The 72,089-nt window shown below is 36.2% G+C and overlaps 2 pseudogenes; both read left to right on the forward strand.

Annotated features, from left to right (window-relative positions):
• The first annotated feature begins 48,627 nt into the window (after window positions 1-48,627).
• Window positions 48,628-50,034, forward strand: LOC109278075 (elongation factor 1-alpha 1-like; annotated as a pseudogene).
• Window positions 50,035-67,793: 17,759 nt separating this feature from the next.
• LOC109278074 (peptidyl-prolyl cis-trans isomerase A-like) lies at window positions 67,794-68,262 on the forward strand (annotated as a pseudogene).
• The last annotated feature ends 3,827 nt before the right edge of the window (window positions 68,263-72,089 follow it).

Here is a 72,089-nt window from a genome sequence, read left to right on the forward strand (position 1 = left end):
AGGAAGTGTCTATTTGTGAGTAAAGTAACACAAGAATTTCATCACACCATGTTAATCGGATCCCTAATACCATGTAACTCTGTCAGATCAGCAGCACTCTCAATGCCAAAGGTTATTACAATTCCCATTAATTCTGTGATTAATTCCCCAGGAATTTTGAAGAAGAGAATTCCACCTGGGTCATAATAGTATATATCTGCAACAAAAACACCAAAAGACAATTCATCCAGAAGCTGCAAATACTCAGCAAAAGATGGAGTTAATTAACTTGGCTTTATATGCAACAAAGGTAGCTAAAGTGAATAATTTAGGTCCTCAAATGAATATCGATTTCTTCTACTCAAAAAAAACTTGCTAGCTTTCCCATGTGTTATGCCAAAACCTAACTAAGAATATGTCTACTTTCTTATTCTTCTGTCTCCTTGGCCTTTCCTCACTCCCCAATTTGCTTGCCAGTATTTCCAACTAATGTTTATAACTGCCTTAATTCCCCCATAAACTAAAAATGTAATAAGACACTGCAAACTATAGCTCTTTCTTTAGTGATGTGTTGGGTGGAGCAGGGTTTGATATTCTCAGTCAGCCGTTTATAGCCAGAATTATGAAAGCCATTTTTGGCACTAGACTGAAGGCATGATAAATGGGAGCAATGGACATGCTAAACAGAAAAGCAATTGCTCCCACATGAAGACTTTGCTATTTTAGTCATAAATAGCCTAACTAAAATTATTATACAGCTTATTAGGGAAATGAAGAGTGAATTAGTAAAAATATTTGGTTTTAATATTTCATTTTTCCACCATTATTATCATTTATTTATTTGTGAAGTGATGACAGGTACTTGGCCTAATCAAGCTATTAGAAAAGACAGAGTTCCTGCCCTAACAATTTCCTACGAAAGTGCACAAATTCAGGAACTAAGATATAGTTTGGTTTATATAGGGATGAGGTCTTTTTTTGTTTGATTTCTTTTTCAGAAAAGTAGTGACATTTACTGCTAATTTTTTTTTCTTTTTACTTAAGGGAGGGGGTGATTGATTCCCTCCTTCCCCCAGAAAAAGACTTCTGTTAATAAGTAACATTTAGCAGAAATTCAATATTATAAAGGAAAGAAACTTAATTGGATTATACTATGCTTATAGAAAACCATTACAATATCGGATATGCTTAATTCGTATATATCCATTATGCTACTAGACAATGATACCAACAAAACATTTTCTGAGCAAGAACATCAATTGGAAAAAAAGAAAAGAAAGAACGGTTTAAAAATAAGCACAAACTTGGCCACATAAATAGAAATATAGAAGCCACAACTCTCAGTCTGATAATCTGTCCATGAATTATGTTCTTTTAAAGACCAAAAGGAACTACTGTGTTACCAATAATTTTTCATTATGTCGTTTATGGAGAAAAAAAGAGACACAGCTTTTTCCCGTCCTTTCCCCCCCAAAAAATCTTTTGCCGAAAAACTTCAAATGTACTGTTACCATTCCTGTGGACAATGGAATGAGTACCCTGAAACTGTGCTTTTGAATTTGCTTGCAATTAGTGGTGATTGATTGTATCCATATTTGATAAATCATTTTTGGGTTAGCGACAAAACAAACACTGATGCTTCAAAACCAAAGCGCAGATGGGAAATAAAGCCAGAAAAGACAGCTTCCAAACCTTTTCTCTGGCCCTTGAATTATGTTTTAAAAGATTTTTATCATCCTGCTTTCAAAGTTTTGTAGGAGTGGGTGCATTCTCTTTTTGATACTTTACACCAGAGGTTACCTGTCTTTTCAGTTATAGAGTCTAAGAAAATCTCAGAAAATTCATGTGCAAGATGTTCCATTTTGGTCTACTGCATTTTTCTTTGGCAAATGTTGCAGCTCGTCAGCATTACAAAGTATGACAGTTTCCAAAGCACTGGCTGCCAGCAGGACAACAGGAAATACCCACCACAATAAAAGAGTTTATAGTATTTAAAAACTTATTTTCCAGGAGCAGAAAAACTGATCTTCTCAACAGGCAAATTTAAAACACTTCACAATTAGAAAACAAAACAAAACAAAACAAAACTATGCTTCACTTTGTCTCATAATTTTTTCAAACTGCTCTAGTTGAAAGATATTTCATACATTCAAGGAAAATCAGCAAACAGTTATGGTAAACCACATGGCTTTGTTTCTTCTGAGGATGAAAGCATTTCAGAGTGAAAGACCAGAAAAGCTGATGACTAAAAATAAATTTACATACATATTTCTTTGATAAAATAGAGCTTTTGTAGTTATAAACCACTCCTGTGTGCGGTCTAACCATTAAAATATCATCATTATTTTTTTTTTCTTATTCTCTCCAGGGTATATTTAAGATAACCCATTTGCAGGTGTACATTGAAAAACTCTATTTTTTATTTCCTCTAATTTTCAAATTTATAGACATCTACAAAACGGATTTGAACAGCCAGATAAATAAAAGTATTCTTTTAAGTAAGTTTAGTAGTTACATCCAACAGAAAGAAGGATCTGCCAGAAGAGAGGCCCTTAATCTGTTTCCCAGCCAAGGGAAAACATCACCAGTAAAAAGTATTCCCAGACCAGGGAGAACAAAGTTCTTCATTCACAAAGTGAAAGACGCCAAGGACAACCAGAATGTTTATTGAAATCCAAGGAATAGCTTTGATTGCAAAATGTTCAATCTAAGTGGAACTAAAAAGTACTTTGTGGATACTTGCAATTTATTGAAATCAGGAAGAGATGCATATAGTCATTATCCTTTCATGAAATTTCTTTGTATACCTCCATATTTACTTGAATTTTAAAGTAGATTGTGTTCTATACATCAAACTCTTGTGTTTGTGGGTTTGTTTGTTTTTTTCATAAAATCACACCCTTTGGCAAACTACTTCAGAAACAGATCACATTAAAACCCTGTTCTAATCCAACACTTCTTTCTTTCTTTTTGTTTCTTTTCTTGTGTCTAAAATCTACTTCATGGATATTAAGGTATATATTTTCTTTTTTTTTTCTTTTTTTAAATGTTTATTTATCCTTGAGAGAGAGAGAGACCGAGCACGAGCGGTGGAAGGGCAGAGAGAGAGGGAGACACAGAATCTGAAGCAGGCTCCAAGCTCTGAGCTGTCAGCAGAGAGCCTGTTGCAGGGCTTGAACTCACCAGCTGTGAGATCATAACCTGCACCCAAGTCAGACCCTTAATGGACTGAGCCACGCAGGCGCCCCACGAAGGTATATATTTTCTCACAAAACAATGCAAGAGAACACCTGGCATCGTATGATCAAGTGGAGAAAATTTACAAATTGTGAGGAGTAAATTTCAGTCAATATGATCAGTAGTTATTATCTATTGGAAGATAAACATAAAGCAACTTGTCAGTTGTTACCATCCTCTTGTTACCTCCTCCACGATGAGAGACTAACCTACAACGATGGGCATGAAATGGCAAAGCAATGAAATCTCAGAAATTTTCAGTCACTGTAACTTGAAAACAGTTAAACAGAAAGCCTAATGCACCCTTGTGAATATACACAGTTTGGAAATAATTCTATAAGATTAAATACATGTCATTCTTTCTCCTCAAAGGAGCCAGTTATAAATCATGTATTTCAATTTAGCATAAAGAAAATAGTTTTATGACAAAATACCAAGAGGTAGAGAACATTCAGAATGAGACAGAAAGAGTTAAAACGATAAATAGTCACTATTAACAGGTGACAATTGATAGACCGGAATAGGTTATTTGTATTTTGCTGCATAGAATGGTTGACTAAATTAATGCTTTATATTCTCATTTCATTGTATTGCAGGATGTCTTCTTAGCTAGTCTTAAAAATGTTCAGATATATAGTGAACAACTGAACCAGAAAAAAACTTATCAATGATGCTCCATGTTGGTTGGTATGAGGGCAAGTCAGAGTCAATCTTCGGATGTACAAGTGCTTGGCATACTCTCACCTATCAGTTATTTATTAGCCATGACAAGTATAACCAAGATCAAAAACTCTGAATCCATTATTGCCACAGATTTCCCATTCTAAACACTCAAGAAAGACACTTGCAAATTTGCAAATATAATGCAAATCAGACAAGACCAAAAACTGCATTAGAGCTCCTCAGTTAAACATTTCTGATCACCTGAGATAGTACGTGTGTGAACTGCAACAGTTCCTTTTTCATAAACTAGGAGCCTAGGTCTCTGGCATCCTTTTCTTATTGGCTCCCCTCCACCTCTTGTTTGGCCTCTCAAGTTTGGAGCCAATCTGCTTAAAGAAAAATTGATTTAAGAGGAGTCCAAAGAACTGACTTCAAAAAATAAACTTCTTGAAGAAATCCCAAGGCCTTGGCAAATAGATACAAAAATCTTTAATGTCTCTTACATGACTGAAAACTAACTCAACCAACTCTTCACCCTGCCAGGTTGTTCCTTAACACATCCCAGCATCATGATATAATAATCTCTTTAGCTTTGACTTGGAATATTTGTACTTCTCTTCTTTTTCATTTTCACAAATTAGATAGGGTTTGAGGAGGAAGACGGCAAGCTTCCTATTGTAATTGTGATATGCCTCTGTTGACACTCATTAAGTTTATTTTGTAAATTGAAACATTTTAACAAATCGATGGGCAACCTGGGAAAGACATTTTCCTATGAATTTTAACATCATTGCTAGAACTCAGGAGATTATCTTAAACATATGAAACCATTGGAAAGGGCCCTGATGACTAAGACACCAGGTCTGTGTTCCTACCTTTTTTTAAGCAATAGATTTTCTGAAACTCTAATATGTCATATGTATACAACTCCTATCTTTTTTTGAATTTTATCTCTATTTTGTGATTGCTGGACCTCAAACTCCTGCAAAGTTCTCATTTTGAAGATGCTGCTAAGGAATTCTCACATGACTTCATAAAAAAGTCTGATGATGTATTACTTTATTTTCCCCCACTTCTGGGTCCCCTATTGTTCTACCATTTATACACTCTTATCAAACACTAATACACTGTCTTGAGGTCACCGCCACCATACTTCTGCAAGGTGCTTCTGCTTTCTGCCTTTACCTGTCACCTCTCATGATTTTCTACCAAGAACTATCCTTATCCAGTTATTCTTGCTTCCTAGAGGGTTATCACCATCTCCTACTAGAAACCACTGCTAATCCTACTCTGATCCTAGGAGCCCTTTGATAGGATGTTCTGGGGCAAAGTGATCAGTTACTCTCTCCACTTGTTCTTCAGATGCTCTTTCAAAGTGGTTATAAGGCTGTGTATTTTGTTCTCTAATAACTACAGAAGTGTCAGTGAAACCACCATTTCAATCTCATGCAAAAATTTTATGACTCCTTGTCTTCCTTTCTCATCATTCTCTTAAGATAAGAGTGCATGGAGTACTGGGCCAAGAAACAAGTCTGAGTGAAGCCCACCTAGCTCAGCAGCATCTGTCCATTACAAAAATAAATGCTTTATGACCGGGGCACCTGGGTGGCTCAGTCACTTAAGCATCTGGCTTTTGGTCTCAGAGTAGGTCATGATCTCATGGTTGAGGGTTTGAGCCCCATGTCAGGCTCTGTGCTGATGGTGTGGAGCCTGCTTGGGATTCTCTGTCTCCCTTTCTCTCTGCCCCTCCCCATTCATATGCTCTCTCTCTTGCTCTCTCTCTTTCTCTCCCTCTCTCAAAAATACAAAAATAAATGAGTAAATATTTTAAAAATAAAAAATAAAATAAATGCTTTATGACTAGGTCACATTTATCTACCTGACACGGAAACTTGTTTCTTCTTAGCTTCTTAAGCCAACAGACTTCTGATGAGACATGTGTTTTATCTGAATTACAATATTAAGCAAAGTTCAGGTTGAGGTTCATTATACATAAAGCAATGCAATTGGACATGATGAGCTGAAAGGGTTTGTGTAAACATGGCTCTCTACAGTCATCTACTCCTACACTCTTCTGTATTGAGTAATGCCTTCATATAACTTACATTCAGCTTAGTCTTATTTCCTTAAAAAGTTCCTTAAAATTACTTAGTCTTATTTCCTTAAAAATTAACAATATGTTTGTTTCCAAAATATATATGTTTGTCATATTTATTTGGGACTGCTCCATATTTTGAAGGTCCTAGAAGGACCTCTGCGGAAAGATTATATCATGCACTTATGGTGCATGTATATGTTGAAAGAAGTGCTCTTTTCAAACACAAGGGTGGCATTAGTTAGGCAGCATCTAGGAATCTACTCAAATGAATTAGTAGTAGTAGTAATTAACTATGTGCCAGTTGCCATCCAAAGAACTTTATATGTGCTAAAAAAATAATCTTCACAACTCCATTGGAACATATCATTTTGGTTACCACTCTAAAGGTAGTGGTGTACAGATGAAGAAACTACGGCTAAAAAAAAGAGTAACTCCTTAAATTATTCAATGTTTAACTGATAGATCCTGGTTTTATCCAATCCGTTCTGTTCCTGACTAAAAGTTTTAAAAGTTTTAACCATTGTATTATATCACCCTACTATCTGTTGCCCAATACAAACATCACAGCAAGAGCAAGTAACATTGAAAAATGTGGGGGAATAATTGAATAACAGTAACTTATCCTGTCCTCAAGTAAAAGACCCACACTCTGAGAACAGATCTGAGGCTTTATATCAGTTACAAATAAGGGAAAATTGTCACCTGGAAGACAGGGCTTATACCTACATGGGTTTGGACATTAGACAGAGAACAGAGAGAACCCTAACTAGTAGAACCAGTGTAGATGGAAGATATTAGATCTCAGATTTAAAAAAAAAATGTCAGAGAAAATTAAAATACACATATAATTAATATATTAAAGTATGTGTGTGTGTGTATATATATGTGTATATATATATATATATATGTATATATATATATAACTGGGCGATTCTGTTGATTGAACACCGGACTCTGGATTTGGGCTCAGGTGATGATACCAGGTTCGTGGGATGGAGCCCTGAATTGGGTTCCACGCTCAGTGTGGAATCTGCTTAAGATTCTCTCTCTCTCTCTCTCTCTGCCCCTGCCCTTCTCCCCCACTCGCACTCTCTCTGCAAAAAAAAAAAAAAAAAGAAAAGAAAAAAAAAGAAAAAACCACCAGAAATATTTGTCAATAAAATATTATCATATGGACACTGTGAACTAAAGTCTTCCTCCTGACTCTATAATTTGCATAGGAGAGATTCTGCTTCATTAAAAAAAAAAATTGCTTAGGGGAAGCAATTGATAGATCACTGATAAATACGAGTAGTAAACTAGGGAATGTTGATTCTCATTTGTCAACTTTGAGGGATAAATTTCAGTCACTGTTACCTATATATATTCACTTCCTAGAGAACAAGTCTTCATGTCCAGAATATGTTAAATATCATAGCTATTTTCTCAATGCCCACTGAAAATTTAGAAGAGATATAGAGATGTAGACACAGTATTTTAGAAGGCTAGGCTCATGTTCAAAATATTACTGCCCCTCAGTAATACATGGTATGTGAATGTAATATAATACTGTAAAGGGGCCAGAAAATATATCATGAGGTACAGATAAAATCACTCTTTTTAAAAATTTAATTTTATTATTTTTATTTTTATTTTTATTTTAAAGAGAGAGAGAACCAGAGTGGGGAGAGGGGCAGAGGGATAGAGAGAAAGAATCCTAAGCAGGCTCCACGCTCAGCACAGAGCCTGGTGTGGGGCTTGATTCCACGACCCTGGGATCATGACCTGAGCCAAAATCAAGTCAGATGCTCAACCAACTGGGCCACCCAAGAGTGCCTTAATTTTATTTTATACCTGGAGAGATGAACATATTTTCGTGCAGAAGTTCTGGTGTTGGCAACCACTACCATTTAGAAATTCTTTCCAATTATTTGTAACTTGAAATCAGATTTAATTAAAACACTATTCTGAAGGGAAATATAAATATGTCTGTTGGAAAGAATAAGTGAAAAATAGACTGTGTTCATGTACAAAAAAAAATGTTGTACTACACAATGAACAAAATTAAGGATTATTAAATGTCGATATTAAAGCCGAAGACAAAGACAGAAATAAATTTTCTTTAATCAAAGAGCAAAACTTATTTGCCTATAACTAAATAAATTCAAATGATAGGCATAAATTAAAACATAAGCTAAATTTAAAACATAGATAATATAAGAAAGAATAACCTTAATCTGAAATAAAGAATTTCCAAATATTTTTCCATATTGACCTATCATTTGTTTATTGTTATAGTTGAAGCTGAAAATTATCTGGCAAGCAATGCATTTATTTATTCATTATGTAAAGAAATACATAATGATACATGCTAAAGGGATTATACCAGGACTAGAGTTAAAATAATGGAAAAGACTACACTCTATCTGAAAGAAGATTATGATTTAACAAGGCATCTCTATCCCTGTGTTCTACATAGAACTGATTTTAAGAAAATTTTTAAGAAAATATATTTTGAGCACTATATGCTCAATCAAATTAAATATTTGATTATTTAACATCAAATCAATTAGTAAATATTGCTTTTACTCCCTCTCTTGAAATGTATTTTCTGATATGTGAATTAGCATCTTCTTTAGAAGTTAGCTCTTAAAAAGCAAAATTAAGAATACTCAAAATGACCCTTAAAAGTTTCCTAAATCTTTTACAGGATATAATAATATATATGGCTAAATTTATAGGTCATGTTGGAAGAAAATATATAGTCTAATGCTATTTCATTGTTTTCTTGGTAGAGGCTCACACGAAATGTTTGGCTTGAATTTAGACACCAAATTGTGTTGAAGATGTGTATCTTTAAACATTAGTTTCATATGCAAAGCTTCATATGCATATGAAACTATATGTTTAACTATATGTAGTTTCATACATATATGAAACTATATGTAGTTTCATATGCAACATGGCCAACATATTGAAACATGAGTGGCAATTTAGACCATTTCAGCCAAAAGCAAATTCCCATCTTCTAATTCAATTTTATTCTGGACAATGGAGAGGATCAGTAGGTGGAATCATGTACGATATTTATGTATTTTTTTCTTATATTTGTTTATATGGTTATTGTTTTATTTTCTTGTTTATCTACGTTCAGTGGTTGAAATCTTGCAAGTTGAATGTTTAATGAGATTTCCCTTTAATGAGAACTAATTTCTCCTTGCTTAACATGATGTTTGAAGATTTTCCTTGATCATAGAATTCATATGTGTGTGTATAGCACTTATTAATTATTCATAGAAATGGTGTCTCACAAAATTCAGTGACTTGAATGAATAAAATAAATGTATTTAATGAGCAACATGAATTTGCTGAAGTGGGAGAGAAAAGAAGAGCTGGAAATACTAGGTATTATATTTATTCCTAATTATAAATAATTTTAATACTCTTTGTTTTACTTTAAATTCCACAATTGACTGACACAAATATAGCCAGCTGATTTTTGCAAAGGTGTAAAGGCAATTAAATGTACAAAAAATTATCTATGCCATAAATGTTGCTAGAAAAATTGGACAATCACTTGAAGAGACAGAACTTCGACATATACTTTATATAAAAATTAACTCATAAAGGATCATAAACCTAAATATAAAATATGAAACTCCTAACTTTTAGAATAAAACATGGAAGAAAAATCTCTATGAACTTGGATGTGGCAATGAGTTTTTAGATGTAACATCAAATGTGTAATCCATAAAACATAAAAAATGATAGGGGCACCCTGGTGGCTCAGTTGGTTAAGCATTTGACTTCGACTCAGGTCATGATCTCGAGGTTGGTGAGTTTGAGCCCTGCGTCAGGCTCTGTGCTGACAGCTCAGAGCCTGGAGCCTGCTTCAGATTCTCTGTCTCACTTTCTCTTTGCCCCTCTGCCACTCATGCTCTGTCTTTCTCTCTCTCAAAAATAAACATTAAAAAGTTTTAAATGATAGAATATTTTATTATAAAAATGTAAGAGTTTTGGTCTTTAAAATATACTAAGAAAATGAAAAGACAATGCAGAGACTGGAAGGAAATGCTTACAACTCATATATTCTATAAGAGAGGTTTTTTTCCAGAATAAATATAAAAATAACACATAATACTCAATAGCAAGAACACAAACAATGTATTTTAAAAGTAAAATACTAAAATCTAACAGATCTTTTCCCAAAAAATATGAAGAGATGGTAATTAAACATATGAAAAGATATCAAATATTAGGTAAATGTCATTAGGTAAATCCTAATTAATTCCACTAAGACAGAATACCACATACCTATTAAAATCATTAAATTTTTTTTTAAAAATGACAATATGTTCGTACTAATGAGGATGGAAGGCAATAAAAATTCCTATTCATCAATGGCAGAAATGCAAAATGGTAAAACCATTTTGGAAACAGTAAGGCAGTATATTATAAAGTGAAATATACAGTTATTGTATGACCCAGCCATCAAATTCCTTGTATTTACTCAAATGAGCCGAAATTTTATGTTCACACAAAAGCCTGTATGCAAATTGTCATAACTGCTTTATGTAAACAAGGTAATGGAAAAATGAACTGTGGTACATCCATACCTTGGAATACTACTCAGCAAATAAAAGGAATGGCTACTTATTCATGCAACAACATGAATGAACCTCGAATACATTTTGCTAAAAGAAAGATGCCAGGCCCTTAGCTAATGACTGGTACAGAAAAGTGAAAGCCAGGCTTCCACGTCATGAGTTAGGACAACTGTGGAAACATAATTTTCACTCTAGAGCTCTCCTGAGGGATTAGTCTGTGGTTAGGACTTTGCCCTGTATCTTGTTCTTGCTTGGATTTTCCCCCTTCCTTTTCCTGCCTCCTCTTGCTCATTTATAGATTTGCTCCTGAGAGTACTTCTTTAATGAATCACATGCATACAAATCCTTGTCTCAGTATCTGCTTCTAAGACAGTAAAATGAACTGAATTTAGAAGCTCTCTCTAAAAATTCCTTACTATTTTACATACTGATATTTCTTTAAGTGCACAGAGCATTTGTTGTTTGTATCTCATAAATATAGTAATACAATGAAGAGGCTTTATGTTATGTACTTAGCATATTTCTTGAAAAACAGTAACTTAAAAATTCTTAGTAAATGTAGACAAAAGGTAATTTTTGAATCTTAAAACAACTAAATCTGTTCCTTAATTTGATAATTCCAAGTATGTAATTAATGACCCTTCAATATTGTAAATGGAAAAAACTTATAAAGAAGGTTTTGCAATTCTTTAATATAAACTCGTGGATTCCAAAAAAGTAGATATCCTTTCTAATTTGCATACAATATAATAAGTTTATAAACAATGGAAAATACATGCAATTTAGACAAGAAGCAGTGAAAATAAGAGTAAAATATGCACAACCTGTCCACTTAGTTTTATTTTCCCTAATACTGCTTTAATGATCATATATAACTTCTATTAATTTATTTTAATAATCATCATTGGCTTATATTTATTTAAATTACAAAATAATTTGTATATGTAAATTGGTTTGATAAATATTCATGTAGCTTTAATATGGAATTCAATGTAAGAAAATATCAAATATTTTAGATAATGTGATAAACTTATGACATTTAATTCAAAGCAAACTAGCAATAACTACCATTTAATGGCATAGATTAAGTGATATTAACAAACCTCAGCAAATAATTACTGATGTCAAATCTAGGCACTTTGTTTCTCAACGTGTCATCAAGGGAAAAAGTATGAACCTGCTGTTTGAATAGAGATTCTGATTCAGTATGTCTTGTGTGGAAGTGTGGTGTCGGCATTCATATCAAGTACCATGGCTGATTTTTGCTCATTCTAGTGATGAAAATCTAAATATATCTATGCTGCCAATTTAATTTCTCCTCAGTTAAGACCATTGTTCTACCAAGTAAAAGAATCCTTACAGTTATCTGCATGGGTTGTGAAAACCTTGTTTCTTAGTACATTTAGAAGATATGATATCATGACATTATTTTCATCCTAAAAATACAAAATCCCAAGTGATTGCAAATTTTGAGAAACTAACATGCTCCACTTTTTATTTTATAAAAACTATCTGGTTGTCCTGCAATTGGTTTAAATTATGGTACCTCATGGCCTTGACACACAATTGCTACTTTTAGGGCATAATTTTGCAATATTATTATATTAAAATTCAATGTCTTTATATGTTCAATCAATTTAGTATACATGATTTAATAATTTATACAATTAGAATAAATAATTTCATTTATGTTGTTAAGAGTGCTATACAGACACTTCTCTATAATATATTGTGCTTAAAGTGCTGATTTGTGACTTCTGAGTGGTTTGTCCAAATTAATGTGAAATTTGTGTTGGGTCATTAATGTTTTTCTGTGTTACTTGGTAACCAAAAAAAAAAAAAGTTTTAATATTGCAAATCATAAATCACTCACTTTCTAATTAAAAAAAAAAAAACCTGAACTCTTTGTGGCTCCAAATATAGTAGTGATCTTTAGTAGGTCTGAGTGTCAGTGGAGAGGACTGAATGTAAAATGCAAAGCCAAGGCTAGGCAGGAAAACAAGCGTGAGATTTCCAGGCAGGTTTTTAAGAGGTATTTTGTTTCCCAGAGGAAGAAAAATGTGTCAGCGGAAATGGGACGCTTTTAGGGATTAAGAATAAAAGGAAACTAGACAGAGAACTCCTGCAAGAGTGAAAAAAGGATAGAGAATAAATGATTATTAGTAACACAACATAAAGCTCTTTGTGGTTCTGTTTTGCTTGGCTCCTCACCCTTCCTATCCAGGAATGTCTCCAGCTGGGCTGCCCTCACTCTATTTACTAAAATAAAGCAGTTGTTTGATGAAATTATGCCAATACCCAGAGGGGGGTTCATTATAACTGTCTCTGACCAGTACAAGGTACTGTGAGGACTGAAATGTATTATTTGATCTTTAGAATAGTCTCCATAGCCTAATGTGAGATAGAATTTCGACAGCTCAAACACTCTTTCTCAAAATAATCAAAACAATCCATGAACCAAAGTTTTCCCGATTGCATTCCCCTTGGGGTGCAATTATCACAAAGTTCAGTTTTAGTTCTTGATTAAAACGTGAACTTGGATTTTATATCAACAATCAAGAAATATAACTGAAGAGAAGCTCCTATCTAGCATGGATCCCATTGATGGTGTGATGTTCTATGTGCCAATTTGAAAAGGCTAAAGTATGGGTTATTTAATTAGACACTAATCTAAGTGTGGCTGTGAAAATATTTTATGGATGTAGTTAACAACTGCAATCAGTCAACTTTAAGTAAAGATTACCCCTGATAATTCAGGTGGGCCTCATCCAATCAGGTGAAGGCCTTAGGAGCAAAGCGCTGAATTTTTCCAGAGAAGAAATTCTGCCTTAATACTATAGTATCACATACTGGCTGAGTTTCCAATCTACTGATGTGCCCTATAAATTTCAGACTTGCCACCTCCCACAGTCATGTAACCATTTTTTTTAATCTCTCTCTTTACCTCTCGAAGTCATGTTTATACGTATGTAGACAATCTGCTACTGGGTATTATGTTTCTCTGGAAAACCATGACTAATATAAGCAGCTATTTAAAATGCCAAATAATTATATATGTTAACCAGAAAAAATTAGATGTGTAAAAAAATCACTAAACATCCTCTTTCTTACCTCTATATCTAAACTAAATACTATAGATACAAATAACAGCAAAACAGATATAACGTGGGCAGAAAACCTTGAGTACCGGTCTCCATACACAAGGGCAGATGTGTATGTACCAGATACGCACATCCACACAGCCAAGTTGCTTTTTATATCCAGACTCTATTTAACGTTAGTGGTCACTGCGAGCTCTCTGAACACATTTTAATGGTTCTGAGTATTTTGGTCGATATAAGGAATAGAGTTGAGGAGGATCAACGACTGACATGTTTTAAAAGGACTCCAGAGAAGATAATATCGAAGAGATGTTAAGGGAGCCGTGGCTAAGATGCACGAATAGGTTTTCCATGTAACTTTGACAGTAATGAATGGTACCTAATACCAGTTCTAGGTAAAGAATGCTCATGGTATATCCAAAAGAACAGAGAAGTCAGAGAAGCATGGAAACATTTGGCATTACTAAATGTCATAAAAGCAAGATGATAGAATAAAGAGCACAGAGTGTATCATTATTGAACTGTTTTACTTTCATTTTCAGAAAGCTATTAGCTTTTATCTTTACATTTAAACAACAATCTTAGTCTCGAAAGGCACCTAGTGAAGTCATGTTTTCTATTACTGTGCCTTCAGATAAGTTTTCACCTAGATATAATCTCTTTATTTTATTCTGTATATAAAGAGCAAAAGACATTGACATGTTTCTTTGGTTCCTTCTGTCTGCGTTTAATATTCTCATCTTGTCTAGATTATATTTCAGCGGTTTTCATAGTGCAGTCAATGGATTCCTGTGTGTCTCTGAGATGTATTCAAGGTTTCATAAGGTCAAAACTATTTTCATCACAATACTGAGTCGTTATTGCTTTTTTTTCACTGGGTGTACTGATGGTGGAAAAGGAATTGGTGAGTGAAAGAGCATGACTCAAAACTGTGTTACTAAACTATGGTAGTCGTTTTATTTTTTACTCTCACACACTCACACGCAGAGAAAAAAAAAACAAAAAAACTTTTACTTAGGAATGTCCTGATGGAGCAGTTAAACATTAACTATACTAAATCCCTATCCCTGCCTATGTACTTTCTAAAATTCTTTGTAATTAAATGGAAAGCACACAAAAATGGTTCTGCCATGTTCTGAAATATAAGAGTTGGCTTGAGGAAAAGCACAGGTGCCATTGAGTTGCTGGCTGAACTAGCCACTTCTTTTGTAAAAGCAAATCGTTCTTACCTGAAAAACTGACCTGAAAAACTGACAATCGGTGGTTATTCAGGCTTGGGTATTAGGCTGACTTTTCTCACAAAAGAACAAAGTGACCCAGTCCTTTTAAGGAAAGCAACTGAAAAAATGGATTGCTCAGGATAGCGTTTGATCTCTCACGTGAAAGTTAGAGTTTTGAAAAACGTATCTGCCACTCCGAAATTTGCCAACACTTAAAGAATTTTCTGGTAAAATTGGTAGTGATATCAACAAAACCAATTTTCCACACTCTCTAGTAAAATGTGACAACATTTAGAAGATATGCAGAACAGTGAACTTTGCTTTCCAAACACTCAGTGATGATGGAACAAAATTAACCAAGGCTAAACAACATAGCACGAGTGCAAGAAAACCGAAGGATTTAATATAATACTCCCTTGAGAGGAGAGGAGACTTACTATAAATTGCAGCTATGACATCAAATAGAAATATTCACACTTATCTGAAAAGGCTATTGAGATATTTCTCACTTTTTCAATGGCATTCAAGTACCCCTTTAATCTTTTTTGAACAATTTAAGTCTTCTTCAACCACATATTTCTTCATATACTTCAACCAACACATATAGTGATATATTGAAGGTAGAAACAGACATTATAACCCAGATGTCTTCTAAAAGCCAAACATTAAAGAAATTTGGAAAATAAAATTCCAGTGTTTTTACTATTTGTTTCTATTTTCCAAAATATCTACATTATAAAAATATTATTTATGTTACCATATCATAAGTTTATTGTGTCACCTTAAAAGAATTAAGAAATATATTTAACGTTTCTATTTTAATATTTAATATAGTTAACATCAGTAGATGGTACCAAAACACAGAAAGAGCTCTTCAAAACAGTAAAAATTAATTTTATTAAATCTCCACCACTGTGTATATATCCTTTTAAAAATGCTATGCAATGAAATGGAAAGCACATCTAAAGTACTTCTGTTATGTGCTAAGCAATAATTTTTAGGCTGTGATTGGATCCTGAGAGCAATAAGTTTGTGAAAATATCCCATGACAGATTATTTTTTCAAAGGACATGGATTTGTGCTGGGTTCCATATTAGTGTCAATATTTATATATAGGAACCCTTTGCTATCTAAATGCTACCGAGTTAAATGTGAGTAAATTCCAAAATCCCTTGCTGTCTACATTCTTCCTGTTTCCTACCTACAACTCAAACATCAGCTATATCTGGATGACTAAGTAGTCTTTACTCTGCATACTCTTTAAATCCTTGCTCTCTGAAATAAAAAAACAGAATAGTTTTGGTGATTAAAGGTAGTTGTGTCTTAAAATATTGCCTTGCCTATTCCACTACTTTAAGATTTATGGTCATCTATAGTTTTGTCTGCCGGAGCACTCCAGCTCTCCAGGAATATTCCTTTGCAATTCAGTGCTATCGAGAGGCTTGTTTAGAGTCAGTATCTGGGGGGGCACCTGGGTGGCTCAGTCCGTTAAGCGGCTGTCTTCTGCTCAGGTCATGATCTCGCACTCCGTGAGTTCCAGCCCCGCATCAGGTCCGTGCAGAAAGCTCAGAGCCTGCAGCCTGCTTTAGATTCTGTGTCTCTCTCGCTCTGCCCCCCACACCCCCCGCTCATGCTCTGTCCCTGAGAAATGAATAAACCTTAAAAAAAGAAATTTAGAATGAGTATCTGTGTTCATACACAACAATGACCTCCCTTTTGCATTGCTGCTGAGGCTGTAGCAGGCACCCACTGTCGGTTGAATTAGAGAAAAACCATCCATTGTTCTATTTGGACAAAATATCCTCGGTGGGTTTGATGCCCTCGAACAAAGGGAACTATTAACTCTAGAGCTTCCAGTTGTGATTTATCACAAGGGAAATGGGAAATCAAACAAGTAAGAGTCAGAAAGTGAAGGAAATGCACATGGAGCAAGAAAAGCAAGAATGAGAAATGAGGAAAAACAGCTTATTCTACTTTTGGGGTTCTTTCTGGTCTTATTCTTAAGAGATTGCCTATGTCTTTCTAATATCTCCAGTGGAAATCAAATTATCATAACTAATTAACTGCCAAAATTATCCATTATCCCCTCTGGTCTGGTTGTTACTTCAAAGTACACATTCAGTTTAAGGATCCTTGCGTAGAGGTGTATGAATGAGTAATGTAAAAACAGTTTTTGATAGGACCTCAAGTTTCTTTCTCCTCTGGTTTCCTTGTTTCCAGCATCCATCCCTGACAACTACTTCGCACAAGTTCCTCTTTGTTCATGTCCTCCTTGGCTTTGTTTATTTTTAGCATATATAAGTTTCTCTATTGCCTTCAGCTGCACCTATGACTTTCATTTCTATTGTGAGCTGGTTTTTCCCAAATTTGCACGTCCTACTCGGACTTCTCTTTTGACACAGAGATTCATTGAATTAACTGCTTACTGGACATATCCAAATGTTGCCATATAGAAGTCACAAGCTTTGCAGACTCAAAATTTAATTTGATAATTTCTCCCCAAGAACAACTCTTTCACTTCTACCCAATGAGTGCCTTCTCCACCTGCCTATTTCCTGAAAAGTAAAGCAGTTGAAATGCTTCTTGACATTAACAATCCCTTTCTGTAAAACTTTACCTATCCCATACTTTTATGTCCTAAAAACTGTTAATTCTGTCTCAACAATATATCTTGAACAACCTGTCCAACTCCACAGATTTTCATTATTTCTTACCTGGACAATCAAATGGGGACTAAATGATCTCACTGACTTTACTTTCCTATTTCTCTACTCCATTTTTTTAGGCTATATTTATTACTTTGAGAGAGAAAGCATGTGCATGGGAGCAGGAGGGAGGCAGAGAGAGAATCCTAAGCAGGCTGTATGCTGTCAGCACAGATCCTGATGCACCAAAACCAAGAGATAGAGGCTTAACCAACTAAACTGCCCAAAATTGATTCTCAGGCCAAATCTGATCATGCCTCCTACTAGATTATATTTCTCCAGTGGCCTAGCATCACCACTATAAACATTTCAATCTAATGTCATAGTCTCTTATTTTTTTAATGTTTTTTTAAATTTATTTTTGAGAGAGAGAGAGAGAGAGGAAATGTGAGTGGGGGAGGGGTATAGAGAACGGGAGACACAGAATCTGAAGCAGGAATCAGGCTGTGAGCTGTCAGTACAGAGCCCAATGTGGGGCTCAAACTCACAAACTGTGAGATCATGATCTGAGCCAAAGTCAGATGCCCAACCGACTGAGCCACCCAGGCACCCCTAATGTTATGGTCTCTTAAATAGCTCTTTAAATTATTCAATAATTATTCAATTCTTATATAACATACAGTCTTATATTAGTTTCAGGTGTATGATATAATGATTCAACAAATCTTTTTTTTTAATTTTTTTTAATGTTTATTTATTTTTGAGACAGAGAGAGACAGAGCATGAACAGGGGAGGGGCAGAGAGAGAGGGAGACACAGAATCTGAAACAGGCTCCAGGCTCTGAGCTGTCAGCACAGAGCCCGTCGCGGGGCTCAAACTCACGGACCGTGAGATCATGACCTGAGCCGAAGTCGGACGCTTAACCGACCGAGCCACCCAGGCGCCCCAATGATTCAACAAATCTATAAATTTCTCGGTGCTCCTCAAGATAATCGTACTCTTATTTTCCTTCATCTAGTTCACTCCTCCTCTCACCCACCTCTCCTCTGGTGACCATCAGTTTGTTCTCTATATTTGAGTCTGGTTTGTTTCATCTCTTTTTTTTTTCTTTTGTTCATTTGTTTTGTTTCTTCAATTCCACATGTAAGTGAAATTATATAGTGTTTGTCTTTGGCTGACTTACTTCACTTAGTATTAAATTCTCTGTGTCCATCCATGTTGTTGCGAATGGCAGGATTTCCTTCCTTTTTAAGTCTGAGAAATATTCCATTGTAGACATACCACATCTTGTGGTCTTGATGTTTCAGTCTTTTATTAGAGCAAATTTTCAAAGCAATTTATCAGATGCAGGTCACTGAATTGATCCTAAGAAAAGTAAAACAAACAAACATCCACGTATGGAAAAAAAAAAAAACAAAACACGGGCAAACTATATGCAGAAGAGGTTTTATATATACCACACACACGCTATAGAATGTGTATGTTCAAGTGCATACATGCATATATTGGAAGCTCTATAACATCATAACTGCTAGAAAACACCTGCTAAATAGGTAACACTGGCCTGAAATCGAGAATTATCTGCTTACTCTGGAGTCAGAATTTTGCTGACACAGAGCAGCAAACATTAATGTGATCTGCTTTTGCTGTCAGCCAAATCACAGACCTTATAAATAATTTATGTTACAGATATTGCTGGCTACATAGTGCTCCTTCAATAAGTCTCCAGTTTAGGAAAACAAAAAACCAACCAAACAAACAACAACAACAACAAAACCCAACTCCAATGGTATTCTGACGTTTCGTAAAGAAACCTTAACACATCTCCACCCACACAAAAGATACACCCACCCACTGACCTATACTGAAAACTCTGCAAGAGAAAGGAGTATCAACTACCCTATGCCCAACACATACCACACCACCTGCCATAATTCAGAAGTTCAATGTATTTCGTAGATTAAATGAATGAATAAATTAATTGAAATAATACATTCCTGGGACACCTGGTGGCTCAGTTGGCTAAACATCTGACTCTGGATTTTGGCTGAGGTCATGATCTCCCGGTTCATGGGATCAAGCCCCACGTTGAGCTCTGCACTGACAGCACAGAGCCTGCTTGGGATACTCTCTCTCCCTCTTTCTCTGGCTCTCCCTTGCTCATGCTCTCTGTCTCTCACAATAAGTAAATGAACATTTCTTTTTAAAAATAAAAAAAAAGAAATAAAGCATTCCTGAAGGACTTAAACTATTTCTAAACCACTTTCTATGGCAACTGCACTCTTGAACCTTTGTCACAAATAAAAGATACATTGAAACAAGTTCTCTAACACCACATTATCTTTGTTTTCTTTTTTCTTTTTTTTTGACTTGAATAGCAGCCATGTACTGTCTGAAATGATACTAAGTTTCTAGTACTGTGAAAGCAAATTTACCCAATTTTAAGAGCAAGATATTTTAAGAAATGATGGTAATCTGACTATAGACAGACATAAAGTTTAGACAAAACAGAGAAAGAACTACAGAAGAAATGAAGCTTAAGAACAGTAGCCCTTAGTTCTGTTGTTTATTTGTTGGCTGATTTTAGGTTTTAAATCACAGACTTTTAAAATCAGACTTTCACCCAGGGAAACTGAGTCATTAGGCCACTGGTGGAGCCTCAGAATAGTTTTTTGTTTTGTTTTGTTTTTTAATAATAGATCTGAAGTGCAATGCAGTTTGGGCAATATTGCTTTCTGAAGACATTTTAACTGAAAGATATTTTCATAAACTTATTTCATTTATAAATATTTGCATCCCTAAAGTTTATCAATATTCATACAATACAGTATCACCCCTAACATGCCAGTAGAGAATGAACGGTTATGACTTTAAACACAGGGTCCTTATTAGGTTTTGTGATAATAATGTCAAATACTGTTTTTGCCAGGTTTTTCAACTACTTTGCTCTTATATTGTTGACGTTTTTCTTCCACGTGACAACAGTTTGTTCCCAGGGCCTATGATTTCTTCATTTTAACTTACATGGCCACTCTAGATCTTGCTAAGAAAGTTCTATGTGATTTTTTTTTTCCATTTGAATGATCTGGCGTTAGCATCCCATGTTATTTAATTTTATAACCAAGTCAGAACTCTCTGACTTACTATTCTGCTTCCTTACTTTACTTGCTTTTTAAAGGAAAAAAAAATACTGGCAAAAGATTTTTTAGACATGACTAGAATATTCCAAAGTATCTCAAAGATGAAAACATATTTTTTTTGTTGATGATATATGTTCCTTTTTATTCTTCTGGTGACATATCAAGGCACTTTCTTCAGGATAAACCATTAAATGTTAAATATAGAAGACAAAACCTTAAACATTTTTGGAGAAATGTTAATGTAAATTATACTTATGTATTTTATTTTTTATTTTTTAATGTTTATTTATTTTTGAGAGAGTGGGGGGGGGGGGATGAGGGGTAGAGAGAGAGGAAGACACAGAATCCAAAGCGGGCTCCAGGCTCTGAGCTGTCAGCACAGAGCCTGAAGTGGGGCTTGAACCCACAAATCATGAGGTTATGACCTGAGTCGATGTTGGACGTTTAACCAATTGAGCCACCCAAGTGCCCTAAGTATAGCTTAGGCATTTTAAAAAGAATTTGCAACTTTCTCACTTCAATACCTTGTCTATTTACCGTCAAATTGATTGATTGCCCTGAATAAGATCAAATATTTCAGAACACTGGCAATTTGCTTGGGATTCACTTTTACATTTTGAACTGAATTTAATTCATGCAACTGGCCATGATGAGTCTGTAACTGGAGTGCTATTCCTTTTCCCTCTGTGAAGTAAACTTTTCCTCAGCACTTACACAATGTGGTGCTTAAGAAGGAAAACTGTCAGGAGCTTCATGACTTGGCATTATTTCAACCTTGAGATTGGAGGTATTCTCATCATATGCCATGTACAAACTTCTTTCTTTTTTGTTTGCTTCCTTTAGTTGTGAGAATATTAAAAGATCTATTCCAGGCATTCACTGGCCCCTGTGGCTTAAAAAGAAAAATGCAGAGGGGCACTTGGGTAGTTCAGTCAGTTAAGCCACTGACTTTTGGTTTTGGCTCAGGTCATGATCTTGTGGTTTTTGAGGTCAAGCCCCATATCAGGCTTCACAGCTGACAGTACAGAGCCTGCTTGGGATTCTCTCTCTCTCTCTCTCTCTCTCTCTCTCTCTCTCTCCACCCCCCCCTCTACTCACACTGTCTCTGCCTCTCTCAAGGTAAATAAATTTTTTTTAAAAAAAGAAAAACACAGAGAGATGATGCCACACACAGTTCCTCAATATATTTGTAAATCTTCAACACATCTCCACTGCAAAACTCTAGACACACTGAGTTAATTCATTTACTCCCATATCAGCTTGAAAATATCCTTTTATTTGGGGTACCTGGGTGGCTCTGTCAGCTGAGCATCTGACTCTTGGTTTCAGCTCAGGTCATGATCTTACAGTTTGTGACATGGAGCCCCCCCCCCCCCCCCCGCCCCCGCAATGTTAGGCTCTGGGTTCACAGTGCAGAGCCTGCTTGGGATTCTCTCACTCCCTCTCTTTCCGCCTCTCCCGCACTCACTCTCTCTCTCTCAAAATAAATAAATCAATAAACATAAATAAATAAACATAAAATTAAAAAAAAAAGAAAATATCCTTTTATTCATCTGGCATAAGGCCTAAATCAAACATAGGTCCTCTTTCTCCTGACTCTTCATGTCTGTAGAGGTTGCTTTTGCTTAAATGGGCTTGAGTAATAGAATATAGAAGGGGCCCACAGCCACCCCATGGCTGAAGACAGACAGGTCCATCGGGCAACCCACCTCAGAATATCCATAGGCCCCAGCTGACCAAGTGGCTGCTTAAAACTAGGCACAGTTACCACAAGAGGGAGAATTCCATACATTGCCATACCTCCTCATGTTCCCCCTTTAAAAACAACGCACAGCCACTGCCCCCTTGCAGACAGCCTCTCCTCCAGCCTCTCCTCAGCTGTCCTGCCCTCTGTTCCCTTATGGTGCACTCCACTTCAACACCTCCTGGCAAGGCCTCTTCTTTGCTGTCCTGCCCACAGCAACCCTGCAGTGTATTCAACAAACTTCTATCTCCTTTGTTCTGCCTCAGGTGAATTCTTCCACCTCCCACACCATTGGCTTGCACCCAATCATTGCCCCACATTTGAGAGCCTCCATCTGACAGAGAAATACCCCCCTTTAGATAGCAGAATGCCCACACCTTATTTCTGGTGATCAAAAGAGGTAAGAAAAGATCCACTCAAACACATAGTTTCTTCCTCAAGTCTGGTAGGATAGACTAGCATTTACTATGCTTTTTCATAAGCATTGCATATGTATTGAAAATATTTTCTCCATGAATAAATCTAATTCCATCACCCCCTAGGATACTACCTACTAACTCAACATTGTAGTCCTGGATCCATCTCCAAATCCTTAGTTCTCCAGAAAGTGACTTAGTTAAAGAGGCATTAAAATGAAATCTTAAACCTTAAATTAATGTACATTATATGAATTTTATGCTTGCTATTCCATAAGTTGTAGGAAAAGGCAGTTAACCAAATCCTAACCTCTAGCCTATGAATGAAGGGATCGGGCTGACTGCCATATCTGTCGTGTCACATCCTCCTTTTTTGGATGACTCCTATTTCCTAAGACAGCCCTTAATGAAATAATACACCAAAGTGAAAATAATTTCAACCTGTAAATCACCACGAGTGCAAAACATAACACTTCTGGACCCTGTACAGAGACATTTGAGTTGCCAAGATGAGATCGATCTATGTTCAGTAATTTGTATGTTTGAGTCCTGGAAGCAAAGCTGCATATAATATAGTTAGTTTAGGTCCTTATATATTTCCTTCTAATACTTCTATCATTTGCCATTTTCATCAGTTTGTGAAATTGCCCTCGGTAGAAAATGTTCTTCCTGTAGTATCCGTTGTTCCTCAATTTGTGAAGCTCACTATTGTTATATATAATTCCTGGCTCCTAATTACATGATCCAAACATGTGAATCACTTCTATTCTCCCAGTAATGGCAAATATTTTATCCAGTATTACCTGCATTTAAATGCCATTATAGTATAATTATCTCTATCATTATTCTATCACAGTGACACAAAACAAGGGCCCCATTCATTTTAAAGAGACATCACAATCTATATTATAATAAAAACTTCACATATTCCTGTAATTGATTATCACTCTTCATATTAACATTTTGTATACAGAGTAACTTATGTTTGTGGAGCTTCGCTCCAAGAAAATGGTTCTTGCACATAAATGGCTCTGAGACATGACTTCTAAGTTGTGTGACTAAGCTAGGATCTATATCTTCAAGCATTTTGCTTATTCCCCTTAAACACCATTTGGTATTTTCTTTTTATTTCTCTCCCTTTTTTTTCTGCTAATACAGATACCCCTATTTGCAAGACAACATTAAAAAATGGCCTGAAGTTGTGTTGTTCAGTGCACAGCAGTGGCGTTGGAAAATAAATAAAGGGCTGATAGACAAGAAAACCCTCCCAGTCACTCACAGTCAACTTCCCCTCCCCCAAATACTGTTCCCTCAATGTGAATTTCTAAGTTTCTTCGATTATGTTTATTATTCTACTTCTATCTACACACCTCCTCAAGAAAACATGCCTGGTGAAACAACAAGGAAAGTACAAGACGAACAGGTTGGCTAATTCTTTGCATTCTCAAGATCAAGAATTTAAAAAGAAAGATGTTAAACAGTGAACCATGGCTAAAGATTTGTCCTGGACTGCATTCTGTATTCAGAGACATGACTAAGTAATAATTTCCCCCACTTGAAATAAGTGTTCCTATTTTGCTAGAGATTTAGCCATAATTTAAAATACTCTTAAAATAAAAAAAAAAAAATACTCTTTTGTCCTAAACTATTTACAGAAGAAATTTTAAAGCAAAGACTTTGCAACTGAAGAATTGACTGCATTTCTTTTATGTTTGCAATCCAAAACATTGAAATGTATGTCTAACATTAAGGTAGAAATGTACAATTTTCTGAAGATTAATTTCATGAGCAAAGCTAATCCATTGTTCAGTGTGTTACCCTCCTCTCTCTGTTCCCCTATCCCTCCACATCCATACTAATCTATAAGACATTATTCACCATTACCTGATTGAAGAAAATTTCCTAGTTCTGGCAAACATAAGCTCATGAAATCCCTAGAGATGAGTAGAAAAGACAAACTCTTTCACAAAGAATGAATTGTGAGTTGCTCCTATAAACTCGAAGTTGAAGAAAGGAACAGTTGTAATCATCTAACAATTATGTATCTGGGAAGAAACTGTTTCATAAAAATCACATGCCATTCAACCCTCTTGAGATATTATTCTTCATCTTGAAGTATATTCAAGGAGACGAAAATACAATGTGACCTTTACCAGAATGCTCACATTTTAAGATGCTCTATCCATTCCTGATTCTTTTCCTGTAGATCAGTCTTTTCTAGCAGCTGCTACGTTGCTGCAGTCCCTTTGCTTGACATCATTTTTCCAAGTGGTAATTTATTATCTCAGACTTCAGACTCACATTTGACTGAATCCTAAACGTATCAGATGCTAAACAATTCCTGAGGGATATTATGCATGTCACCTATAAGCCATTCTTTAAAGTACAGTGATTAAGCAACATCACCAAAGCATAGGCACTTTGCCAAACTACCATCATTAAAAAAAAAATCGAGAGTTATTGCATTAAATACAGTGATTGTGAGTAAGATGTATACAAGAAATACTAGACAATTTGTACCAATAATCAAGAAACCTCTTGGGATTAAAGCAATTCTTTCCCAAAAGAAGGTCTCAGGGAAACTTTTAAGAATCAACACTTAGGTCTCTGCTTTACAGACAGACAGATTGTATTATCTTATTTACACAGTAGGTATTAGAATCTCAGTAGTATGGAAATATACGAGAGTTGTTTTCCACTGCCAGCACACTTAGGTGGTGGGCCAGATCCATTTCCACCCCCACGTTTTCACTTTTTTATCTGAGGGTAGAATGCTCACACCACATCGTGCATAATCTCTAGAATGACACAGCAATGCAGTTACTTGCCAAATTACCCGATTTCCGAGGACAATGAATCAGATGCTATCCTTGCCTCTGTAAAATGCGGGATGTTGTCTGAGCTATGTGTCAGTGGAAATGCTGTCAGGAAAATGTATCTGAGAACGTAAAGGAGATAATCAAAATATTTTGCGAGCAAAGCTGACTGTGCTCCTTCCATCTTTATCAACTCTCTTTCATAAAACAACAGAGCTTTGGAACAAATCTACGTCCATTTTATATCTTATCAAGTGAAATTGTCAAACTTTCTGTGACTGTAAGAGAACAACCATATTATTTCATGTTTAGTTTTCATTTCCGCATTTGCTTGTGATCCTCCCCTTACCCTCATGTCATGCTTTCTTCCCTGTCTCAGTGTGACATGGTAGGAGAGAGAAAAATTAGCGGGAGTGACATGAACTTGAAAGCCTTTCTTCATATATTTTCAATCACTTCAGGCTAAATTGTTTTAAGGGTGAATTCATTTTTTTTTTCTCAAAAGACTAGAAAAAGCAAGATCAAAACGTATGGGTATGTCAAGCTGTATTTGAGTTTCATAATATCAGTGGTAATATAAAAATCTGTGCATTGTTCTAGTTTTTCTTCTGTGCCTCATATTTGCAGTCTCCTCTAATGACTGTTGGAACTTCTCAGTCAATGTGCAAGATGTAAAGGTTTTACTATTCCCCATGCCCCTGGAATGTAAAAGTTAGGTTTTAAATATTCAATGCTTGAAATGCCAAAATGTGTTGCTGGAAGAGGATATATAATCCCTTTTGCTGGAAATCTTTAAGAACAGAACAGACACCTCTCCTCCTGTGTTAGTTTAAATGTAGCTGTGCCCACAGGCAAGGAAAGACAGTAACTGACCTCTGGAGATACTTTTATGCTCTATGATTTACGAAATGGCTCTATACGATTTCAAGGTAGTGTGGACCTTCACATGCTTAGAAATTTATGAAAGTTGCCTAATTTATATAGCACATTTAAGGAACACATTTTAATGAGTTGTAAAAGCCCTAGTCTCGATTTGTTAACTTGATTCAATAATCAAGTAATAATCATTGAATATCATAAATATTTGTGGTCAGATGAAGAAGGTGCCCACAAAAATATGCAAACAAATTCCTGGAATCTGTGATTGTTAATTTTATTTGGAAAAGGGGTCTTTGCAGATGGGAATAAGGCTTGTGAAATGAACAATCCTGGATTAAAAGGGTAGACCCTAAATCCAGTAACAAATGTCCTTATAATAGGCAGAAAGAGACTGGAGATAGAAGAGGTGGAGACACAGAGAGGGGAGAAGGCAATACGAAGACCAAAGCAGAGATTGGAGTGACGCAGCCAAATGCCAAGGGGAGCCCCAGTATGCTGCACCAAAAAGAAGCTGAAGGGGCCAAGAATGGATTCTCCCCTAGGCCCCCAGAGAGAGTGAGGCCCTGACTGATTTATGATGTCTAGCCTGCAGAATTGAGAATAAAATGCTGTTGGCTTAAGCCACTAAGATTGTGCTAATGTGTTACAAAAGCCAGAGGAAACTAATACATCATGCTTTAGGAAAATGTTAAATATGAATCTAAAATAATATGAGACAATCACACTGAATCATTTGCCTTTGCATAAATTTTATTATGCTTGTCATATTACTTATAGTTAAAAGATCTAATTAACAAATTTGATAGACTCTCTCTCTCTCTCTCTCTCTATATATATATATATACACATATGTATACATATATATGTATACATACATATATACACATATATATGCATACATATATATATATACATATATATGCATACATACATATACATATATATGTATGTATGCATATATATGTAAAAACTTCACAAAACCTATGCACTAAGTACTGTCAGGGAAGGAGACATTCCTCTGCACTATGGTCTTTCTATCTAGACCTAGAATCAAATTGACATGGGACAGATTAACAGGAAAAACTCAAATTTAATAGGCATACTATGGTGAATCCATATAGACATGAAATTCCAAGGACAGTGAAACAACATGAAGCTTATATGAGCTAAGGAGAGGGGTGGGAGTCTGAGGGTACAAAGGGGGGAAAAGCTCATTAACAAGAAAGTGAAAGATGTTTGGAAAAACAAGGTTGCTGTACTATGCAGGTAAGTTCCTTAGGTAAAGAGTAGTCTCTATTAATAGCTCTCTTCCTGGTACAGGCTCTCCTTTCCAATGTAAAGTTAGGTGGTTGAGGGGGAGGGAAAGCACTTTTCCTGCATCTGCTGGGTTTTGAATACTTTTACCTCAAAATCATCTTTATGTCAAAGTGGCGCATTTGGGGGCAGCATGCTCTGGGCCCCTATAGTACTCAACTTGGGAACTGGACCAGTATCGTCAACTGCTTATTTTGACTCTCTCCTTCCCCTTCTCCATTCCACCCCACCATCTCCCTAGAGGTTGTCATTAAGAAATTTGTGTCCGTTATTTCTTATATTTTTGTATTCCTTTATCCCATATTTATATTTCCATAAAATAAGATAAATGTTTACCCTTTTATAAGCATTTAAAAATGGTACATTCTGAATATAGTCTCCTACAACATGATTATTATGCAACATTATAGATATAAAGTTTATCTTTACCACAGTTTTAGTTCATTTATTTTCTTTGCTATACAACACTTCATTGTATATCTATATGTAAGGCTATTTGGGTTGTTTGTTTCCAATTTTTGATCCAATAAATGTACTATCATGAATATCCTCTAGTATATATCTCCTGGAGCATGTATACAAGGCTTCCTCTATAAATTTAGAAATGGAATTAATGGGTCATCAATAAATGCATTGCTTTCAAAGAGTGCACTAGAATTTAGAATTCTACCAGCAAGAACTGGTGTTTATTCATATCCCTGCCAACATTTGTAATTGTGAACCAGTTTTTTTTATTCTAGTGACATAAAATAATATTGGTTTTGGTCTGAACTTTCATTTTTCTGATGTGAATAGAGTTGAGTGCATATGATATAAACCAAAGTCTCTCTGTGGCTGATAAGAGCTTATTTGTCCTGATCCCCAATTACTTCTCCTTCTTCATTTTATCAAGTCTTCTCTTGTTCCAGTTTAATTACACTAAGCTTCTTGTTGATCTATGAGTTTATCAAACACACTTGACATTCAGAGTCTTTGCTCCCAGGTTTCCTTCTGCCTGGAAAGTGTTTTTTTTTTTTTTCCCCCAACAACTTCATGATGTGCCTTTCATTGTTTTTTTCAGATCATTTCTCAAAGGTCACTTGCTTACTGAGAACCTCCTTCGAATGGAAATCTCCTTACCCCTTTACCTTACCTTACCTTTTCTACTTTATTTTCTCCATTGCACTTATTTATTTCATTTATTTTTTGTCTGCCACCACTAGAATATGTTTTGTGAGAATAAAGAATCTATGTGCTTTTTCTGTAACAACATATATTACATCCAGAACACTGTTTAGTATACGTTGATGCTAAGTAAATATCTGGTGAATGAGTAAAGAAATGTTTCCTTTCTATATCTTTTGTTCATTTTTCTATTGTTTTGTTGTTATTAAGATTATGAATTTGTAGAAGCACTCAGTATTGTCATCACATGTACAAAATTCTTTGTTGATCATTTTTGGTGCAAACATTTCCCCCAACTTGTGATTTGCCTCTTTGACATCCCCACAGTGTACATTAATGAACCAAGGGGAGAGAGAGACAGGAGAGAGAGAGAGGAAGAGCGAGAGCTCTCTAATTTCATTGTAGTCAAATTTATCCTGTTCATAATACCCCTTCTTATGCTAAAGCCGTAAAAATATTTGTATATAATTTTCTTTGAGTTTTTTAAAGCTTGACCTTTCACGTTGATGGAATTGTTTGAGCATAGTGTGAGTGCTGTGACTTCTTTCCCTATATGGGTAATCACTTTTCTCTGCATCATATATTGACCAGTGTCTCTTTTCCTCTGGGGTCTGTAATGTCCCATATCTCAAAATTAAAGTTTTTCTATATGTATGGGACAATATCTGGGCTCTGTAATCTGTTCCTAGAGCCAATTTCACTATTCTAATACTAGTATTGTATGGGTTTAAATAATAATAATTAATAATAATTCTTGACAGTTAATAGAATATGTCTTATAAGCTTATTATTCTTTATCAAGAGTATCTTTGCTCTAATTGGCCTTTGCTGACCCAGAAATTGTAGATAAAGCAATCAATTTTTCCCACTTTTATGAGAATTTTTGTAGGTTTTTAACTATAATTACATTGTGACTTCTCATCAGTTTTAGGACTATTGACAATGTTGTCCTATAAAGCACTTCTTTCTGTGGTTTTTACTTATATCTGTAATTATTTAGCAACATTTAAAACTATTTTTCGGGGCGCCTGGGTGGCTCGGTCGGTTAAGCGTCCGACTTCGGCTCAGGTCATGATCTCACAGTCTGTGAGTTCGAGCCCCGCGTCGGGCTCTGTGCTGACAGGCCAGAGCCTGGAGCCTGTTTCAGATTCTGTGTCTCCCTCTCTCTCTGCCCCTCCCCTGTTCATGCTCTGCCTCTCTCTGTCTCAAAAATAAATAAACGTTAAAAAAAATTTTTTTTTAAATAAAACTATTTTTCAATAAATCTTGAATTGTTCACCTGAGCTTAACCCAATTATATCATGATATATTCTTTATACATTACTGAGATCTACTAATATTTTGCTTAAGATTTTACATATTTAGGAATGACATTGGCCTATAATTTTTTCTCATACTTTTTTCTAGTTTTGATATCAATGATAAGTATTATGATGTAAACATCAGTTATAGTTTGGTTAGTTTTTTATATTCCCTGAAAGAGTTTAAGTAAGGTTGGAATATTTTTTTTTAGCTCAGGTAGAATTTTTCTGATAGAAAAACACCTGGCCTGCTGCTTAGAAGAATTATTTCTTTATATGGCATTAAAGACATTATTCAAATTACAATAAATAGGAAGAGGGAAGAAAAAAAAACTAAAAAAGCAGAAATCATTTAGCTAGTAAACAGAAAAAATAATTAAGGAGTGCAGACTATTCTTATCAACAAAATAGAGACACGCCATCCCATATGAAGAAAATGTTCTTTAAGAAAATAGTGAATTCTTATCATTGTTAAATTCCCAGTTGGATAAACAGTTTTCTAGGAAAATGTATGTTTCACAGTTTGAGTCAAGCAGAAAACACAAGTGGAAAAATGACCTGAAAAAAGACCTAAATTATTATTTATGATGCTAGCATTTAGTATCATTGAATTCAGAGCAGGAAATATACAGTTTAACTTCACCGGGAACTGGAACAAAAAAACATGAAGCTCAAAAGCACTTAGAGATTATCATTAATTCTCTCCATTTCTCCAATGCAACAGAATCTTTCACTTCTTTTTTCTCTGTATGCAACCTTCAGCCTTTTCGGTCTACAATCGCACTGTTCAGTACAATAGTTTTTATTTATTTAAATTTAAATTAATTAAAATTAAATGAAATTAGAAATTCAATTCCTCAGCCCCACTAGTCACATTTCAAATAATCAAGAGCCACCATAGCAGTAGATAGCAGCCATCATACTGAACAATGCTGATGTGGCACATTTGGAATAGTGAACATATGTAACCCTCCATCATCTACTTCATCATGAACATATCCAGCAGTGGCTGCTCAAACCCAACTTGATAGTAGTTCCTAAAGATACTAATGGCAACTTACTGAGTTCTGTGGTTTTCCAATTCTAAATTGCCGAGGAAGATAATTTGATGGTTCCAGTTGGGTCTACCAGCTGAATTTTATCTAATCAATTAAAGCAAAGCAACGGGTAGATTATATAATCGGAATATAACCAGGATATGATCTTTCACTGGGAACAATCTCAGAAAGAAACAGCTCAATGTGTATTGCAAAAGGTAATTAAAAAAGAGTATTAATGACTCAAAATTATTTAATGTTTAAAGCAATGTAAATTAGCTGCTAGATTTAACTAACAATATGGCTGCCAAATTGCTAGTTTTGTTTTGTGTTTTGTTTTTTAATATAACATCCAGTATTGGTAGGGTTGAGCCAAATGAACACTCATAATTTTCTAAATGCACTGTAATTTAATATAATATTGTTGAAGTGCAATTTTGTAATATTTGCCAAAAGCATTTTAAATGGCAGTATAAAGACCCAAGAATTTACACAAGAGAAATATTCAGAGAAGCATAAAAATGTTTATATAATTAAAATCTCTAAGTTTTCAGTTTTAACAGCTAACAATGAAAACAAATATAATGTTTATGTCAAAGTATAAGATGAATCCATACTATCCCATACTGGCAGAGAATAGGTGCCCAATTGATATGCATATAATAGCTAACATTTTTTGCTATTATTACTTTATGACACGTGGAAATACTGATGATACATTTCAAATAAGATTATAGAACTATAACTAAAAATAGAAAAAAAAATTAGCTGGATGAGCATAATATTTATCTCTGGAAAGTGATATCATGGGCCATTTTTTATTATGCCTTCATATATATGTTAGGTAAAAGCTAGATGTAAGCAGTGGAAGGAATGCCCTGAGGAACCTTCATTGACCTGAAAGATTTCAGAGTCCCAAGTCCTTGAGGGAGGAATGATAGAGTAGGCAGTTAGTTAGACACGAACTGGAGGCAAGGATGATGATATAAAGAGGTTACACATTTGAAGCCCAGGGGCACAACATTCTGACCTTGTGGCTTCCAAGACGCTAGGGCTAACATACCAAGAGCCACAGGACCAGAGCATGCACTCTGGAAGAGGAGACCTCTACACCTCTGCCCCAGGGTGACCCTTACACCCATTATTTAATGGGGGTTACAGTCATCCCCAATGGGGAGGGGCTGCCATGACTAGTCTGGTACAAATCTTTTAGGATCAAAACTCCCCCTCCAAACCTGTGGGAGGAGTCCCCCAAATGATTGGAAGCAGCCTCCATTAGAGACCGCAAAAAATCCAATCCTAAAACAACCTAGAGACTGGTTCTACCTCAGGGAACCTGCTTGTTCTGCCCTAGAGAATATACTGTTGCTTTAATAAAACCATTTTCTGCTTTCACTTTGGAAGCCAGTCTCTAATTCTTTAGTGCATCGGTGCCAAGAGCCAGGACACAATGCTTTTCACGCTGACATATACATCAGCATTTTATTTCAACTTTGTATATAACGTGTGTTCTGTTTTTACAGTAATAAATTGCAATAAATGTTATTTAAACCTCTATAGTCTAAAATGATAACCTTCTTGCATACCTGATAAAGTCTCTTTTATTACTCATTTAAAAAATTCATGAATGTTTACAATTCCAGAAATTTTTCATTGTTGGAAACAAATGTATCCTTTAAAAAAAAAAGTTTTCCTACAAGTGCATTTCTAATAAAACTGACAGAAGCGGAATATAATGATCTCTTAACACTTTGTTTGACCAATTTGAGTTCATTATGTTGACCTTAAAAAAAAAAAGAAAAGAAACAAAAGAAAAGAAAGAGAAAAAGATCTAGGGGTGCCTGGGTAGCTCAGTAGGTTGAGCATCCAACTTCACTTCTGGTCATGATCTCACCACTCATGAGTTCAAGCCCCGCATAGGGTTCTGTGCTGACAGCTCAGAACCTTGGTTGACCACAGGCAAGTCTGGAGAACAGAGGAGGGATTTGCTTTTATAGAGGAAAAAAGGAAGCTGGAGGGGCTGTTGTACCTTTTCACAGGCTGGATGTGGCAGCTTCTCATTGGCTGAACTGTTGCTGGGCAAGGAGAAACTTTTTTCTCCCTACACTAAGGTGTGTAAAGTAGGCTTCTCCCAGTTGGAGAATTCCAGATTTGCTTCTTAGGGGTGGTGGTAGTGCCTGAGAGGTCCCCTTTCAGGGATTCCCAACTCCGTTTTTATTTTATTTTCTTTTTCCCAACTCCATTTTTAATGAACTTTCCTTTATTTATTTTCACAATTACTTTGTTAGGGCTGATGTAACTAAGTACCACTAATTAGGTAGCTTAAACAACGGAGATGTATCATTCCACAGCTCTGGGGGCTAGAAGTCCAAGGTCAAGGTATCAGCAGGGCTGGTTCCTGAGAAGCTGTGACAAAAAATATGTTCCATGACTCTTTCCTAGTTTCTGGTTGTTTTTGGACAATCTCTGGCATTTCTTGGCAACGGGTGCATCACCCTGATCTGCTTTCAATGTTACACGATGTTCTCTTTGTCCAAGTTTCCCGTTTCTATAAGGACATATTCATATTGGATTAGGGTTGCCTGAATGACATTAACTTGATCAACTAAAAATACCCTATTTCCAAATAAAGTCATATTCACAGGCACTGATGGTTAGAATTCAACATCTTTTGAGAGACAAAATTCAGGGGTGTCTGAGTGGCTCAGTCAGTTAAGCCCCATACTCTTGATTTTGGCTCAGGTCATGATCTCACGGTTCCTGGGTTCAAGACCTGCCTTGGGCTCTGCACGGTCAGGAAGGAACCTGCTTGGGATTCTCTCTCTACCTCTCTCTCTGCTCCTCCCCCACTCACTCACACGCTCTCTAAATAAATAAATAAATAAAGATTTGAAGGGAAAAAAAGACTTCAGAGACAAAATTCAACCCATAACAGGGAGTAAACTAGAAGAAATAGCCCACTGCTGTTTCTACATCAGATATACAAAGTCATTCTAGTCAGAGCACTGATCAGCTACCACCACCATTATTCTCCAATTGTATAAGAGCTGATTCCCGAGGGAATCTGCTTTGTTCTCCCACTATTACAACACCTGACACCAACTCTATCACTCTACTCATTAAGGGACTAAGGTGTACCCAGAGAGAAAGGGAAATAGAGGGTAGAAATTTGCTCAGAATATGTAATCCCTTAGAGATGCAATTCCATTTGAGATACTGGGAAATGTCCATAGGAGTTCGCAGAGAGGGAAGGATTAACACCAAATTTCAGTAGGTAAACCAGATAAATGGGAGGTAAGCGAGTGGTGAATATAACATGTGGGCCACCATGTCAGAAATCTTGCTTATGAAAGAATGGTAATATTGAGGAAGTTGTTATGGAAGGTCAAAGTTTTTAATTTGGTTAGTTTTAAGTAGAAGAGAATTCAGTTGAGGATAGAGATATAATGAGAAAAGTGGAAATTGTGTTTTTAAAAAGGGGAAAATACATATGATAGAAATACATATGATAGAAATTCTAGATAGGAAGGGATTTACAGAAGTGGGATTATCAGTTGTGGACATAAGGAAAGCTAAAGTCTTTTTTTTTTTAATTATTTTTCTTAATGTTTATTTATTTGAGAGAGAGAGAGAGAGAGAGAGAGAGAGAGAGAAGGGGAGGGCAGAGAGAGAGAAGGAGACACTGAATCCAAAGCAGGCTCCAGGCTCTGAGCTGTCAGCACAGAGCTGGACGAGGGTCTCAAACACAAACTGTGAGATCATGAGCTGAAGTCTGACACCTAACTGACTGAGCCACCCAGGCGCCCCAGGAAAGCTAAAGTCCTTTGCCCCTCTACTACAAAGAGGGCTCCCAGGCTTGCAAATGGCAGAAAATAAACAAGTGTTTCATTACAGAATTATTATTGCATATTTTTTTATGTTTATATTTTGTATACATTTTGTCTCAAGTGGTATTTATCCCATGTCTTTGTAATCCCTGCAGTAGTAAGGTCACATGTAGGAATCTGATGAAAGATGATAAATCAAGGGCTAAAAGAATAGTGCTGTTAACACTCTGGATGTAGTTGTGATGATGCCTTGCAACTCTAAGATTTTTAGTAAATAAGTGATAATAAATGAAAAAGACTTTGGTGGCCTTATTCAGAAGCAAGGAGAGAGATTAAACTATCATTGTTAAAAAACTGTATTTTGTGTTTCTAAAGTGCTGTTTCCTAAGTGATATTAATTTTTAAATTACTTTCTAGTATGTATTGTATCTATCATAAACTATAGAGAATAGGGCTAGCAAACATTATTTCACATTGATCAAGTTTTATCGTTATCTTTAAATTACATTTATTTTTTTTTTCGGAAACTTCTTTCTCTGCCACAGTACATTTCCATATGAATTACAATTTGAAAATGAGTATGCCCATGCAGCCATTGATTGAAAGGTAATTTGTAGAACACCTATAACCGCTATAGTCTGCTCTATTATCCTAAGCTGTCATTCAAACAGTATCTTCTGGTTACACTTAAGAGTCAGCTCTATTCTCCCTGATGACTGACAGTGCCATAGTGCTTCTTAAATACAGCATTTTGAATTTCACCTCAGGTTTTGAATAATTACACTATCTAATAGTTGACTAATCAGAGCCCAAAAGAGGATTTCTGAAAATGAACTGATATGAGCCTCCCTAGCTTGCTCCTCCAAAGGGCCTCTGTAAATGTAGCAAGCTTGACATTCATTTGAAAGTTGCTATTATTATAGGTAACATTAGCCATGAGCCAGAAAATGTGAATTCCCTTATTTGAAGAACATGTACTACTATTGCTACTAGAATTCCCCCAGAAGAGTATGAGATAATTCAACAATTTTCTGACAGCAAGCTATTTTTAATATTAAAATATAACGTGTTTTGAAATATATTAATCACATTAATGTTTATCTTAGGGATCATTTTTTTGTAAGATGGCCAATATACCCATTCTGTTAATATTTCTTTTCCTCTGTTGCCTTTGATAATAATTGAAATTTAACTTGTTACTGTTTTTTTCTTATGTTCATATTTATATGAAACAAGGGCTCCTGTACATATTTGTTTAGAAATTAACTGGTTATCATTAATTAGTTGTCACTTAGTATGTCACTAGCTTCATAACTTGAAAATAATGTTTGAAGAAAATCCGAAGAAATTAACGCCTTGAAATACTTTACTTTGCCAAAAGTGTTTTTAAAAAATGAAAATAATCAGGGGTGCCTGGGTGGGTCACTCAGTTGAGGATCCAACTCTTGATTTTGGTTCAGGTCATGAACCCAGGGTCTTGGGCTGAAGCCCTGTATTGGGCTCCATGCGGAGCATGGAACCTGCTTAAGATTCTCTCTCTCTCTCTTCTTCTGCCCCTCTCCCCTGTTCACCCTTTGTGTCATGCTCTCTTTCTCTAAAATTAAAAAGAAATAAAAATTTAAAATTTAAAAAATGAAGATAATCTTCTTAAAAAAACGTAAATAACTGCAAATAAAGGTGTCAAAGGTATAATAATCTGTGGCCAACCAAAATTGGGTTACTCTAGCCACCAGTATTGAAAACAGCACTATTCTTCATTTGCTCTACAAATTCTATACGTGATATTCTTGATTAAAAGTGAAATCTGAGGGGCGCCTGGGTGGCTCAGTCGGTTAAGTGTCCGACTTCCGCTCAGGTCATGATCTCGCGGTGCGTGAGTTCAAGCCCCGCCTGGGGCTCTGTGCTGACAGCTCAGAGCCTGGAGCCTGTTTGCGATTCTGTGTCTCCCTCTCTCTCTCTGACCCTCCCCTGTTCATGCTCTGTCTCTCTCTGTCTCAAAAATAAATAAACGTTTAAAAAAAAAAAAAGTGAAATCTGAAACTACACATTTTCAAGAACACTCCAGCAATATTTGAAGTTATGTATACTCTGAACATTTTAATTGCAACCAAAATGGTTAATTTAGAATAAATAAACCTAAATCTAAAAATGTATTGTTTACTCAGTATTTAGCATAAACATATATTTCTATTTGTATATTCTTGCATATGTATATTTATAAATAAGTATGTATAATATATATTTATTATATGTAATTATTAATTATATTTTGAATTTTATGTAAACCTGTATTTGTGTATAAATATGTATATAAATAATGTATACAGCATAATTATATACATAAAGATACATGATATTATTATTATATACATATTTGGGTATGTATATATGGTCTGTTGTGGCAGTCTGTTTCTAAGATGGCTCCCAAAGACCCTCTCCTTTTAGTATTCTACTCTTATACATAATCCATACCCCTTAGTGTGGGCTGGACCTAGTAATTTACTTATGAATAGAATATGGTGAAAAGCTCAAAGATTAGGCAACAAGAAGACCTTGGCTTCTCTCTTGCTCACCTTCTCTTGTTCTCTTTCTTGCTTTGATGGAAGCCAGCTTTCATATAGTGAGCTTCCCTGCAGAGGGGCTCATGTGGCAAGTAACTGAGCAAGCCTGTGGCCACCAGCCAATGAGAAACTGAGTCTCTCACTTCAACCACCTCTAAAGAAATCAATCCTGTCAATGATAATAACTGAGCTGGGAAGCAAGTCCTTCCCTGCTTTCAAGCCCTGCAGCCTGTTATGCCTTCAGTTAAGATTACCATCTAGGCCATTACCTTGATTGGGGACCCTGAACCATAGAACCTGGCCAAGATATGGCTGAATTCCTGAGCAACAAAACTGTGAGATAACAGGCTGTTGTTTTAAGCCACTGCATTTGGGAATAATTTGTTATGCAGCAAAAGCTAACTTATGCATCTATGTATTTATCTACAAATGCACATAAAATGATATAAGTACCATTTATTGGGGGTTTTACTACCAACCCTCCCACTTACAAAGGTAGTAGTAAAAATCTTAGCTAAGTGTCATAAACTACTCTTGCTATTTATGTTCCTATAAATCGTTGCACAAATAAATTCAATTCTAGATAATGGGAAATGTAGGTTTTTCAAATGTGAACTGTGGAAAATTCTGTCATTAAAGCCTATAGATACCTTTTGGTGACTCCTCCTCTTTGCTGGTTCAACAATAACATAAATATTTTTAACCTTCTCTGACTTTGCAGGCTGAGTGCTATTTCAACATGTCTTAATTTCTTTTCTTAAAAAAAAAATTAGCCTCCTTCCTCCTGCTTCCCACCATGAAATGACATCCCTACTTCTTTTTTCAAACTCTGCTTCTGATGTAGCAGCATGATACTTTCCTTTTTAATTATATCATGTGTTCTTTTTTGTGTCTATGCTGACTTTGGAAAATTAATTCCTGGAGTTCATAGCTATATGCTTCAAAGATAGCCTTCTCAGAATGAAATAAAAAAGAAAGTGCAGAAATTCATTTCTCAATTCACATAATGATTCAATGTTTTAAGGAAACTCAAATTATGAATGCTTACAAATTGAAATATTCTGCTTTAGTTTTGGTGCAATAATACTAATGGTAAAAAGAATATCTATGAGCTTTGAATAATATTTATTAGCTTTCATATTTTTTCTCCTAATTAAAAATTCCATATTAGTAGTATTATTCTCATTTTTCACATGAAGAAACAAATGCGCAGAGATGTTAATTAACTCCTATAAGGTCACAAAGATGGTAAACAATTGTGTTAGAAACTGAATTGGCATACTGTGGGGTGCATGGTGGCTCAGTCATTTAAGTGTCCAATTTCAGCTCAGGTCGTGATCTCGTGGTTTGAGGCTCAAGCCCCATATTGGGCTCTGTGCTGACAGTGTGGAGCCTGCTTAAGATGCTCTCTCTCTTCCTCTCTCTCTGCCCCTCCCCCACTGATGCTTTCTCTCTCTCTCAAAATAAATAAATAAACTTTAAAAAAAAGAAACTGAGGGGCGCTTGGGTGGCTCAGTTGGTTAAGGCTCTGACTTCAGCTCAGGTCCAGATCTCATGGTTTGTGGGTTCGAGCCCCGCATCGGGCTCTGTGCTGATGGCTGATGCTGACTCTAGTCCATGTGTATTCCTTTCCCCATAAAAATCCAGCACTGAATATCATGTGATCAAATTATGTTACTAACACCTCACATTTGTGTTCATTCACTGGCTTTCAAGGCCATTCGCTTTTACTTCCAAACTCATTTAGCTCCTGGCTTTTGTAATTATCTCCAACATCATTCATGTTTTAATTACTGTTACTTCGATACAGACAAGATGATTCTGCTGCAATTCTGTCAGTTCCTTAACTTCTGTCTCGTGATTCAATGCCAACCACTCATTTTCAAGTGTCATAACCTCCTAGAATTTATCAGTACCAGAATGTCAACTCTTCATTTTTTACTTTCCCATTTTCTAAAAAACAGAAAAAAAAAAAAAAAAAAAAAAAAAAACATCAACAACAACAAAAACAAAAAAAAACCAAAAAAACACCTTATTTTTCTGGCTCACTTCCTCTATTTGTTAGTCCACCTCTGACAGTCCCTAGAATTCTTTAGTATCGTATTCTGGTATATTCACTTTTCAATGCACCTTCCCCCTCAGTGTCTTTCTTCCCTCCTTTTCCAGCTCAACAATCATTGTAGTTTCCTTGAAACAACAATCATTGTAGTTTCCTTGCGTTCTTAACTCTCTTGTTCTTTCTGTGCTTCCTCAAACTCTCATGGAAGAAATAGAATCCCAGTTAATGGCCTACTCATTGCCTTCACCCATCTAGCAGGATAACCTGCATTTATACTTTTAAAATATATTTAGAACCCAAGTACTTTTCAACACCTCCACACCCATCACCCCATTCAGAGCCACCATCTTTTCTCACCCAGATTACCACAGGAGACTCTTAACCTGTCTCCTTATTTTCACCCTGGTTCTCCTACCATATGGACTCAACACAGTAACAATGGTTATCCCTTTAAAAATTATCATGTCACTCACCTGCACACACATGAGTGAGCACACACGCGCACGCGCACGCACACACACACATGGACTGTCTCCCCACTTTACTCAAAGTAACATGAAATGTATTAAAATTATGTACAATTAAGGTGAACCTATGTCTTGGTTTACCCAAGAAAACTTCAGATTATGCCTATTTTCCTTGCATAGTTACTATTAATTCATATTTTCATTTTTAAAAAGGGTCTTAGTTTATGCAAATAACTATATTATTACTGTACACCCTTAAGTCCCTATAAAATCTACCTTACTTCCATTATTTCACCTCTGAATTCATGTCCTACTATCCACTTGTTTGATTACTTACCTTTGATTTCTCTCTTAATCATTACCCATGCCATGCTTAAATGCCTATATATATATATATACACATATATATAAACATACATATATATTTAAAAATCTGTCTACCTCTATTAGAATATAAACTACTTAAAGGCACATATTTTCTATTTTATTATCTCATGTGTTCTAATATCCAAAACACTCTGCAAAAAAGGAATTTTATAATATATAATGAAACAAGACAAATAAGTTACCATAACCAAAAATCATCATTTTTTAGATTGAAAGGATCAACTCATCAATAATCATCCCAGCACATAAAAAAACCCTCTTATCAAACACAAAATATTTAAAATATTGTGTATAAAGGAATAGTCTTAAAACTCACACAGAAGGAATGACAGACAATTATAATCAAAGTTCATAAACAAAAATAATATAAGATCTTTTGTAGCCACTTCTAAAGTAGAAGAAAATTGAGAAAAAGTCTTAAATACTTTTAGGAAAATGTCCAATCTAATATTTTATCCCAAGACAACCCTTCCATCAAGCATTCATATTGAATAAGGATATTGCAAAGTATCTAAGGTCTCAAAATCTTACCTTTTATTCATCTTTTCTTCCGTACTTTGGGAGCTAGGACAGAAAGTGCTTCCCTAAAATAGTAAACCAAGAAAGAAGAACTAAGCAATAGATGATACACAAGAGGTAAGTGAATGCATATCTCAAGAGAATAGAGGGTGAAAATCCAAAGGTAGCAAATTTGAAATAGAGTGTGAAAACAGTGTTGAAATCGGACCAGGTTGGAGTATGGAGGTCTGGGGTTTTGATAGTCACTCAAGAAGGGTTGAGGCAATAGGCTACATATGCATAAGGAGCTGGAGCTGGTCTTCCTGAAGAAAATTAGGGGTCAGAGAAGTTATACCATCATGAAAAAAAGAGCTAGTAAAATTCTATCCACAAGCCTGAGCAAGAGAGAGGAAGCTTGACAACATTTCAAGACAATTACATGAAAATAAATAATTAACTGAGGAGAAATTGAAACCACGGACCTCAGATATGTATAGTATTCACGTGTTAATTCTTACAACTCATTGTATGTGAATCTTCAAGATGAGGAATTACTATCAAACTATTCCATAGCCTTGAGGCTTTTATCAGTAGAAACCATGAAAGAAATAAAAATGTGTCTCAAAAATGGAACAGACTGTGACAAAAAGTGGTAACTGGAACAGAATGTAAAGTCAAGGGAGGTTCCTGAATATAGAATAGACTTCAACCTATAGAGAGACAGAGAAATTGTGTTATAAATAAGGAACAGCTAAGTATACAGGTGAGTTGAGACTCAATAGTGAAATGATGGTTCTTTTCAAGTGGAAAGGGAAGGAACCAGAAAATAAGAAAGCAATCCTTCTTTTGTGACAGAAGAAAAGAGGCAGAGTATCAATGAAGATAATTAGCAAAAATATATTCATGCTATTGAAGTATATTTAAAAACATTTAGTCACTCAGACACTATTATGGAAGGTAATTGGTAAAAGAGTAATGTGCTTGTAAATTTATTTTATAAAAACTTCTTATAATTATCTTTAAAAAGAGAGATTGAACTTCTAAAAATTAAACTGTAAAAAAAAAAAGAAACTACCATATGCAAGATTAATTTAATAAGTGTTTATGAAGGACCCTACTATATGCCAGATATTCAATAAAATGATAACTGAATAAAGATAAAATGGTTGATAATTTGACTTCTATCTTTTTCATAATCAGTGCTAGCTTTTCTTGAATAATATTTGAATATTCTCTGAGGTGGAGGAATTGTGCAGATATTTCATGAGAAAATATATTTAGTTTGAAGATAAGATCAAAACACTTTATTTTGGAAAAATATCAAACCATATTAATGGAGAATGGTAGCTCCCACTTCCTATAATGATACCATCATAAGTTATACAATCTGAAATTGTAGAAATTATATTCAAATATGTTGACATTTACTTTTTGAAATGAAGTGAGAATCAGACCTGTTTTTCATTTTGTGTTATTTTTTCATTGCAGAAATGAGCCATGGTATAAACAATGATTTGTTAAGATGTTGTCTGATACATTATATAATTATATTGTCACCAATCTCCCTTTAGCAATTATTCTTCCCACAAACATAAGAGAAGTCTTTCTTATGCAGCTTTATAAAAGGATAACAGGATATTATTAAGAGAAAATACACAACCTACACCTTTTCTTTAGTCTCACAAAAGATATTTCACTTAAATTATACAGGATACTTTCTGAAGACAAAGATTGTTTCAATAAATCATATTTCAGATAGAATGCATATAAAATCATGATTAAATTTCAAGATACAATATTTTCATTCCAAACCCTTACTGGGTTTGAAGTTATTATTGTATTGTAAAGAACCAAGATCAAAAAAATAATAATAAGTCTACTTATCATGATGGAAAAATGAGATAAAATTTTTAAAAAAAATCTATACAAATAAAAAATAAACAATCAAATGAATTTTTCAAAGTACTGCGTCTGAGAATAATTATATATATATATATATATATATATATATGCATTTCAGAGCTACATTTCAAAGCTGTATTCTTAATATGAAAATGAAAACCAGACAGAACTTCCTGTTGAACCACTAAAGACTTAGAATCATATAATATATATATACATATATATTAAGTATCCTTATTCATAAATCTTTGATTATTGCTTTTGAATGTATTCCTAAAATACACATACCTAAAACTATGTAATACCTAAAACTATATATATGGCTAAAGCTATATACATATCCAAAATTATGTATATCTAAAACTGTAACCGAAGCAACGTGAGTTCACTTCTTGGTGAGCCACAGACACACCAGGTGAGTTGTCGCACAAAGTAAACTTTATTTGCAGCAAATAAGGAGATCACGGGGAATAACTTCCAAAGCCATGACTCCCTGAGCAAGGGTGAATGGGTTCCTTTACCCAGGGTTAGGATGAATATTTAGGGAAGCCTTGTCACCATATGTAGAGACAGGCATAAGGCTGCACCTGCACCTTAATGAGACATGCCTATTCATACATTGTATGTTATGTAGATGAGGCCTGTGTTCCTCCTTGGGCAGAGGTTTTACTATTATAATCTGGTAAAGGTTGTTGTGGGTCAGAGTCACTCTATGGTCCTTCTGTGCAGGTACAAGTTCAAGGTTTTGACCAAACTGGTCTGGGTGGTCTTGGCAGGTGGGAGATCTTCTCAGGAGAGTTGCTATCACTTGAGGAGTGGTTTTGGTTTCCATTTGTCTGAGTTAAGTGATAAACTGGAAAGAAGAGCTTAAGGAACAATGTGGGACAAAGGTCAGTGAGTACAAGCAGGTGGGTAGTGAAGGTCAGGTCTTGGGGTATAGCTGGTAAGAAAACTATATATGTTTAAAACTACATATATAATATTATATACAAAACATTATATATGTAATTATTTACATCTCAAAAAGGCAGAGAAAGAATTTATAATTGCAAGTTCTCTTTTTTAAAATTTTTTAATGTTTGGGGCACCTGGGTGGCTCAGTCGGTTGAGTATCCGACTTGGGCTCAGGTAATGATCTCACGGATCATTAGATTACATAACACATAACAACTGTTAGAAAGGTCAATATAGAAATTGAAGATGACAGAAAAATATAAAAACAAAAATTGGTTTGGGGCGCCTGGGTGGCGCAGTCGGTTAAGCGTCCGACTTCAGCCAGGTCACGATCTCGCGGTCCGTGAGTTCGAGCCCCGCATCAGGCTCTGGGCTGATGGCTCGGAGCCTGGAGCCTGTTTCCGATTCTGTGTCTCCCTCTCTCTCTGCCCCTCCCCCGTTCATGCTCTGTCTCTCTCTGTCCCAAAAATAAATAAAAAACGTTGAAAAAAAAAAAAAAAAAAAAAGAAAGGTCAATATAAAGACACAATCAGTTTTCCTGTGACAAAGATCGACAACAAACACAAAAGTAATACAGAAGCATTTACATGACGCTAATATGACTGAGCAGTTTAAATTCATATAAAGTGTTTGGCGTCCAGAAGTTCCTGTTCTTTGTATTGTGTTATGGTTCTTACCAAGGAAAATTAAATTTCCAAGTATTTTGTGTAAATTCCTGCAAATTCATTTTCCTGGGTACGTACCTCTGTTATTGTCTCTGTCGCTGTATCATTACGTGACCTCTGACATGCTAATTAATCTTTCCTCTTTGCCTTTGCCTTTTCATCCATTAAATGTATATACAGGGAGATTTGTCAAGTTAGTGCAGATAGTAGTTCCATCAAAGCATCAAATTTCAAGCCAGAAGAAGAATAAAACATAACAGTGGTGCCCAACAGCTCTGCTTTCAGGACCACTTTTATTTCTAACACCTGCACTTTACATCAAATTGCAAAGGACAGTTGCCTCTGGGAATAACTGGAGAATGTAAGTGTTCATGCTGACTCTTCAGCATTTGAGGATCGCGGTGTGAACAAAATAAATGTTAATTATTGTGGAAATGCAACATTAAATAGGCATTCTCAAATAAGTTGTCATTAGTGGGGGGGGGGGTGCATGGGGTAATATGGAAAATACCACGGAAGGGCACAAACAAGTAAATAAAAACAGCATTTCCCAAGATGGATCAGTACAATATAATTTTCTGCTTAAAAAAAGAAAGGAAGGAGCAAAATCAGGAGATACATAAAGAAATACTGGCATGCATAGAAACAAATTTTTATTTGTGTGTCTCTACCTTCCTGTCTTTGTGTGTCTCTACCATGAGATGTGGCTGCCAGATTTTAAGTTACCTTTTTGAGACAAACACACAGATGAGGACACTTTGCAGAGCTGTGATGATCAATAGGATAGCTGCTAACCCCGTATGTCTACTCTGCTCTTGATGTGGCTAATCTGAATTGAGATGTAAGTATGCGGTGTAAGTATGAATTACACACCAAATTCAAGGCCTTCAGAAGAATGTAAGAGACCTGTCTTAGTCTGTTGGTCTGTTATAACAGAATACCATACACTGGGGTGGCTTCTAAATCTCAGAAAATTATTTCTCACAATTCTGGAGGCTGGAAAGTGCAAGATAAGACACTGATAGAGTGTCTGGTGAGAGCCTGTATCCTGTTCATAGACGGGCTGTCTTCTTGCCCTGTCCTCACATGGAAGCAGGGGTGAAGGAGCTTTCTGGAGTCTCTTATAATGACTCTAGTCCTATTCATGAGTGCTTCATCCTCATGACCTAATCACCTTCCAAAGATCCTACCTCAAAATACCATTACATAGGTTTCAAAATATAAACTTCGGGAGGACACAAATAAGTATTCAACCTGTAGCAAGATCTTGTCATATTTTTGTTATGTTCATTACATATTGAAACATTATTTTAGGTATATTGGTTTAGAATGCCATTAAAATTCATTTCTTCTGTTTCATTTTACTTTTTATGTGGCTATTGGAAAATTTTAAATGAAATTTGTAGCTGTCATTGTATTTCTGTTGTGCAGTGGTGTTATAGAAAGCAGAAGTTCCTGAGGGTGCTACCCAGAGGGTTTAGAGAGATGTTGAAGATGAGGCCTGAGAAAGTGAGTGTTGATAATCCCTCAACACATCAACATTCATGCCATAGAAGGCAAGACTGGTGCTTCTCTACCTCAGCTGTCACTGGTGAAAGTCATCCATAGATTGTGAGTTCGAGCCCCTGGTCTGGCTCTGTGCTGACAGCTCAGAGCCTAGAGCCTGCTTCGGATTCTGTGTCTCCCCATCTCTCGGCCCCCTCCCCTTGACAATGATTCATTCTCACCCTCAAAAAATAGTATTTCTTATACATTTTTAACCTATTAATTTCTAGTGTATATAGCAAGTATTCAGTAATCTTCTTTATTTTACTTCCTAGTCTGTGTATTGAGGAAAGTGATTATGCTTTACACACATCTCCATTCCCATACCTGCCATAATGTCTCATATATGGTACAAAAATGCCAATAAATACTGTTCAAATTAATACTTCACTTTGAAATTCTGTCTTTAAAAATTATATCTATATCTATATCTATATCTATATCTATATCTATCTATTCTATAGATATAGATATATCATTACCCTAAATTTAAATGCATTTATATAGAATATAGTTTTGAATAAATTTGTATATAATAAAATACAAACTTTATAATAGTAACTACTGGGTTTGAGCAACTTTAATTTACTTCTTTAAAAATACTGTATCACTGGGGTGCCTGGGTGGCTTAGTCAGTTAAGCATCCAACTTCAGCTCAAGTCATGATCCCACGGTTTGTGGGTTTGGGCCCGCATCAGGCTCTGTGCTGACAGCTCGGAGCCTGGAGCCTGCTTCGGATTCTGTGTCTCCCTCTCTCTGCTCCTCCCCTGCTCATGCTCTGTCTCTCTCTGTCTCTCAAAAATGAATAAACGTTAAAAAAATTTTTTTAATAAATAAACATTAAAAATTTTTTTAAATACTGTATCACTTAACTTCTCTACAATTAACAAATATGGTACAAGCAAGAACTTATCATGGCATTTTCCTTAAATTAAAAAAAACATCCAAACTTCCTTGTGTGAATGTATGATCTTTTATAAACTCAGGTCAAAATTCCCTGAATATATGGTGGGAGGGAAAATTGACTTATGCATGTTTCATTATTCACACAGCTGTCTTAATTACTAGTAAATTTGAAACAGTGAAGACTTATTTTTCTGTCATACACCCTTCAGCTATTTTTAACTTCTTTATCTTTTATGCCTTACGATCAACTGAAATTAAAAGAAAGTAGTTCTAATTTAATACAAAAGTTAATTGTTCAGCACATTCTGCCAGTCTGGTCTTAGGTCTGCAAGTACTTTGCCTGAAGCAATACAATTGTAGTTACTCAAAATACATACCATTTGGAGGATGTATGTATTTTAAGACTCACTTGGCAGAGGCTGGCCACAGAGTTACCTTCTGTTACAAGTATGTAATGATCCCTTCATTGAGCTAAGTATTATTTTTAGCGGTGTTAGTCTTCCATGGCTTGTAGCAAAGAAGATAGAAAAAAAAATGACAAAAAATCGTGACTTCCCATTTTGTAACGTGTTACTATAAGGCACTACACTATATAGACTATACCACCCGGAGGACACAAGAGTAATAGGGAAAGGGTAAATTATTTTCCTTGGATATATTGCAGGTGTGTAATTTCTTAAGGAGGGGTGAGGGAAGAAGATATTCTGATAGCATTGTATCCAATATGCAGAAGGATTGTCAGGCCATCCTTTCAGAATTAAGTATCAAAGTTCAGAGGACTGAGTAAAATAAAAATCAATTGGAGGGGTGCTTGGATGGTTCAGTTGATTGGGTGCCAGACTCTTGATTTTGGCTCCAGTCATGATTCTAGGGTCATGGGATTGACCATGTCCAGCACCGGGCTGAGAGTGGAGTTTGCCTCAGATTCTCTCCCCCCCTCTGCCCTTCTCCACACTTGCTCTATCTGTCTCAAATAATAAAAAATAAAAAATCAATTTGAGACATTTTCTTCTCATTTATCCAGGACAAACTAAATGCCTTTCATATATTCAGATTTGCTCTAATTAATATTTTCGATTTTTATATTCTTCAGATCTCAAAACTTCTTTGGTGTGGCCTACCAATCCTGAAGATTTTTTAAAATTTTTGAATGCAAAGTTTAACTTTAACAGAGAATATGTCCATGCTAGATTACTAACCTTTCCTTTTATATCTTATTTTCTAAAAGCTCTTTTTATAATTTCTTCTAGTCTTTAAGCAATCTTTATGAAAGATATTAAAAATAAAGTGTTATAACAATAATAACAACAATAATAATAAGTATGCTTTCCTTTTTAGAGAAAGAAAAAATGTTTCAAATTTCATAAAGGTGAACAGAATATAATTATGCTATCTATGCATCTTTCATAGGGATCTGTTTATTTAAATTTTTAAAAATAATAAAATGAGCTTTTTCATACAGCTTTGCTGCCAGACCACAGGTGACATAAAAACCACCACTAATCCTAAACCAAAATGGGAAAGGAAAGGACTCAAAGCAACATGTTTGTCATGGATATATACATTCAGGCAAGTCTATCACTACTGGTCATCTGACCTATTACTGAGGTGGGATCGACAAAGGAACTATAGAAAAAATTGAAGAAGGAGGCTGCTGAGAAAAAACCCTTGCAAGCATGCCTGGGTCTTGCGTAAACTGGACGAAGCCGAAAGTGGACATGGTATCGCCATTGATATGTCCCTGTGGAAATTTGAGACGAGCAAGCATTATGTGACCATCACCAATGCCCCAGGACACAGAGACTTCATCAAAAACATGCTTGCAGGCACATCTGAGGCTGACTGTACTGTTCTGCCTGTTGCTGCAGGTGTTGGTGAATTTGAAGCAGGTATCTCCAAGAATGAGCAAACCCGTGAGCATGCCCTTCTGGCTTCCACACCTGGCTGTGAAACTCCTACATGTTGGTGTTAACAAAATGGATTCCCTGAACCACCCTACAGAAGAGATACTGAAGCAGAAGAGATATGAGGAAATTGTTAAGGGATCAGCACCTACATTAAGAAAATTGGCTACAATCTGGACATAGCATTTGTGCCAATTTCTGGTTGGAATGCTGACAACCTGCTGGAGCCAAGGGCTAACGTGCCTTGGTTCAAGGGTTGGAAAGCCACCCATAAAGATGGCAATGCCAGTGGAACCACACTGCTTGAACCTCTGGATTGCATGCTGCCACCAACTCATCCAACCAACAAGCCCTTGTGTCTGCCCTTCCAGGACGTCTACAAAATTGGTGAAATCGGTACTGTCCCTGTGGGCCCAGTGGAGACTGGTGTTCTCAAACCCAGCGTGGTGGTGCCCTTTGCTCCAGTCAGTGTTACAACTGAAGCAAAATCTGTTGAAAGGCACCATGACGCTTTCCTGGTGACAACATGGGCTTCAGTGTCAAGAACATATCTGTCAAAGATGTTTGTCATGGCAGTATGGCTGCTGACAGCAAAAATGAGCCACCATTGGAAACAGCTGCCTTGATGGCTCGGGTGATCATCCTGAACCATCCAGACCAAATCAGTGCTGGATAGGCACCTGTGCTGTGTTGTCACACAGCTCACATTACCTGAAAGTTTGCTGAGCTGAAGGAGAAGACTGATCATCATTCTGGGGAAAAAGCTGGAAGATGGCCCTAAGTCCTTGAAATCTGATGATCCTGCCATTGTTGATATGGTTCTTGGCAACCCTGTGTGTGTTTTGAGAGTTTCTCTCCTCTGAGCCGTTTTGCTGTTCGTGACATGAGACAGATGGTTGCTGTGGGTGTCATCAAAGCAGTGGACGAGAAGGCAGCTGGAGCTGGCAAGGTCACCAAGTCTTCCCAGAAAGCTCAGAAGGCTAAATCATATTATCTCCAATACCTGCCACCCCAATAGTAACAGTGGGGGAAGAGTGGTCTCAGGACTGTTTGTGTCAATCGGCCATTTAAGCTTGATAGAAAAGACTGGTTAATGATAACCATGCATCATAAAACCTCAGAAGGAAAAATGATTTCTGAACTGTGTGTGAGAGAGAGAGAGTTTTAAGTTATTAATTTTTAAAATCAGTACTTTTTTGATGGAAACAACTTGACCGAAAATCGTTTTACAAAATTTCAAGACCCATTAAAACAAATGCTTAATGAGAAAAAAAATAAGACGGGATTTTTGTTAATAAATTCTATTAATAATTCATGCTAATTAGTACCTTCAGTTTGTTTTCCATTCCTTTTCTGGAACAGTTAATGTTCTCAGGTTATCCCAAATAGGTGGACAGCAAACGAAGCTTTAATGACTTTTTCCTAACATTATTTTGTTATTAAACAGGCTGCCTACTCAGAAATCTGAAATGAAATGTCACCATGGTTCAGAATTGGAAGCTCAGAGGAATTCCCAGGAAAGGTTTCTTTCACATGTGCTTCTCCAATGGAATTTTAGGAGCCATGCCCAACTCAGTTCCTCCTTCCCCTTAAGGTTTATTGCAAGATTCAACTTTGTCTTGGAAAACAAAGATGCAGGTGTTAGAAGCCAAGTCAGGTCAGAGTCAGGAGTTACCCTTGCTAGGACTCAAGTCACAACATTTCTTCTGAGTTGTAAGGAATTCATTCAGTGTGAGTTTCAACTAAACATAAGTGAAGAATAGAATGTGTGATGTTATTTGGCTAGCATACAACACTTTCACCAAGAAGGTTTAGATCATCAAATTAAATTCATTAAAGCCATAAAGGTCCTGATTTCACTAAATGTGCTTAGAGAATCTGATGTGTATGCTCTAGGCACCAGTCTAGGTGATAAGAATGCAATGTGAACAGGTCAGCGTGGACCTTATATTCACAAAGCTCAGGGGCCATTGGGGACTATAGGCATCAAATGATAATACAGCAGGATAAGCTGTTCATGGAAGAAAAACTCCCCAGCTAAATTTTGAGCTGTCAGGAAAGGCTGCAAGCACGCAGTACATAAGCTGAGGGACCTTCATGATGAATGGAGCAAGTCAGCTGAGTTATTGTCATGTGAGTGATACAAAGCAACATGGCAGTATCCTAAGATACGAAAGGAAGTAAACTGGAGTAATTTTGTCCAGGTATGGGTGGGAAGGAATGGAAGACAAAGACAAAGACTAGAGACAAGATCCAGTAGGATCTTGTCCACTAGGACAAGATCGTGAAGTTCCTCATAAACCATGCAAAGAAAGAATTTGCACTTTTTTGAAAATAATAGGAAACAACAAGCAGGTGAATCATGGGCTAAGATTTACATTTTAGGAAGACCCCTTTAATTAGAACAGGACCAAAGAGACAAAGCAAAGACTACTGAAGGAAAATAGGTAAGGAATGAAAGAGGTTTAGAGTCATGGTAAGGGAGGTGAGAGAAGAGAACAACAAACTTGAGCAATATTTAGGTGGCAGTATTAATACAATTTAGTGATTGATTAGCTTGGAGTGAAAGGGAAGAAAGAAACTCATGTTCTGTTTTCTGTCTTAAGTGATTGAGTGATATATTTACTGAAAGAGAGATCAAGGGAATGGCAGTTCTGGGAGAAAGATTGGGTCAGAAACAATGGTGAATTTATGTTTGGAAGTTTCATTCTCAATAGCTTTGAAACATCAACGTGAAGATGTCTACTTTAGGACTGGGTAAATAGTTCTGGACTTGGAGTTTAAAAAAAAAACTTAGAACAGCTTCTTGGCCTTTTGGCTATGATCAAGTGTAAAAAAAAAAACATAGAAATTATAGAGTTCATAACATACTGATTTTCATCCTGCCCACCCCATGCTTTTTTTTTTTTTTTGGCAAATGAATCTTATGGGGGAGAAAATATTATTGTTATGCATACCTGTATTTTGTATTCAATGTGACATTTATATTTTCCATTTCCTGCCTTGTATCTCTTACCTAATTTTACAAAAGACTTCTTCACTCATAAGATTACAGGGAATATTGATGATAGGATACACTAAAAATGCGACAGATTACTGGAGGTTCTTTAAGAAATATATTAATTATATCTTTCAAAATGAAGTCCCACAATTTTATGTGCTGCTTTTGAAATTCAAAAGTGATTCTAAAACATCTGTGATATAATTTATTCCAAACATCTCTGAATGAGGCTTTATTATCCCTATTTTATAGGTAAGATAAATGAATCTCCGTAAGGTTAAGCAGTATGACTAGCATAACACAGGTCATTTGTGAATTGAGCTGGAGCAAAACTAAATATGTCACTCAAGTCCAGTGATTTTCTTCTTCTCTCTCATAAGTTTTTTGTTGTTGTTTTAAAAGATATTTGACAGGTTTAGGTTCCCTGCAAAACTGAGAGGAAGCTTCAGGGTTTCCCATATTCCCCACCCCAGGCATGCACAGCCTCACCTATTGTCAACATGCCCCACCAAAGTGGGACATTTGTTAACTATCCAAGAACCTACACTGACATATCGTAACCACCCCAAGTCCATTGTTTATGTCCTGGTTTACTCGTGGTGTTGTATATTCTGTGGTTTTAGAGAAATGTATAGTAACATGGGCCCATCATTACAGTATCATCCAGAGTATTTTCAATGCCCCCAAAATCCTCTGTGCTCCGCCTGTTTATCCCTTCATGCATCCCCAACCCCTGGTAACCACTGACCTTTTTTATTGTCTCCCTGATTTGGCCTTTTCCAGAATGTCATATAGCTGGAATTATACAGTATGTAGCCTTTTCAGATGGGCTTCTGTCCCTCAGTAGTACCCGTTTAAGGTGACTCCATGTCTTTTCATGGCTTCCTAGCTCATTTCTGTATAGTGCTTAATCACACTGCATCGTCTGGATGTGCTACGGAGTATTTATCCACTCAACTACTGAAAAACATCTTGGTTCCTTCAGGTTTTGGCAATTATGAATAAAGGTGCTCTAAACATTCACATGCAGGTGTTTGGGTGGACGTAAATTTTCAACCTCTTTGGGTAAATACCAGTGTGATTGCTGGATGGCAAAAGGTATGTTTAGTTTTTGTTTTTGTTTCTAAGAAACCGCCAGCTGTCTTTCAAAGTAGCTGACCCCTTTTGTATTCCCGCCAGCAGTGAATAAGAGTTCCTACTTCTCCATATCCTCACTGGCATTGGGTTTTGTCGGTATTACAGATTTTGGCCATTCTAATATGTATGTAGTGGTATCTTGTTTTATTTTGTTTTCTTTTATTTTTTAAAAAACTTTTAATGTGTATTCATTTTTGAGAGAGAGAGAGAGAGAGCAGGGGAGGGGCAGAGAGAGGGAGACACAGAAACCAAAGCAGACTCCAGACTCTGAGCTGTCAGCACAGAGCCTGATGCGGGGCTTGAACTCCCAAACTGTGAGATCATGACCTGAACCAAAGTTGGACGCCCAACCAACTGAGCCACCCAGTCTCCCTGGTATCTTGTTTTAATTTGCATCTCCCTGATGACATATGTGGAACATTTTTTTTTCACATGCTGATTTGCCATCTATATATCTTTTTTGGTGAGGTGTCTGTTAAGGTCTTTGGCTCACTTTAAAACATTGGGTTGTTTTCCTACTTTTTTTTTTTTTTTTAAGAGATAAAGTTTTGCTTCTTACCAATGAATTCTATTTGCAAGGTGGCTGGCCCACATGGGTAATGTCACTTGTAGAAATAAAATCACAGGTCCCCCAAAGTACTGAACTCAAAATAAATATTGGCAAGATAATTATTAAATCAAACCTAATTATGTAATCAATGAAAGGTTTATCTATTAAACTTATTTTACATAATATATAATTGTTTATCATATATGTACAGGCACACATATCTTTATACCAGGACTCATTGCTGGTTAACAATAAGTCTCTCTCTCTCTCTCTCTCTCACACACACACACACACACACACACACTAGTATAGCTTACATAGAATTTATATGGAATTTACAGAGATTTAATATCTTGCTTAAGTTTACCAATGGTTAAATGGTAAAGCTAGAATTCAAGCCCCATTCTTCTGGATCTGTATAAGCTATTTTGTTACACCAAAAATAATGCCATGATAATATTGGGAGAAAAAATAAGTGAAAAGTCCTATTTGGATTTTGGTTGGAAAAAATTTAGATATTTAATTTTGTTTCATAAAATGCTTCAATACAAAAAAAAAAAGTTTGCTGGCTTCACACTGTACTCCTATTATTTCATACTCTAAGAAGCAAACATTTCCTTTGGCTGTTCTTTTAGGGATTGCAAAATGAAAAACAAAATGTCTTTTTACTTCCTAAATATCAAAGTACAGAATAAATGCAACCATTTATATGCAACTCAACTGCATCAACTAACATATGGTCATTGTATTCTTTTGAATATTGCATCGGAAGATTGATCACCAACTGTCACCCACATGAACTGATTTGATGATCAAGATGGTCATATATAAAATGCTTGGTTACAGAATTTGGAAACCTCAACTGTTATAGCAATGAGTAAATCAAATGTTTCGTAGATCACACAGATAAATATTCATTCTAGTAACCTATCCCATTTCACTCTAAGGACAAATGCTTCTTCTTATTTCTTTATCCTGTATCATAATGCTTGTGCTCTCTCTCTCCCCCACTCCCTCCCTCTCTACCTATATATCTACCTGTATCTATCTATGTTATTTAGAATATGGGTTAGAGCCAATAAAGAAAATTCACCTCATTTAAATAATAAAGGGACTTTATTGGCTCATAAGCTGGAAAGTCTAGAGCAGAAGAAGACTCTGCTTGATCCACAGGTTGATATCTTTAAAGTTGCACATCCATTTGTTTGTAATTCTTTCAAATCTTCCTTTGCTATGTTGGCTTTAACCTTAGCCTGTCTTTCCTAATGGTTGTCAGGTGGCTGTCCATTTGGGCTACATGCATGCATTTATTTACTTACATCTAAAAGAAGAGCACTGCATCAAGTTGATAATTATTTATGAGAAGATACGGGCTTCCCTCCAGTTGAACTAAATTACGTCCACTGAACCAATCACTAGGGCCAGAGGAGCACCATCTGTTGGTTTATCTTAGTTTTAAACCATTGCCAAGCCTGAAACAATCACATTGACAATGTCAAGAATAACAGCAACAATAGAATTACTAAGATTCGCTTAATCAGGAGCATCCTGACTAGAGGTTAGGGTGGAATCCAGACTCAACCCTGTTTGAAACCTAAAAAAGTGTAACTTGGTCATCCAAAGTAAAACCTAGGCACTCGTTGTAAAGAGAAAGTATGGGATATGGAGATGCATCAACAAAAGTCCATCATTCACTCACTCATTCACTCATTCATTCACTTGTGCATTTATTAATTTATTCTATTCATTTATTTGCTCCTTCATCTTTCCAATTCTATGCATCTATCAATCATCTCTATTTACCACTCTATCTCATCCTTTTTCTATATATGTAGCATGCTTTATAGGTATGTAGTATGAACAGAGAAAAAAGAGGAATATTTCAAAGATACCCAGGAAAACTAAAGGCTCGAAATGATGTAAGTTATTGAGAACTATATTAATGCTCAATCTCAATTCAAATGGAAGAATGAAATTTTAAATGAGCACTACTCAAAAATGCTTATATTTATTTATTTGTTCATATATTTCCTGCTTATGTTTAATTTTGCTTGATACATGATACATAAAATAAAACATTCCATTATGTTCAATAAGTTACTCCTGAAATACCAGAATGATATTTACATTGTAAGCTCTATTGAATTTCACCATTATATGAACTCTCATAGAAGTACAGGACTAAAATTATAAGCATACACTGAGATATTAGTATTAATATTAGATATTCTTGTTGGAGAAGAAAAGCTGTCAACATAGGATCACTACTGAAATATAAATGAGACACCAAGACATTTTTCCAATCCTTATATTTTTTAAGGGTTCTCCAAAAATCTTAAAAAAATAATAATTTCAATGATTTACATTGTATGAAATTTTACATATAGAGGATAAGAAGAAATTTAGTGTCATGCTCTAGAATTTAAGGAAGTTAAAGGTTGAAGTAAAGCCACTTAATCATTAGTAAGTTTGAGGATTTGGTTAGTATGCTTAAGAAACAGAAAAAAAAATTACCTAGTTGTTGAGAGAAGAACCAAATAAAGAAGTGGATATTTCAGTTGGAGGAGGGTCACATATATTTTGCTTTCACAACATATTAGATAAAAAAAGGTTTAGTTTTGAGGGATGAACAATTTGAGAGAGCTTGGTTCATTTGTTATTTAAATAGAGAAGTGTGTGTGGGGGGGTGGGTGTTTAGATCAAAGAACAAAAAGAATAACATTAAAAATAGAAAATAGAATGATGGGGGACAGGAAATTGCACAGGAAGAATTGTTTCTTCATTTGACCTGGTGGAGAAGGAAGCTTTCAAAGCAAAAAGATGTGTCTTTGAAACAGAAGAAAGAGAAAGCCTGGACATAATAAGTAATTTCAAGTTCAGAAAAGAGGAGAAAAAAAATGAAGAAATTCATTGAAATGGCCACAGAATTTCAGACAGTAGGATGCAGAATGCTCTGCTAATTGTCATATTAGAGGTAGAAAATTCCATGTAGTGAAATAGTGGAAAGACTGTTTTGAGTAATAAGGGATCAATGACCAGGAAACTGAAAACCATCAGGTCCAAGTTAAAGGGAGGCGTCATAGGACAGGAGATTGCTGACAAACTGAGGAAGCTGGAAATGATTCAAATATGGAGGCCCTCACAAGCATAATCTTCTTATAAAGAGAGCAAGATAGGAGAAAAAGAAAAAAAAAAAGGAAAAGTAACAGATAAAAGAATCTATTAGTCCTCGAAGGGAGTTGAGCCTCTTATAAATTACATAGTGAAAACATCATAATTCTACCATTTAAATCAAATATATATTTTCAGACAATATATGTTCTGATACCCCAAATAATTAATGAACTATTGACTTGTGCAAGTTGTTCTTTTCCGTTAAATGGATTCAGTGCTACAAGTATATTACAACTATTGCTACTCCAAACCTGTTTTCCTTCCTTCCTTCCTTCCTTCCTTCCCTCCTTCTTTCCTTCCTTCCTTCCTTCTCTCTTTCCATGCACAAATATTTTGAGTGCCAAATACATGCCAGTTTTTGAAACACATAGTACAGATTTGCAATTATCTCCAAGCTAAATAGTAAAGAAACAGACACAGACGCTTTGACTACAGAGTCGTAGGGTATGATAGTGACAAGCAGACAGTGTTATGGTAGAACATTAAATCTTGAAGGATGATATGACAGACTATAATATTGTTTACAAATAGCCTTTGTCTCCTCAGCTGGACCTTTCCTGAGACCCTTCCCTCACCCAATAACCTTGGCTATGTGATTTGTTTTTGCAATAAAATGTAGATGAAAGTGACAAGCAGAAGTTTTATAAGCCACTGCGATCACACCTATTTCTTTTATTTTTCTGCCACGGGACCCACAATGTCCTAGAGAACAGCCATTCCTTAAGCCTAGATCCCAGAATGTGGAGTACATGGAAGCAAGACCACAGCCTACCCACACAGACATGCCCATGAAAGAAAGGTAAATATTGGTAAGCTACTAAGACCCAGCCATTAAGGCCTGGTTAACATGGAGCTGAAAGCTCAATGCAAATATGTGCCAATAGTGAGAAATGGAAGGAAAGGTGAGGATAGGTCGGGGAGGGTGGTGGGGGAGAGGGATTGGCAGGAACCTGGTAAGTTTGTGCCTCGAGTCAAGGAGGCTTTCATTCTAAAAGCTATAGTCATTGAAAACAAGGACTCATGCATATAATCAGGTTACATTTTAAATGTGAAAGGAGTTGAAGTGTTTTGCTAATAGACTGAAGGAGAAATGTGACTGGAAACAGAAACTAAGTAGGAGGCTTTGTCACAATTTTATTCTGTGAGGGTTTTCCAGGTTGGGCCTGTTTGGCCACCACTCCTCCTACACATCTGCCCCCTCGCTCTTGACATTTCTTTGTTTATTTGCTGACCACTAATATTATTCAGTCTTCTTAGGGTGGCTAGGGTAACTCAGTCCCCAAAGATGCATTCCGAGTTATTGCTGATTCTTAGAAGTTTTCTTCAGTAAATTAGAAGAATGACTCTCCTCCACCAAAGCCAACTGATAAAGTACTTTCCTTATGGTTTTCCCCAGATCAGTTGCCTGAAGGAAAGTCTATGTGGTAAAGGCAGAGGGATACAAGGAACATTGTATCAGCATCAACAATCAAGGGGTGGGGGGAAGCAAAGCCTGAGTTTTGAGAGTCTCTCTTTGCCTCTGCAGCTGCCTTGGCATCATACTGCATGTGTCATTTTTGCATTTCACTTTGAACGTGAACTCTGCAGTCTGAGCAGGGACATCTACAAGCAGCTATAAGCATTACAGGAATTCACTTTTTGTTGTTGCCTGAGGGTGATCCAAGGGCTTGAAATCTGGAAAAGGCTTATTGTCCGGCTACAGGACCTGGGCTTTTTTATCTCATTCTGGTTGTAACCTGCTTGAAGCCAGAGAATGCGGGCAGGGATACTGTTACCTTTCTGAGCAACTCGGCAAGTTTTCTTCTAACATAAGAGCAAGCAGAGAAAAAGATAATGAAATTCAGCGTATGTTGGCTCAACTTTCAAAGATCTTCTGGAACAGAATTTCTTAAACTGTTTGTGGGCCTAGTTTATGTCCACTCTCATCAATCTATCATGCAGCAATACTTTAATAAAATTTAACAAAATGAACTGCTACGAAAACAATAATGACAAAGACATACAAAATACAAGTCTAGATTTTTTTAGATTCAGTAGACATAAAATTACTCTGTGTAATTTCTATAATAGTTTCTAAATATTTAATTTTAATTTTGGTATTAAATCATAGACTAAAAAAAGTTTACAGACAAGAACTGCTTTAAAAACAACTTCTTATTAAAATAAAAGAATAGTAGGGGAATCACATTATTTTTTTTTCAATATATGAAGTTTATTGTCAAATTGGTTTCCATACAACACCCAGTGCTCATCCCAAAAGGTGCCCTCCTCAATACCCATCACCCACCCTCCTCTCCCTCCCACCCCCCATCAACCCTCAGTTTGTTCTCAGTTTTTAAGAGTCTTTTATGCTTTGGCTCTCTTCCACTCTAACCTCTTTTTTTTTTTTTTCCTTCCCCTCCCCCATGGGTTTCTGTTAAGTTTCTCAGGATCCACATAAGAGTGAAACCATATGGTATCTGTCTTTCTCTGTATGGCTTATTTCACTTAGCATCACACTCTCCAGTTCCATCCATGTTGCTACAAAGGGCCGTATTTCATTCTTTCTCATTGCCACGTAGTACTCCATTGTGTATATAAACCACAATTTTTTTATCCATTCATCAGTTAATGGACATTTAGGCTCTTTGCATAATTTGGCTATTGTTGAGAGTGCTGCTATAAACATTGGGGTACAAGTGCCCCTATGCATCAGTACTCCTGTATCCCTTGGGTAAATTCCTAGCAGTGCTATTGCTGGGTCATAGGGTAGGTCTATTTTTAATTTTCTGAGGAACATCCACACTGTTTTCCAGAGTGGCTGCACCAGTTTGCATTCCCACCAACAGTGCAAGAGGGTTCCCATTTCTCCACATCCTCGCCAGCATCTATAGTCTCCTGATTTGTTCATTTTGGCCACTCTGACTGGCGTGAGGTGATATCTGAGTGTGGTGTTGATTTGTATTTCCCTGATGAGGAGCGACGTTGAGCATCTTTTCATGTGCCTGTTGGCCATCCGGATGTCTTCTTTAGAGAAGTGTCTATTCATGTTTTCTACCCATTTCTTCACTGGGTTATTTGTTTTTCAGGTGTGGAGTTTGGTGAACTCTTGATAGATTTTGGATCCTAGCCCTTTGTCCGATATGTCATTTGCAAATATCTTTTCCCATTCCGTTGGTTGCCTTTTAGTTTTGTTGGTTGTTTCCTTTGCTGTGCAGAAGCTTTTTATCTTCATAAGGTCCCAGTAGTTCATTTTTGCTTTTAGGGAATCACATTATTTAACATATTTTGGAACATAGAAAATTTACAGATTAAAATATCATGGAGGTAAGTTGTAAAACCAACCATCTAAAGAGAGTTGTCCTGACAGCATTATTAATTACCTCTTATTAAAATTAAGCTCTCCATACTGATATCCTTACTGCCATATGGACATCTAATTTAGAATGAATCACTAGCCATATTTTATCAAAATAATGTTTTAAAAACAATATTTCAATTTAATTTTCTCAATTCCTGAAAGTTTCATTATCATTCATATATATTTTGTTCATAATGAATAAATACAGCAAAATGAAGAAACATGGAAATGGTTTAAAAATTCCAGTCTATTAAACAGAACCATAAAACCAAACTCTCTCTCATTTTTTTTTTTTTAATTTTAGAGAGAGAGAAAGAACATGAGGGAGGGAGAGGGGCAGATGGAGAGAGAAAGAGAGAGAGAGAGAGAGATTGAATCCCAAGCTGGCTCCACACTCAGCTCAGAACCCCACCTGGGACTAGAGGCGGGGCTTGATCCCACTGCCCTGACCATGACCTGAGCCAAAATCAAGAGTTGGTTGCTCAAGCAAGGGAGCCATCCAGGCGCCCTGTTTTGTTTTTTTAATTTTTTAAATGTTTATTTATTTTTGAGAAAGAGAGAGAGAGAGAGGAGTGCGCGGGGAGTAGAGAGAGAGGGAGACACAGAATCTGAAGCAGGCTCCAGGCCCCTCACTGCCAGCACAGAGTCCAAGAGTGCTCAAACTCATGAACCCTGAGATCATGACCTGAGCCAAAGTTGGGTACTTAACCTACTGAGCCACCCAGGCACCCCCGAGTGCTTCTTCTTCTTCTTCTTTTTTTAATGAAGTTGCCTGAGTTCCTAAAAGCAAAGAACTGAAGAGTTAACTGAGCTTATTAGACAAATAAAATTGCCAAGATTTAAGCTCCTCCCCAAATTCATATATTGCTTCTATTTGGAATTGCTGTTGCGCTTGAAGTATGTATGATCTTAAATAATGAAAACTGTGTCACATTTTGCTCCTACTTATCTCTAAAGAGAATCAATAAGCCATGGTGATTAGCAACATTTCACTTGGTAGCATTAAAGTGCATTATGACCTTTACCAGTATGAAATCATTAATGATAATAATTGAAATGTTATGTTTATTTTTCTCCAGGATTCTGGCAACACCACTGAAAGCAGCAGTTAAGGCATTGGAGGAAATATAATTGAATTTCTCCATTGAGAAACCTCCACAGGAATGCTAATAATGTGTTTCAACATGTCATGTATCCTGTGTAATAATTCCTCATGAAGTTTCATGAGAGCTGCGTTTATAAATAACACCTGATAAATATGCTTTTAAGTTACACATAGAGTTCTGAAGCTGACGACTTGCAAAAAGACTGGAGGATGTTCATATATGCTTCAATGTTTCCACTAAAAAAGGATGCACTTTGTGTGGTCATAGAATAAGAATGGGATGGGATAAGGATACACAGTGGTCATCGGTGTGCTAGGGAGAGATAATCAGCAAACTTTTATCTAGTAATAAACAATGTCGTGGTGGGAGAGCATTTGATAGTCAGGGCTGCAGAAAGCTTTTCACTTCACTCCAGGAGCTACTACTGAGCAAGGGACGCTCAATTCTCTCAATTTTATCATAAGAAAATAAATTAAAAGTAGATAAGAAAATACCAACCACACGAACAACAGCAAACCTGTGGAGTGAAAATTTGTTAGCTGCCTAGGAGGAATTCAATAACGGGTAAGTTACTCTTTTTGGAAAAAGGCTGCTTCACACTGGGCCTCTGGGGACTGTGTGTTCATATGCCAGAGCACCTGCTATTAATTTCTTACATCCCATCTCAAGAAGAAAAATTCCTTTCTATGTCTTCCTCGCCTCTTACATCATGTTCTGGTAGGGGTATCTAAAAATAAACCAAGAAGACAGATAGTCAAGACACAGGAGTTTTTGAACAAAAATTCTCTATTAAGAACCCCTCAATTTTGTTATTTGAAAGGGCTCAAAAGTAACTTCAGGAAAATAAAAGGTTAATTTGATCAAGCCGTAAAGCTAGGAGGTGGTTGGGCTGCAACACAAATTTCATTCTGTCTTGACTTCAAAGCGCATTCAAAGAATCAACACTCTGTAACTATTTAGAAAATCTGCTTAAAAAGAACCTTCACACATGCTTCTTTAATTAAGCTATTTGCTAAGGGCTAGTTACAACAGTAAACATAATTTTCTCTAGCCCTTCATTTTATAGGCTAAATACACCATTTTCTTTCCCCGTTTTTTGAAGAATTGTTACCTTGGAAAATGGGCTTGACACTGTATCTTGAACATTCGACAACATCCCTAACATTCACCTCTGGATGGCATGTTCTTCATGCAAAAACATATCTTCTTGAAATACTTTCTCAAATGTTCATTTCTAAGTCTGCTTGTTAGAAGGAAAGTTTTTGACCAGTGCATTTGTTTCTTACGTGGAGACACATCAGAATTAATAGTGGGAAAGCAGATGGCTGAAGGAGTCCCCCCATGAGAGGCTCTCCCATTCTGCAGGACACACACGTTGTTGTAAAGGAATAAAATATGAGGGACAAGCTCATGGCACTCTGAAGTGAAAGCCAGGAAAGCACAGGCCAAGGAAAGGATCTTTATGTTGCCTGAAAAGCACTTCTCCTCAGGAATTGATTTTACTCTTGAGTCAATCCTTCGTATTATTACTTACGCCATTTGCTATTACGGCAATTACTCAACTTCAACAAAAGTTGAAAGGAAATGGAGGACTTTTTTTTTTCAATCAGATATATTAGGACAAGTCTCTTTATTATCAGAAAATTGGTACAAACTACTTTGCTATAAAACATTTTCCTAACGAGTGGCTAAGGTTTAGTATTTATAAAAGTTTGATTTGTTTTACTCTTTTCAAAAGACAATTTCATACTTTCTGTTCAAAAGCAACTTTTGTTGCATATTTTGCCCACTCACAATTTGAGTTGTAATAACTTGCTTCGGAAAATTAAGATATAGTTTTTTTCTATTTTGAAAAAATCACGGATTTGGAATTTAACTTGGCTGGAAAATTGCAATTGTCAATTTTATTGTGATTTCTGCCTCTTGGAAAAGCCGAAAAGAAATATATGCTGTGGTTATTTAATGCCCTCAAAATATACAGCATCTTTATTATTGATTCCTTCTGATTCAGTGTTAAATAGACCCTTTAACAATTCTATCTTAACCTAGAATTCAAACAAAAGACAAGATGCTGCAGAGGAGAGAGAACCAAACATCACATTGTGTAATGTGGTTTTCTTTTCTTTTTTTTTAATATGAAATTTATTGTCAAATTGGTTTCCATACAACACCCAGTGCTCATCCCAACAGATGCCCTCCTCAATACCCATCACCCGCCCTCCCCTCCCTCCCACCTCCCATCAACCCTCAGTTTGTTCTCAGTTTTTAAGAGTCTCTTATGCTTTGGCTCCCTCCTTCTCTAACCTTTTTTTTTTTTCCTTCCCCTCCCCCTTGGTCTTCTGTTAAGTTTCTCAGGATTCACATAAAAGTGAAAACATATGGTATCTGTCTTTCTCTGTATGACTTATTTCACTTAGCATCACACTCTCCAGTTCCATCCACGTTGCTACAAAAGGCCATATCTCATTCTTTCTCATTGCCACGTAGTACTCCATTGTGTATATAAACCACAATTTTTTTATCCATTCATCAGTTGATGGACATTTAGGCTCTTTCCACAATTTGGCTATTGTTGAAAGTGCTGCTATAAACATTGGGGTACAAGTGCCCCTATGCATCAGTACTCCTGTATCCCTTGGGTAAATTCCTAGCAGTGCTATTGCTGGGTCATAGGGTAGGTCTATTTTTAATTTTCTGAGGAACCTCCACACTGCTTTCCAGAGCGGCTGCACCAATTTGCATTCCCACCAACAGTGCAAGAGGGTTCCCATTTCTCCACATCCTTGCCAGCATCTATAGTCTCCTGATTTGTTCATTTTAGCTACTCTGACTGGTGTGAGGTGATATCTGAGTGTGGTTTTGATTTGTATTTATTTCCCTGATGAGGAGTGACGTTGAGCATCTTTTCATGTGCCTGTTGGCCATCCGGATGTCTTCTTTAGAGAAGTGTCTATTCAGTTTTCTGGCCATTTCTTCACTGGATTAATTTGTTTTTCGGGTGTGGTTTTCTAACCTACTTTGGGAAGTTCCTTCCCCTAGAAAGAGGAGGTAGTGCCAGTGGTGGTTTAGAAAAAGCAGAATGTTGTAGTCATAAGAAAGTATGGCCAAAGTCACAAGAATTTGGAATTTATCCCCTAATTCTTGGGTTGGTCATAGATACATGACTTCAGGGCAAATCAGTTAAGCTACCATTGATTTTCCTCATGATAATATATTAAAATGCTTATCTGAATTTATAGGGCCTGCATCCTTTTAACCCATTTTCCTACTTTTTTCAGCATCTTATGCATTTATATGTCTGATTATATATATATATATATATTTATATATATATACATTTGTATATATATAAATATATATATAAAAGTATATATATATTCATATATATATATATATGAATATATATATATATATATTTCAAGGCAGCAAGAGACCCTGGGCTTCCTTCATTAGCCTACAGGAAATGGACAACTTCTTATAGTGATAAAAATTAATCTTGTCTATCACCCCTGGTCATAAATGGAAGTACATTAAATTTTATAAAATGTAGAAAAATAAATAAAATACTAATTATATATGTAGCTAGTGCCCATGGCAGTGTAACTGTATGTAAAGACAGTTTTTTGATCTTCTATGAAAGATGACATTAAATAATATATAAATTCTTTATAAAACATAGATCACCTAGGAATAAACATTCTTCAGACTTAGAGAAAAATGACAATTTTCTATGTCAATAAGAAATACAGGTCTGTCTCATGCCTTGAGAAACTGGATATTATTTCAAATCCAAATTTTCTTATTAACGTGTGTGCATGATTTTCTTTTCATTATAGAACGTAGATATGCTAGAATATTATGAAATACGAGAGATTACAAATCTGTGTATTGGGACTTGCACAAAGCTGATTGTCTCAGAGATCTATTCTCCACAGTGGCACAGTAATTACCAGGAAAATCTACCAAATCCCTCCCACTCTCCTCTGGAGGTCTCTTTCCCAGACACACGCAGTTATCTGTCCATGATGCTCTTAATTGTGTGAGGAAAGACGCACTAGAAGTCCAGGTAGACAACCGGTATTCTCCGGCCCGGCCTCTGTCCCTTACAGGTGGGGATTCCTGCTTCATGCTTCTCAGACGTATCTACCGTGTCTGCAGCATCCCTGTAGTTCTGAGTCTTAAATAACAGTGTGGTATTTTTAGAACACCAGTATTCACTGCCTCTTGCCTATTTCTATGTCCCTTACCTCCTTTCCTCCAGCCACACATGCAGAAGTCCTCATTCCCGATTGCTTTAGAAGGTCGGTCCCTGTTCACACTCATTTCCCTTGAGTTTATTCATCTAAAAGAACTGCTTACTTATTTCGTGATGTTGTTAGTCCCCCTCTGCCCTCCATTCACTCTGGGGGCAGAGTAGTCAACAGTTACAGCTGTGACTCCCAAACCGATTTTTTGTTATCTGAGCAAGCCTAATATCACACACAGTTGATTTAGCTTCTGTTCTCCTTTTCCAATGCACAATTACTCATTTTCTGAAAGGCAGGTAGAAGGTTCCTTCTAGGCTTGGCTTTTCTTTTCTTTTTTGCTTTTTTTCTTGCAGGTGATACTATTTCTGCACCTCAAACTATAGAGTGTCCAGGATTAACTTTACTCTTCAGGTACTGACTCAAGTCTTGGAGTCGTCCTGAGTGCATAAGTAAAAGGAGGGCCAGGGAGAGATTAATGGGACAAAACAAGTAACTTACCATTGGTATTTTGTTTACATATAAAAGTATATTATGTATCCACATTTAGATTTGTTGGTGAATCCATGTTAGTTTATGTAACATTTAATAAAAGTAACAGATTTACAGTTTTTCAAAGGTCTCCATTTTTTATGAGAATCTTGGATTGTAATCTCAGTTTTGATGTCAACTGTTGTATGACAGTAGGTGAGTAGCTTAGTCTTCTTAAGAAGCATTTCTTTATCTGTCACATAGGGTTTTAGGTTTCCTATTCTGCGGTTTAAAATTTCTATGACACTATGGTTCCCTGGGAACTACAAGGAATGAAGTGGCATGCATAAGCAAGGAGAAACACCCTGCCAATCGTTTCAGTTTGTGTAGGCAAAGAAGAAATTCTCCCATCCCACATTACTATACAGATGGGGTTGTAAAATCTGCTTTAATACATATTTTGACATGATGCTTGGGATGGTATGAAGATTTAAAATAAGGTTCCTGCCATGACGTTGTCTGAAGATGTTGCTCTATGTTGTGTTTTTATCTAACATCTAAGGAAGGGGGGAAATTTAATTGAGCTCCCAAAGTACTCAGTGCAACTCAGTTATATTTATATGCAATCATAAATTCTAGCATTCAATAAAATGGTGCATATTACACAGTTCTAACGGTTCTTAGAGGCTTACATACATCTCTTGTTCTAATAAAATTTTGGTTGCTATTTTGGGAGTAATTCCATGCTCCTAGAATTCCAATCAAATTTTGGTTTCCTCTTATTGATACTCAGTTTATTTCTAAGATACAGAGTTTTAACATTACCCTGTATGATACAATTTATACAATAATTTGTTGTCATATCATAGCCAAGACCACATTCATTAATTCGTGATTACTTAAAATACATTAACACTGGTGCAAAGATGCTTCTCACCTGCATAATTTCTAAGGAATACTATTTTTTAATTTGCACAAATTGTTTCAGACATTATGAGTTCCCAAAATAAGCAAGTTTATTACAATGTTTTGCTTACAGAAGCTATGTTTCAGAAAGTTGTGAGGAGTTTGATGACGTTTGGCTTGCTTGTTGCTCCATTTTTGGCTATTGTGTATATATTTTTTTTTAATTTTTTAACGCTTATTTATTTTCGAGAGAGAGAGCGTGAGTGAGGGAAGGGCAGGGAGAGAGGCAGACACAGAATCTGAAGCAGGCTCCAGGCTCTGAGCTGTCAGCACAGAGCCCGATGCGGGGCTCGAACCCACGAACCGTGGGATCATGACCTGAGCCGAGGTCGGACGCCCAAGCGACTGAGCCACCCAGGCACCCCTATTGTGTATATTTTTAATAGGAAAGTAAAATCCACAGGTTAACAAGAAGCTGATGACTCTGAGGGCAACCCCACACTTTGCTACCACATCTGTCATGTGGGTAACCGGCTGCAGCAATCACAGACCATGCTCATTCTTTGCAATGCACTACTGTTTCACATTTTCCTACCTCCCCTGTGGTTGTTCCTTCTATCTTCCATGCCTTTTACGTCAAGGTCAACTAGAAAACTGCTACCTTGAAGGTTAATCTGAAATCTAATTTTCTAAGTCAAATATTGAAACCATCTAAGTAGTTTGGAATATTACAATAAAATATGGGATTCTAAAGAATTAGAGGCAGAGATATCTGTAGGTGATATGGGAGATTAGCAGATTTTGCTGTTAAAAAGCAGATTATGTTTTGGAGATGCTGCTGCCCAGCCATGGTCAACCCCATGGTGTTTTTCCACAACACGGTGGATGGCGAGCCCTTGGGCTACCATCGAGCTGTTTGCAGACAAAGTTCCAAAGACAACAGAAAACTTTCGTGCTCTAAGTACTAGGGAGAAAGGATTTGGCTGTCAAGGTTCCTGCTTTCACAGGATTATTCTGGGGTTTATGCACTAGAGTGACGACTTCACTTGCCATAATGGCACTGGCACCAAATCCATCTATGGGAAGAATTTTTGATGAGAATTTCATCCTGAAGCATATGGCTCCTGGCATCTTGTCCATGGCAAATGGTGGACCCACCACAAACAGCTCCCAGTTTTTCATCTGCACTGCCAAGACTGGCTGGATGGCAAGCATGTGGTCTTTGGCAAGGTGAAAGAGGGCAGGAATATTGTGGAAGCCAAGGAATGCTTTGGATCCAAGAGTGGCAAGAAGATAACCATTGCCGACTGTGGATAAGTCTGAAAAAATTGACTTGTGTTTTATCTCAACTACCAGACCATTCCTTCTGTAGCTCAGGAAAGCACCCCTCCACCCCATTCTTCTGGAAATATCCTATAATCTTTGTACTCTACCTGCAGTTCTATGGGTTCCATATTTTCCTTATTTCCCTCCAAATCTAGCTGGATTGCAGAGCTAAGTTTCTGATGATGCAATAAAAATTGAACAGAAAAAAGCAAATTATGCTGACCTTTATGAAAAAAAGTACATGTCTACATTTCTATATATAGGCTACTAAAGAAAGCATTAGCAGTACTTGGATATAGGTAAAATGGAAACATTTCTTTTCATATACTTTTTTACTTGAATATTTTACTATATTTGTATATTCCTTTTCAATTAATAATGATTTAAAAATATCTTTCACACAGTTGTTTTTATTCCACTCCAGTAAAATTAATCATGACTTGCTTTTATCCTAAATTATTAGTCTCCAAATCCTTTGTGTCTAGTACTCTAATAAGAATTTTAAGGAACTTTATACCACTTGACATATTTTAAGAGGAACATCTAAAATTTCTCATTGAAAATGGAAATAGCTGCACAGACTTCGTGAACTGCTTCTCTCCTTTTGATTACAAGATTCTCTTTCCATCTTTGGCTTTAGATAGTGTGACTATAATGTATCTAGATGTGAATTCCTTTGAATTTTCCTTCTTGGAGTTTTTTAAGCTGCATGCATATGCAGATTAATATTTTTAATCAAATCCAGCAAGTTTGGGCTATTATATCTTCAAATACTCCTCCTGTTACTCTCTCCCCTCCCCTCTTTCTTATTCTTCTCCTTTTTTCTTCTTCCAGAAGTCACTTTAGACATACATTTTTATGCTTGGTAGTGCCCTGCAGGTCTATAAACCTCCATTTTTATATATATTTTTTTTCTGGTTTTGGATCCTCAAATAAGACCGTCTCAATTGACCTGTGTTCAAGTTTTAATGTGTATTTATTTATTTTTGAGAGAGAGAGAGAGAGTGCACAGGCAGGGAAGAACAGAGAGAGAGAGAGAGAGAGAGAGAGAGAGAGAGAGAGAATCTAAAGCAGGCTCCAGGCTCGGAGCTGTCAGCGCAGAGCCACAAACTGTGAGATCATGGTCAGATGCTTAACCTACTGAGCCACCCAGGAGCCCTCAAGTTTTAAATAATGTATCTTGGCAACAGCTCTGGAAATCAGAGGCCTTCCCACTTGCCAGGATTTGTTGTTGCTGCTTTTTGTTGTTGTTACTGCCACTATTTGTTTGCTCATTAGTGACTTTCTGTAATGAAACTAAAAAACTTTTTTTTTTTTTTTTTTTTTTTGCCATTAGCTTCTTCATTGAGCACCAGATTTTCATCATGAGTCCCCATAGGAAGGTTTCAGATTCAACCAGACTCTGGTCCACAGTCCGAGGAGAGATACAGCATGCCGAAGCATTCACGTGGACAGAAACAGGGACACAGTCTTCAAGAGCAGCAGTAGCTGACTATGGGAACCCTGATCTTCCTTGAAGGAGTAAAGGTAGGAGTGTCGTTCCAGCCCCCAGAGTCAGGAAGGCTCCATCCACAGGGTGAGGGCTTGGAGAGGTGGCCGTGACGTCTTCAGGGACGCTGCCCTGCTGCAGCAGCCAAAGATGGCATCCCATAGGCTTTGTAGAGCAAATCAAGAAGCTTCCTCTTCTCATCTTCCGGGAGGAAAATGGACTTTGCCGCATTGATGTTCAGTCTCTTGAACTCCTCTTCAGTAAAGCCCATGTTCTGTTTGCTCATTAGTGACTTTCTTAGTGAACTAATTCTGTAAAGTCTAAATTCCCTGTCATACGTGGCCACTGAATTGCCTGCTTGATTATCTTGGTAATCTAATAATTTTACTGAAATATTCTTTTATTCTTTGAACTCTTTAAATCTCCCAACCTTTGCTGAAGGGCACTGAGCCTGTGTTTGTTTCAACATTTAACATTCTGGTAGGGAGTCTACAGTTGCCCTAGGCAACTTATATAGAACCTCAAGATCAGCCAGAGGTAAGAGCGTAAGGCCTTTTCAGATCTTTCCTGAAGATGTCTGCATGTCCTTCTAGGTTTCCAGATTTATATAAGAGCTTTCAAAGCCCTTCAAGGCCATTCAATTCCTCCAGTTTTTCTCTTAGGGTTTCTTTTTCAGGCTTTTGTTAACTCCCATTGATGATGCCACCTCAGGCAGCTGTGAACTTAAAACAGTTGTTGCTGATTATTTTTTATAAATGCTCTGTAGGTAGAGATGTTCATAAAGAGTAAGCTCTCAGATTGAATAGAAACAAACCCTGAAAACTGAACTTTTCTGGGGAATTTTCAGATAAGCCAAATAACGCCAATTTTCTAGCATGATGCTTTTGGTGAACCTCAGATTTGTCTGTCCTGCCTCCCCCAGTGGCTACCAGGCTCCTGGTTTTCCTAGTTTCTGTAGTTGCAAGAATGTTGGCTTCCAAAACTACCACAGAGATGTGGTGGGAGAGGAAATGATCAGGGCAAGGTAAAAGACAAGACTGGCTCTTACAGAGATTCCACTTTTTCTTTTTTTAAATAAATAATCATTGGATTTCTTAAGGCTTTCAGTTCATTTTAAGGTTTCAGAAACAGTTGAATTTGCCCTTATGTGCAAGTGTTATATTTTTATAGGGGGCAGATATTGAGAGATCCTTATTCCACCATTCTAGAAGCTGCATCTCTAAATACTTTATAATTCAATTGAATGTGTGCTTCATTGGAAATGGTATATAATGATTTCTAGCAATGTGGCTGATGTGGTACTTGTCCCTTAGACTGACTTTCTTGCTCATATTTATGCTGTTTGTGCCTCTTCCTCAACTATGTTCATGATTTCTTTGAAGGAATGGGCCAGGCCTTATTTATTTTTTAATGCCACGAAACAGAGCATAGTAACTGTCCTGCAGGTGTTGAGTGAATGACTAAACAAATAGATGAAAATTTCACATTCCCTTTATTTTTGTCATACTGTATTTATAAACCCCCCTAAAAGTCCTCTCCAACATCATGTTGCATAATCTCTATTCAAGTTACACTGGTTTTCTTTTGTCTTCTTAAATGTATCTCTCCTCTCAAGATCTCCACAGATATTCTTTTCTCCTTAAATATTTTGCCTTGATTAAATTCTATTCATAATTCAAAGTATAATTCAATTCCACTTCTTTGGAAACACTTATATCTCTATATCTATATAGATATATCTCTACATCTATCTATATCTCTCTATATATCTACCATCTAATGTGCTAATTTAAAAGTTTAATATTCACTTCATATCTTATATCCTTCAGTTATATGGATAATAGCTATATACTATTGATTCTTGTTTAGCATTTAATGTACATTAACATTTTATAAATAGTAATGTCTCATTACAATTTCTAGTAGGTTGTCGTTTACCCATTAATTTGTACCACTGAGAAAAGAGAATTTATGTGTCAAGGTTATAAGACGCTAAAAGACGGCATTTAATTATCCTATATTTGAATATGGAAGTTGAGAAAGAGCATGATATGGGACTAATGGACCAGCAAAAATGCAAAGTACCATTCAGCACTAAAGTAATTGGGCAGAACAGTGGAAAAGACTACGATAAAAAATTATTTCATTATTTTTAAAATTAAAGGGCAAGATAAGGTGGTCACTATCATAGGGTTATTAAGGTAAAACAAGCTGATCAGCACATTTCAAATGTAAAGTTATCAGCTAATCATCCAATGATTACCAATTTCTGAAGAGTACAAAAGAAAGCAATTTATTCTCACTTTATCAATCAAATCATGCAATCAAA

Source organism: Panthera pardus, unplaced genomic scaffold (assembly GCF_024362965.1).
Source record: "Panthera pardus isolate Hobbes unplaced genomic scaffold, ASM2436296v1 HiC_scaffold_7, whole genome shotgun sequence".
NCBI classification, from domain to species: domain Eukaryota; kingdom Metazoa; phylum Chordata; class Mammalia; order Carnivora; family Felidae; genus Panthera; species Panthera pardus.